The sequence below is a fragment of the Lepidochelys kempii genome, chromosome 2, assembly GCF_965140285.1.
Source record: "Lepidochelys kempii isolate rLepKem1 chromosome 2, rLepKem1.hap1, whole genome shotgun sequence".
Lineage (NCBI taxonomy): Eukaryota > Metazoa > Chordata > Testudines > Cheloniidae > Lepidochelys > Lepidochelys kempii.
In genome coordinates, this window is record NC_136381.1 from 26,824,824 (window position 1) to 26,896,912 (window position 72,089).

Consider the following 72,089-nt stretch of genomic DNA (forward strand, 5'->3'; position numbering starts at 1 on the left):
CTCTTTGACTTAGGTAGGAGAAGAGCATTAGAGACTTTAGTGAGGGCTGTTTCAGCAGAGACTAAAGGTCAGAAGGCAGATTGTAAAGGAAGTCTCGTCAATGGGAGCAGAAAGTGATTGTTTGAAAATCCAGTTGGGTTGTGGGAAAGATTTTAGTGATGGAAAGCATAACAAGATGTTTACAGGCAAACAGAAAGGAGCCAGAGGACAGAGATGTAGAGGTTGGGAGAGGGATGAACAGCAAGTGAGAGGCAATAGGATTGTGAGGACAGATTGAGGGGCTGGACATAGATAGTAGTGGAGAGACCTCAGACCAAAAGATCAGGGTGAAAAAGGAGAGAGTAGAAGTAATTGAGGAGACAGAGCAGAGGAGTTCTGAAGGATTTAAGCACCAGCGGGATAGTGTTAGTTGGTGTAAATCTGTGTAGCTCTCATGGACCTCAAGGGAACTCCATCATTTTACTAACTGAGGATCTGGCCCCCAAAAAATCTGTCACCTACAAGTGCAAAATACAGAAGGCTCAGGAGAAGCAGTATCATATATTAAACTGATACGACACTTGACCTTGCTTCCAGAAAGAGAGATAACAAATTAACTTACATGGAAGGTTGCCAGACACTGAAGTGTGCAATAGAAGTAGATGAAATATAAAATCAGTCTATGCTGTGGGACAATCTGGCCATTAACACTGAAGTGAAAATATTTTGGGGAATCATTTGGATTAATTAATGAGTTCACACTCAACCTGAGCTGCAGAGCACAAGTCAATAGCAGATCCTACTTCTATTCTTCCTGTCCCCCTCAGAAGAAAGTACAGGGACCACTGAGGCTACCCCAGCCTTGAGCCTGAAGTAGCAGCTGCAAACTACTCTTGTCCTGCCCCAGGACATTGGGGAGGGTCCTGTCTCTCCAGAGAGATCCCTGTGCCCAGCCAAATTACTTGGGCTGGGTTGGTAAGAGGATTTAGAGATAAATGATTAACTGGAGAAATCAGTAATTTGAGAAAAAACAAGAGTTTTTTCACACCTTAGCAGTGAAGTGGTAATCATACAGGGAATATTAGGGACTTGTGTACCACTCCCACTTATGTCAACAAGAAGTGAACTCATGGACTGAGCACCTGGCTTGCCTGCTTGACAGTTGGACAGTGTAGAGACAAGGAAATTCAGTCTGACGATATGATCGTAAATTCTCAGGAGACAATTCTAAAGATAGATTTTACTAAACAAAATATAATCCCTGAAAGAATGACCGAAAAGAAGGATAGAAATTAAAAAAAAAAAAAAAAAAAGTTTGAGGAAACAAAAGACCAACTATCTATGTCTGATTTAGCGGGATTAGGAGAGTGATGTTAGTCAGGGAGCAGGCCAGCAGCTAGTGCTAGGTGGTCTGTCCCCTAACAGCACTTCCTCCTTTAGGGGTCACCTTCTAGGAGCTGTTGGGCCTGCTTTCTTGTGTTAGGTCTGGTGGAAGGCCAGAGGAGGTCTGAGACATGGACATGGTCCACGGGTTCCTATGACAGCTGCTCCGGGCCATATCCATCCTAGTCAATCTGATATTAGAGTCTTCCCCAGACTTGGTGGGAGTCCAGAATCTGCTGGACCACATATTCTTCTTGGCCCTGCACGGTTATCAGCAGAGGAGGAGTGTGGTGTGGGAAGGGGGTCTTGACAAAAAGCTTCAAGAGGGAGTCTGCTGGACCACATATTCTTCTTGGCCCTGCACGGTTATCAGCAGAGGAGGAGTGTGGTGTGGGAAGGGGGTCTTGACAAAAAGCTTCAAGAGGGAGATGTGGAACACAGGGTGCATCTTAAGGGATTCTGGCAATTGCAATCAAAAAGTTACCAGGTTAAGTTGTTCCATGATTGCAAATGGTCCTAAGTACTTGTGGTCCAGCTTCATGGATGGATGGGTGGATTGCAGGTTTTGGGTGGACAGCCAAATCTTATCGCCTACCATGAGGTAGAGTATTCACTGACAATGTTGGTTGATGTGATACTTGTATACTCTCTTAGCCTCTTCTGACTGGAGCCCGAGTTCTTGATGTACTTGGTGAATGTGCATGGTGAGGTCAATAACAGTGGGCACTGGCAAGTCGAGGGGCATTTCAGGGTTATACTTAGGGTGGCACCCATAACTTCCGAAGAAAGGAGTCTGCTGGGTCACCATTTGTGTGGACTTGTAGGCAAATTCGGCCTGGGAAATAAGTGTCAGCCAATCGTCCTGGTGGTAATTTAGGAAGCAGCATAGATATTGCTCCAGGACTTGATTGACTTGCTCTGCCTGGCTGTTGGTACCAGCATGGTAAGCCATTGAGGTACAAGATTCAAGGCCCAAGAGGTGCAGAAATTCCTGCCAAAAGTGGGAAACAAACTGGGATCCCTGGTTAGATACTATGCTAGTGTCCAACTCATATAGGTGAAAGATGTTGTTTTCAAGAAGGTGGGCCATTTTCTATGCTGTGGGGAGACTGTGACACAGTATAAAATGTGCCATCTTAGTCACAAGATCAATTACCACTAGAATTGTGACATACACTTGGGAGGGTAGTAGCTCCATGATGAAGTCCATCCACACAATGGTGCAAGGCTGAAGTGAAGTGGGCAAGGGCTGAAGAAAACCAAGCAATTTTGGATGAGGGATTTGGTCTAGGCACAGAGGTCACAGGACTGGACTTGTGTTGCTACTGAAGCATGGAGGTCCAACCACCAAAACTCCTTGACACAGGGCCTGGGTCTTGAATTGCCCAAAGTGGCCCACCAGAGGAACATCTTGGCAGATTCATAGGACTTGCAGGCTGGGAAGGCCAATGGATACTTGGAGGTGCCCCTTATGATACAGAATTCCATCACAAAGGGCGAAGGTTCAGGCAGTCTGGGTGCTGGCATTGTCTAAGGTTTGCTGGGGATTGCAAAGGGATCGTTGGGCAGCAGGGAACGTATGGAAGGTAGCAGGTCACAGTCAGTGGTACCCAAAATAAAATTTAATGGTTTGAGGATTGTGGATGCAGCCTCTTGGTTCAGTTTGCAATACTCCCTACTCCAAAATAACACACCCACCTCCCCATTCCTGATCCCAGGGCAGTAGGTCCCCATGATCATGGCCCCTGCTCAAGAGGTAGCCGGATGAGTAAACCCCGTTTGCGGATTCTCTTGCAGATAGAAATGAAGGTCCTGGAGCTCTGATTAGAAAGGGCATATATACAGCTGAAGGATATTTTGGCTTCTGGCTGAAGGTCAATTGGGTAGTTATATTTGCAGTGCAGGGGCCCGGTGTCTACATTTCCCTTGTCAAATACATCTGCAGGATTGTGGTACTTGTGAGGTATTTCAGTGACTGCAGGCAGGACAGTTGAGGTTGCACCTAGCTCCCATGGGCCCATTTCTTTGCACCACATATTCTCCATCCAATAACTGATCCAGAGGATGCTGGTTTTCTCCTTGGCCTCAGGAAGGCAGAATCTTTGGCAGTACTGGGAGCAAAAACATACTGTTCCTTTTCGCCAATGGATATAGGGCTCATGGGCTGTGACCAAGGGCATTCCCAGGATGACCAGCAAGTGGGGGCCCAAATCAACCCAAACTGAAGGGTCTCCTGGTGCCTCTGGAGGGTAACGACCCCTACTGAGGTGGTCTCTTAGGTGAGCAGCCACAAGTCCAGGAGAGACCCACCAATGATTTCCACCAGGAATTCTTACACACACTAAGGATCTTGTAGTCCATAGCCACATCCTGGTCCATAAAATTACATGAGACCCCCAAGGCAACCAGAGCCTCCAATGGACCACTAAGCTCATGAGGAGTAGGAGCTGCAATGGCAATCGGAGATGCATCAAGTGAGGTTTCATAGTTGCTGCTGTCCCGATAGAGGCATGTGGAGGTCGAGAGTCTCTGGCGGGGAAATGGACTGGCCCAGCACAGACCTCCTTACTGGGGCTGAGGCTTGATATTTCCTGACCGTGAAACTGGTCTGACCATTGCAGTGCATCTCCAAGTGAAGTGTCTGCTGCCCCCACAGTATGGACAGTGTTCTGAAGTTCGGCATCAGTGCTTCTCAGCCTCACACAGGGTGTGAACAGGCCTGGTTGATATGCGTGGGTTCAGGGGTGTGCAGTTGAAGGATTTGAGGTTGGGGCATTGTCAGGGCTCAAAGAACTGGGCCACATTCATGGTGCCACTTGGTAAGGTGGTTGATACAGAGGTCGACCAGGTCATCAAGATGGAGTGGCAGTTTGACTCACACCAGTTCATCTTTTATATCATTCAGCCCAAATTGAAACTGGTGATGCAGCATGGCTTCATGCCACTCAGTGTCAGTGGCGAGATGATGGAATTCGGCAGCGTATAGGGCAGCTGATTGGTGTCCTTGCTGTAGCATTTGCAGCACGACTTCAGCTGTTCGGGTACAGTGGAGGTTCACCGAAGATAACCAACATGGCCTGAACGAACTGCTCCATGACATTGGGGAGGTTCCTGTCTCTCCAGAGAGATCCCTGTGCCCAGCCAAGGAGGAAGCTGGACTGTTCCAAGGGGGGGGAGGCTCAGGCCAAGGCCTCCACACTGAGCAGACTAATGATGAGCTCAACTCAGGCCTAGTCTGTGGGGAACTATTGAGGACACAGCAAGAAGAGGAGCCAGTACTGGTTAAGGAAACCTTGGAACTGACCTCAGTAACCATCACACTTGTCTGGGAGCAGGACCTTCGGCTCCTGGTAAGCTGACACCAGGATTGCCAGCAAAGCTGCCTGGGCTTATAGGGCTGCATTCTGCAGCTACAGAGTGGACACCTGCAAGTTCTGTATGGCCCCCACCAGTTCCAACAGAGAAAAAAGTGGCTTCAGTAGAGTCCATGCCAACAAGGCCCCTAGCCTTTGTATTTGGGCTGCTCAAACTGTAGCCAACCAGGCCATAGGCAGTCAGGTCTAGTGGTTGAGACAAGAGTTCAGCCTACCATTTAGAACTGGGTCCAGTGAAGGTAGAATCTAGGAACAAACTGAGAATCAGTACCAGAGAGGCAGAAGCCAAATGCCAGAGCTGGGGTGTGGGGGTAAACCATAGTTGTAAGCCAAAAGCAGAGCAGAGAACTAAAGCTGGAAGTCAGAAGCCAGAGAGGAACAGGGGCTGGAGCTGGAGTGGGAGGAGGTTCAGAAACAGTGTCGGAGCAGGACGAGAATGGGGCGGAATGGAGAATCTGCCTTATCACAGGACACTTAAGGAGCTTGACTTGTTTAGCCTAACCAAATGAAGGCTGAATGGAGATATAATTGTTCTCTGTAAATACATAAGAGGGATAAACACCAGGGAGGGAGGGGAGTTATTTAAGTTATTTAAGTTATCAATGTTGGCACAAAAACAAATGGATATAAACTAGCCACCAACAAGATTAGGCTTGTGTCACACTGTCTAGAGTGGCTTGCAAGCCAGAATACCAATCTCAGGGCAGACTGTTAAAAAGCAGGGCACAAACCCCCAAATAGTTGTGAGTTCTGTACTTAGATTTCACCAATCAAATAACAAGTGTAAACTCCTCAGGGACAATACATCCTTAACATGGAGTCACAGACAGTCCCCTGGGGCATTCCAATCTATCTTGCTACCCAAGAAAGCTTGACTCTGTGATAGATGGTCACTTTACACCAAATATCACAAAATATTCAGGTTACTTCCAATTCCAAAGGACCAAGGACCAATCACTTACTCTAGTCAATTTGCACTTCAGATCTCACCCTAAAGACAATGCTTGTAGCCAATCTGATGACAAATTAACTGAAGGTCTATTAACTAGGAAAAAGAAGTTTAAGAGTTAGTTATTTACAAGGTTAAAGCAGGTAAGAATACACACACAAATGACTTACAGTCAGCTTTCAAAATGTAATAGCAACTTCTATAGTAAGCAGACTCTGTATATACTTTAAGGCTAGCTCTGATAAAACAGCTGGGAACTTCTTGCATATGCTTAGAAATGCTCACCACTCAGAGTTTAAGCAGCAAAGGGATAATAAATTCTAATTTAACAGGCATTTTTATTCCCTTCCCCCAGCATTCAAGCTGTGATGGGATGAGGGCTTCGGCAGGTACCCTCTTCAGGGCTACTGGGGAAGCAATCGACAAAGTCTTTGTTCCACAATGACCCATTTAAATTCAATAGTCCTTCCTGATGGGCAGGAGATGATACTTTTTGTGGTGACAAAGTATTTCACATTTGATAATGCTTCTCCCCTTACTGTGGGGGATTTGCAGTCTGAGGGCAAGACTACACCAAAAAATGAAGTTTACTTATGTTACGTCAACCTACAGCCACTGCAGTAATTAAACTGGTTTTGCATGTCCACACTAGCTCCTTCTATCGGTGGTGTGTGTCCTCACCAGAAGCACTTGCACCGACTTAACTCTCAGTCTGGAGCATTTTGGGGCACTGACAGTCCGAGCCCTGCCACCCAGGACTGACAGCTGGAGCCCTGCTGTCCAGGGCTTCGGCTGTCAGTACTGGGTGATGGGGCTTCGGCTGTCAGCCTTGGGCAGCGGGTCTCCAACTGTCAGCCATCAGGGGCTGACAGCCGGTACAGTCCGATGTAGGCAACACTGTCTAAACTCACTACAAACTAACTACAAACTAACTACATCGACCTAAGTACCACACCTTTCGCAGCGGTGGAGTTATTAAGTCGGTGCAGTGGGCAACTTAGGGATCATCTACATGACAGTTTTATCAACAAAAGTCAGTTTTCATCGACAAAACAGTGGAGGTGTACACACTGCAATGCTCTTCCCTCCAATTTCACTCTCCTGCTACGCCGACAAAATAAAACCACCTCAACAAGAGGCGTAGAGCTTTTTGTGACAAAGTCAGATCAACACAATGTCAGTGTAGACCCTGTGCTTGCTTCTATTGCCATAACTGGCCTCCAGCAGGTGTCCCAGAGTGCGGAATAGTGTGTTAATGTACACCGACATATCATGGGAATCCTCCAGAGAGATCTCGAGGAAACTTTCCTGGAGGTATTCACCAATCCTCTGTGGAACGGGTCCTTGGCAGAGCTGCTTTGTTTCTTCCCCCCACTATAGGAAACTTTGCCACACCAATCAGCAATCACTTTGCAGGGACCAGCATGGCACACAGACGAGAAGCATAGGGACACTGTCTGAAGCCACGCACATGCAGGAGATGCACCCTTGTTTACCCTCAGGAGTGAAGTATCGGCTTCAGTTACTCCCGCCTGTGGAAAATGGTGGCAGAATTTACAATAGTGTCTCTTGTTGCTTGCAGTGATCCCCTTAAAAAAACACCCAGACCCTTGGCCCCATCTTGAATCTTTCCCACCATCTCCCAGGCCAAACTCACCCTATTTAGGGCACTCCCCAAGCTGTGTGCTTACTAAAGGACAGTGAGAAAGAGATGTATTTAACTATTATGATTCAATGCTGTGAGTGCACTCACAATACTGCCTCTGTTTATTGTTTTCTTGTGCTTCTGCAGATGCGCTCTTGAGAGATGAGACACTTGGTGAGGAGGGCGGAGTTACTAGAGAATTCTTTCCCAGTTTTCTGGCTGGTAGGTCTCACCCATCATTCAGGGTCTAACTCCTCACCATACTTAGGGTCAGGAAGGAATTTTTCCCAGGTTAGATTGGCAGAGACCCTGGACAGTGGGGTTCGCCTTCCCCTGCAATGTGCTGCACAGGTCACTTGCTGGTTTGAACTAGAGTAAATGATGAACTCTGTGTAAATTGAAGTCTTTACATCGAGATTTGAGGACTTCACTAAATCAGCCAGAGGTCATGAGCCTATTACAGGAGTGGGTGGGTGAGGTTCTGTGGCCTGTAGTATAGAGGAGGTCAGCCTACATGATCATGATGGTCCCTTCTGGAATTAGAGTCTATGAGTCTATGAGATTGGTATGGGACAGGGCAGTTGCCCCCCCCCCCCCCGACCTTAGTTTGCACCCTCCCCACACACACACACTTGTCATGCTCCATTATGTCTTCCACTGCCCCCTCCCCACCCTGACTTTGCAGGATATAATATAATCACGTATAATGTTATATATGCTGACACAACATTGCACACACATACCCTCCAGAATTTTTCTGAAATGACGCTCCTGCTCAGATTCATCACAGAGAATGCCTGCACTGTTTTCTGAGTTCCTTTGTGTCTGCTGATTCAGAGAACAGCACTAACAAAATTCCCAGGGAGATGGGTGATCCCTCAGCAGCAGACAGTCTGCTGTGGGGAAGTCAGGCTTCTGCAGTGCTGAAGCAGTCACTCTCTGCTGCTCTGATGCCACAGAGCCCCCTATTGACAAAAAGAGAAGTTTTAGAAAAACCCTTTCCATAAAGACAGGTTTCAGAGTAACAGCCGTGTTAGTCTGTATTCGCAAAAAGAAAAGGAGTACTTGTGGCACCTTACAGACCAACCAATTTATTTGAGCAAGTATGTGCAAGGATTCAGATCATCTCTAACACTAAACTCTAACATTATCATAGTCTCTAACATTTTAAATAGTTGTCATTATATTTCATGCTACAGGGCTTTCTCCATAACTTCTTCCATCACTAGTTGGTTAAATCATTCCTCTTCCCACACACCCAAGTCTGGCCAAGTCTGGCAAGTATAAGGGCAAAACAGCACCTCCTGGCCTGTTGTCCAGGAGTATGCTGGAGAGCAGGGAAGAGACAACAGAAAGAAGAGTGGTCCACGATCCCCGTGGAATGTGGTCAATCAGCATGAAGGTTTGGCCATTGCACACATGCTTCCATCAGCAGCAGGCACTGTGGAGGACACTACACAGCACACGGTCCCTCAGCACTCCCTCCCACATCACCACCTTGTCTGGTGCAGTAAGAATGGTTCTCAGAATCTCTGCTCAGCCTGCGTTTTTTCCCCAAACTTCAGAGTTTTGCCCCTGATTTCTAGAAGAATATATTGAACAGTGAAATCCTGCAGTCTTAGGTATGGGCTTGATGAGCTAACGGTTATTTTTCCACCTCTAAATTCTATGATAAACAGGCCAATAAATATTAAAAGCACATTTTTGAAAGAGAAAATCTCTTCCCCATTATTCTTGCTCCCGCTGAGAGATAAGCCATTATGTATATTTAAAATATGCTGATACAGGAAGGGTTGTTGTTGCACTCTGATAAGTGAACTGTGAGCACAAGCTGCAGGAAAAGAACAGGGTTTCTGAGGAGAGTATTTTTCACAGCTGTTATGGTTTCCATAATAGGCATGAAATCTACTCTTTGAAAAGCACATCTCCTTTGTGAAATAGTTACTGGCTTTGAAAAAGACTTTTCAGTCCTACTTTATACATTATAAAGAAGCACAAGCAGGACACAAGCCCATTTCTACAAATCCTTTGCCAGTCACCTTTAAAAGTCTGTCATTTACTGTAAGATGACTGTGTTGGCTTGTCTTTTATCTGATCCTCCTCTGTCTCACATGCTCACAGTGTTCAGCTTCTGTTGCCCCCGGAGGCACCATAGTTATATAACAGTACAAGTGGATGACAAAACTTAGCCACAAAGTGACACATCTCCCCAGCACAAACACTCACAGGCAGACTGAAGGAAGGTGCAAAAGAGATCAGTTTGTGTATTGCTTTGTTTTCTCCAACCAGTTCTTGTATTGATCTTTTACCAGAAAAGACATATGAGCACAGGTGAGCTATTTCTTTTTGTGGGTTTTTTCCCCTATGGCTCATCTAGAATATTTATAAAGTCTTCTGTTTGAAATAGTGCATTTCCATGGTTTTCTTCATTGTTCTGATATTTCTCATTTATCTTCATTTCCTCTCTTATTGCAAAAGATTTTTAAAACTATCTCATTAAAAAATATAAAAGTCAGGATCCCTGTCAAAACTAAACTAACATTTCAATCCAGTTGTGTCAGAGATATGTCACTTTGGGGAAAAGTTTTGTCGTCCACTTGTACAGTTATATAACTGTGGAATCATAAAACCAAAAGGTTAGAAGGGACTGCAAGGGTCATCTAGTCTAACCCCCTCCCAAACTGCAGGATTTGTTGTGTCCAACTATCTTTATCTGTTTGGGTGGTTGTTTTTCTAATGTTTCTAGCTGACATGGTTCCAGTGGAGAAAAACTTGAAAACATGACCCTCTAATGGTTCACTGTTCACTAAATCTATCAATTGTAATTTCTCAGATTGCCTGAATAAACCTTTGTCTGAGCATCTGATGTGTTGTTATTTGTAAGTTCCTTAGAGCAAGGACTCCTCTATGTCTGGTACAGCACTAAATACAGTGTTAATGCCTAATACACGATAATTAAAACATAACAAAGTAAAAAAAATTGTCTGAGATCTCATTTGTTAAGTTTTATCTTTTTTTGTTCCCTCAGAACAAACCAGATGTTGAACATTATAGCCACAATCTAAACCCCTTGAAAAATAATACAAGTCAATTTCTGCTCATAGGTATGAATGCACTAATTTTACTAAAGGGAATGATAGTTGGCTGCATGTTTCCAAGGAGAGAATTTGTCTTTAATATTGGAAACAACTGAAGATTTTTTAAAGTGTTAATTTGCTGTAATTCATTTATTTTCTAGTGTCTTGGTGTTGTTAAACTGTTAAAGTGCTTAAGCTTCCTCTGCCTTTGATGGGGAAATTTGGCATATTTGCAAGTACAACCCTTTTGCAGGCAGCCAATGCAGAAACAAAGGCTGGGTTAAAGCTGTTTAGGGGCCCTTTTTCTAAAATAAACAAAACTATGGCTTGAGCAGCCCTCCCCTTTGGAGCCATACCTCCTGGTCACCTAGGTTGTTTTTTCCTTCACTCAAGCACAAAGAGTCCTCTGGGAACATGGAACCATACACATCTTTTTATTTGGGGAAAAAGGAAACACAACCAAAATAAACATGAAAACTCAATATATGCATTTCCATATAAGAAAATGAGCAACCAAAATCAATGCATCAGGAATTTGGTCAGGCCCAGAGTTCCAAAATAGTAATTATCTGCCTTATTGAGGTCCAGAACTCTTAATCTCACCACAAACCCTACAACCTAAAACCCCACTCATGGTTCCAATTAGACCCAGTGGTAGTCAAGGGACATCTCTGTTCCACCAGCCTGCTCCAATGCTGAGAGAACTACTCTGCCAGCTCACAACCTAGTACGCAGCTATCTGGTCCAGTTCTGTGACACCAGTTCTACTTCCACTAACCTGGTGGTCATCTCAGCACTGCTGCCATCTGTTGAGTTGCTGAATAGTCTGATTTGTGCCACTGATGGTCTGGTCTGATCTCATTGCAAGTTCAGCTCTGTTCTGCCGCTGGGCTGGTCCAGTCCAGTCCTGCAGATTCAGTCCACGCAAGGCACAGAATCTCCAGGTGGGGAACCCAAAGCAAAACACAAAGCATACAGAAAGGGTCCTTACACCCTGGCCTAGAGCTCCTACTCTCTAGAACAGAAGCCTTTCTCCCTCATCCCCTGTTGAGCTTGGATTTCATTACCATACCAAGTTGACTACCGATAAACTCAGGCCGACCCACTTACTCCAAGGCATGTGTTGCACAAATCCTTTGGTCTTTAATGAATACAGTAAAAATTATCTATTGCTATTTATACAATCAAAACAAATTCCAACTAAAGAAACCAGACTCAGTACACTGAAATGTGTAAGCAACATTATAATTCGTATAACTGAAGCTGACTAGAGCTGGCTTTCCCTCTTCCGTCCCATAGAGGGAGTAGAGTTCTATCCCTCTAAGGGAGAGTCTACACTACAGTCAGAGGTGTGACTGAGGTACTGAAGATATTCCTGTGCTAGCTTTACTTAGGGTGACCAGATAGCAAATGTGAAAAATTGGGACCGGGGGTGGGGGGTAATAGGTGCCTATGTTAGAAAAAGCCCCAAATATCGGGACTGTCCCTATAAAATCGGGACATCTAGCTTTACTGTAGCGAGCACAGCTAAAAATAGCAGTGAAGACATGGTGGCATGGGCTAGGAACTTGCCGCTGCAACTTCATTTCTATTTTCAGCTGCACTAGCTAGATTAAAGCTAATGTATATATCCCTACACAAACTGCAATCACATCTCTGGTTGCAGTGTAGCTATTCCATAAATCTTCTGGTTCTGTGGCTTACATATTGTTTCACACTTAAATGACATCTAAGGCCTCCCTGAGTCACTACAGAAGTTACCCCCATCTTCAATTTCCCCATCTGCTGTGATTTTGACACTTTTCTCCTATTTCTCTGTGACTTTTTCAATGTTACAGAGATAATTGTGTAGGTGCCCTTAACAGCTGGGAGATCTGGCAGTTGTTTCAAGAGCAAATTTAAAGCAGGGTGTGGTGGCCAGCAGCTGGGAGTTGGGGGGCTGTATTGCATGACATAGGGCTCATTGGCAAGTTCGGCGCCAGATGGATTTCTCTCTTTTTTCCCCTGACAGCAATGTGAATGTTTAGATTTTTAACCATGATTTAGGTGGGGCTTCAGTGACAGCAGTATTTCTCTGAAAGTCACATTACAATCCGTCTGACAAATACTAAACATGTTTTTTTTTAAAATAGTCTAAATAGTAACAAACTATTTATTGTACTCTTGTGAATAATGTGCTTATTCAAACCTGTGCAGAGAGCCTTCACGAAGCCTATACACCACTTAAGACCTATATAAACTCTCAAAATATGACTGTGGGTACAGATGAATTTCACCCTTAAAGCACAGGTGAGGAGGGTAGCACTGCCTATTAGTTGCCTGACACTTCCCATTAAAAGGCCCTGCTTTCAGTTGCTTGTAACTTTGCCAGACTTCACCATTTGACCTGACATTTTTCCAGGCTGGGTGTCTGCTTCAGGCTGATTCTTATAACTTCAGCCAAAACATTTCAGCTGGTTTTGAGAATGAAGCTAGAGGAAAATCACTGTTTAGTACATATTAAAAAATTCTGCTGACCTTTTCCTTGAGAAGTTCTAGCACCCCCACACTTTGTAGTAGGTATTTCAAATTTGGCCTGGGGTGGCCTTTGTGTCGGGGATGTGACTTTTGCCACCCCCATGAAAAACTCCCCAAATGTGACAGTTATAAAAGCCTTTTAAAAAATCACAGCTTGCATATACTTGGTAGAGATTTATTTGTGCTTCATAGCTAAATTCCTCAGGAATTTCATCTGCAGTGGACATGCCCCAGACTGGGGTTAAGCAGAACTTTTCTTGCAGTTGCATCTCTGGACTGCTGCAAGCTGATCCAGGGGTAAGCACCGGAACTGAGAGCAGAGAGCCTGTCTCTCTTGTGCTCTCAATGCCCCCTGTCCCCCCTGCTAGACCCTGGCAGCCTGAAAGCATAAGCTGCCTGATTTGTACACAGAGGGAACATGAGCTGGACCTGTATGGAGGGGAATTGATTGAGACAATTAGCCTGGGGTGTGGACACTGGGACTACATTCTACTGTCAAGGAAGGAAGGAAACTGAGAATGGGGATTGGGGTGAGGTGGAGTCTGAGACTGGCTGGGCCAGGGGATGGAGGGGGAGACTGGAACTCAGAGGTGAGGGAGACTGGAACTGGCAGGGCAAGGAGCCTGGGAGCCAGGACAAATGTGGTTGGGAGGGGAATGAGAACCAGTGTTGTGCGGGAGACTGAGATAAGACGAGGAGCCAGGAGGAAGACTGGGCATGGAGATTGGAAATATTCAATCTTTTGTTTTATCCACATTGAACATGTATGTCCATATGCCTTATTTACTGGGTCTGAATAGTGCACAATAAGCAAGGCATGGGACCACACACTGAACAACAAGGAGAAAACAAAATGTTGTAAGAGCTGAGCTGCTCACTAAGTGAGCACCATCCACTCTTTGCACTGAAAGAGGCAGGGTCTTGTAGGAAAATAAATAGTATGAGATTCCAGAATTGAAGACTGTAGCATAAGGCATACACAAAGGGGTCTGAGTTAATGTTGCACAGGCAACCTTAATTCTCGCATTTCCTAACTTTTGAGCGCTTGACTTTGCAACCTTAATGATGTTCTTTTAATGTAGTTTTTTTCTGTGCACTATATTATGTAACAGAATGTAGTACTTCAGTTAGTGTCCCTTTTGGGATATACCAAAAGAGGAACTTGTCATGAGAGATGATGGAAGAAATAAAATACTTTGCAGTTAAATAGCTCATTCCAATCAAGAAGCTCAAAGAGCTTTACTTTAGTCTTACAATAGCCCTGTGACCTAGGGCTTTATCGTCAATTTTACAGGTGAGGAAACTGAGGCATCAAGAAAGGATGGGCCTGAACTTGAACCACTGATGGGAGTGGGAGTTTTGCCATTTACTTCAATGGGAACAGAATCTGCCCTAAAAGAAGTGACTCTCTCATGATTAAATAAGTCTGTGGCAGATCCAGGAATAACACGCAGGTCCTGTGCCTTTCAGCCACCTGTCTTAAATGCAAACCCAACTTTATTAGATAGTTAGGGCCAAATTCACCTGTGATATAATGGGCTTGAACGAGTATCCTAGCAGAAAATTTGATCTTAAAAGCCTAATACTGACATCTAGATGCTGACATGGTAAGTTCTTTAAATACAGGGGGGTTGGGTTTTGGTTTTTTTACATCTTGCATCATGTGGTATAAAAGATTCTTAAGCTTCACACACAGTTCCATTCCTGATAACTTCTACTGTTTGGTATGCCTTGCCCAGTGTAATCAAAATCTATACCCCTTAGAGGTAAGCAGCATCTATCTTGCCCCATGTACACCAGGCCAAGAATTGTGTTTGCTGAGCCTAAATTAAAGCCTAGTTTGGCTGGCTAGGATGGACAGAGGTGGTAGGGACCCAATTTATGACAGGACACTTTCCAAACTCAGTTTAAATATGATTTGACATGGTTCACAAAAACTAAACAGAACTAAACAATCTGAATTTGTTTAAAATGCTGTTTTACAGTACTCAGCAAACACTGAGCCCCAGTGTAGATGGGGCATCTGTATCATCAACATACAATCCTGAATCAGCAAAAAGAAGGAAAGAGGAACTGTCTCATATCCTCAGTCCTAATACCTAAAACATACCTTACAAAATCCCTAATGGAAATTCCACTAGACCCCATTAGAATACTCCAGTTGATTTCTTCTGGTTTCTACTGGAGGACCAAAGGCCGCATGAATCAGTAATCTAATGGACTTGTTGTTCTGTCCCAAAAAGAGGCAAAAAGGGGAACTGGGGGTATGACGGGGTGTGGATAGCCCCCACTGGCAAGATAGGGTTAACTCCACATTATGGGCGGCAGAAGTCCCGCCCCTCAGACTGTTGTACCAATAAAATAAAAACCAGCAGGATCTTATTAAAGGGAAAAAGGCAAAATACCACATTTATTGTGAATACAGAAAGAATCATAGTAAGCAGTTAGTTATAGCTATAACATTTCATTCAATCTCATATTTATTCTCACATTCATTCATACAAACACACACACACACACACACACACACACAGGTTCTGCAAGGTTGTTATCATAGTTACCAGCCTTAGAGTTGCTCATGCCAAGCCACTGGCCAGGTGGCCTGGACATGAGGAGGGAGCAGGGCCTTGTCAGATGCTCATCTGATGCTCCTGGAAGTTGGTTTGCAGAATCAGACCCCAAAGTTCTCACTTTTTAGAGTCTATTTTTATAGGAATTTCTTCCTATGCCAGTCTATAGGAATTGCTTCATCATGCTGTTGCTGAATCAATCAGCAGATAGCACATTCCTGACGGCTCCAAGATGTTATCTTGTTCTTTGGTTCTCCCATTCTTGAGGCTGTTGGGTGGATTCCAGTCTGCCCACCGGGGGGGGGTCCTCTGATTATTTCCACTTGACGCCTTCTTCAGCCGATGGACACTGGATTCTTAGGCTGGCACCTCCCTGATCATTCAGTTATTATCCACACCAAGCATCCATCCACATACATCCTCTATCTCTATTTTAATGACAATTGTTAATACAACGAAAGGGCGGGGAGTCTCTGGGTGCTGTTTCTGTTGTTAGAGTATTGTTTTGAGTCTCTCTCTCTGTGAACTGCTTTGAGAACAGACTCTGTCTTAGAATGTACTAACACAATTAGCAGCTTGCAAGTTTCACACATAGAGGGAGAGAAACAGTACCAAAAACCAAGAGACCTCTTAATTAGTAATACCCTGGAATTTGAACTATGGGGAATCAAACTCATTTGTGTTTTTAATTCAGAACTTCTTTAATATGATCCAACAAGACCATGCTGGGCATGCTCCAACTGCTTCCACAGTATAAAAGGGAGCAGCCCCGCTCATTCTAGGCTGATTGCTGAGGAGAGAGGATGGTTGGTGGATGCTTCAGGCCAGGAGCTGCTACAGCTGCAGACTGCAGGAGCCTGAGGACCTGGAGACCAGACTGATGACCTCCGACCCTCAGTGAGTGGCCAGGAGCCAGAGTTCCAAGGAGTAAACCCTGCCACAAAGCCTGAAGGTCCTGAGGGCATAGTGGCTGCTATGGAAGTGGCTCAGGGAGGCAGGGTGAGTGGTATCTACCACCTGAGTAGGTCAGCATGTTGTGGTAGGATTCCCCACTGACTGGGTGATGACCACTGACAGGGCCCTGAACTGGGACCTGGTGGAGAGGGAGGGCCTGGGTCCACCACTGTGGCCACCACCTGCCCCTAGGGGGCAGCCTACTTCCCTGACTCCAGCCACTAGGCCACCCAGCTCTGACCCCAAGTGCTGTTATATTGACTCTGGCCACTAGGCCACACAGCCCTGACCCCAAAGACAGTTATACTGGCACTGCCCATTAGGCCACACAACCCTGAGACTAAGCATAGGTGCTGACTCCCTGGGTGCTCTAGGTCTGGAGCACCTCCAGCCCCCCCTCCTCCCCTGAGCTCACAGCGTCCCTGCTCCTCTGCCTACCTCCCAGTGTTTCCTGCCCAGCTGAGTGGGTGTGGGGGCAGAGGCGGGGTCAAGCACCCATAGGAAAGAGGGGGAGTCGGTGCCTGTGACGCTAAGGGCAGTCATATTGACTCTGGCCACTAGGCCATGATGTTTTCAGCTGAAGGACAGTCTTGTAGACTGTAACCCCAGTGAGATCACACCCTGTCCCGCCCCAAAGGAGGCTGGGGTGTGCATACCACATGACAGGGGGTCATAGTGCATCACAAGCTAAATATGTCTAGTTGGCAGCTTGTGTCAAGTGGAGTGCCCCAGGGGTCGGTCCTGGGGCTGGTTTTGTTCAATATCTTCATAAATGATCTGGAGGATTGTGTGGATTGCACTCTCAGCAAATTTGCGGATGATACTAAACTAGGAGGAGTGGTAGATACGCTGGAGGGCAGGGATAGGATACAGAGGGACCTAGACAAATTGGAGGATTGGGCCAAAAGAAATCTCATGAGGTTCAATAAGGATAAGTGCAGGGTCCTGCACTTAGGACGGAGGAACCCAATGCACTGCTACATACTAGGGACCGAATGGCTAGGCAGCAGTTCTGCAGAAAAGGACCTAGGGGTGACAGTGGACGAGAAGCTGGATATGAGTCAGCAGTGCGCCCTTGTTGCCAAGAAGGCCAATGGCATTTTGGGATGTATAAGTAGGGGCATAGCCAGCAGATCGAGGGACGTGATCGTCCCCCTCTATTTGGCATTGGTGAGGCCTCATCTGGAGTACTGTGCCCAGTTTTGGGCCCCACACTACAAGAAGGATGTGGATAAATTGGAGAGAGTCCAGCGAAGGGCAACAAAAATGATTAGGGGACTGGAACACATGAGTTATGAGTATGTGAGTTCCCTCACAAGAGGCTGAGGGAACTGGGATTGTTTAGTCTGCAGAAGAGAAGAATGAGGGGGGATTTGATAGCTGCTTTCAACTACCTGAGAGGTGGTTCCAGAGAGGATGGTTGTAGACTAGTCTCAGTGGTAGAAGAGGACAGGACAAGGAGTAATGGTCTCAAGTTGCAGTGGGGGAGGTTTAGGTTGGATATTAGGAGAAACTTTTTCACTAGGAGGGTGGTGAACCACTGGAATGCGTTACCTAGGGAGGTGGTAGAATCTCCTTCCTTAGAAGTTTTTAAGGTCAGGCTTGACAAAGCCCTGGCTGGGATGATTTAATTGGGGATTGGACTAGATGACCTCCTGAGGTCCCTTCCAACCCTGATATTCTATGACTGAGTTGACAGTGCAAAACTGTTGCAAAAAAAGCTAACATAGTTCTGTGATATACTAGCAGGAGTGTTGTAAGCAAGACACGAGAAGTAATTCTTCCACTCTACTCTGTGCTGATTAGGCCTCAACTGGAGTATTGTGTCCAGTTCTGGGTGCCACTTTTCAGGAAAGATGTGGACAAACTGGAGAAAGTCCAGAGAAGAGAAACAAAAATGAACAAAGGTCTGGAAAACATGACCTTTGAAGGAAGATTGAAAAAATTAGGTTTGTTTAGTCTGGAGAAGAGAAGACTGAGAGGGAACATAACAGTTTTCAAGTACATAAAAGGTTGTTACAAGGAGGACAAAAAAATTTCGTTAACCTCTTAAGATATGACAAAAAACAATGGGCTTAAAATTACAGCCAGGGAGATTTAGGTTGGGCATTAGGAAAAACTTCTTAACTGTCAGGGTGGTTAAGCACTGGAATAAATTGGCCAGGCATGTTGTGGAATCTCCATCATTGAAGATTTTTAGGAGTAGGTTAGACAAACGCCTGTCGGGAACGGTTTAGATAATACTTAGTCCTACCATGAGTGCAGGAAACTGAACTAGAAGATCTCTCGAGATCCCTTCCTGTCGTACAATTCTATGAAGTTTCACCTTTTATGTATGTACCTGGAAATTTCAAGCATGTATATAAAGATGACCAGGTTGGAACTGTTACAATGGTACTAGCAACAATGAAGTGAGCTGTAGCTCACGAAAGCTTATGCTCAAATCTGTTAGTCTCTAAGGTGCCACAAGTACTCCTTTTCTTTTTACATAAAAAAAGACACTGTGAAAAAATATTACACAGTCAAATTATTCCCTTAAAGACAATGACAAACTTAAAGCTCAAAAGCAGAGGCTCCAGAAGATTTAAAAAAATATATGAATAAACTTATCTGGTAAGTGCTGTTTCTAGTTTTTTGTTAAACATAATTGCTACCTCCCTTTTTCCCCTCCCCAGCCTTATTCTAAGCTGATGTTTAGCAAGAAGCCCTCTGAAGAAGTCAAATACTCAAAAATCATATATACCTTTACACATCTCTTAAGGTTTTTAAAATCTGTTTAAGATTTATCTGCTACATTTTAACCATGAAAATCTAGAGCTGATTCTACTGTTATAAGAACATTTTAGTTAAAGGGAGTGAGTAGCAGTAAAAAGTGAAACTTTTCTCTTCCTAAACATGCTGAAGTTTTGGGTTGTAGTGTTTTTTAGATTTGAAATTGCTCTTTAACTTTTTTACTGATTGCAATAGTCTCAGAGCCAAGAACTCGTTTATCTCTTGCATCATCTCAATAGACTTAAACTCTTAGACTTTAAGATCAGAAGGGACCATCATGATCATCTACTTCAGTGGTTCTCAAACTTTTGTACTGGTGACCCCTTTCACATAGCAAGCTTGTGAGTGCGACCCCCTTTATAAATTAAAAACACCTTTTAATATATTTAACACCATTCTAAATGCTGGAGGCAAAGCAGGGTTTGAAGTGGAGGCTGACAGCTCACGACCCCCCATGTAATAACCTTGTGACCCCCTGTCTGAGAACCCCTGATCTAGTCTGACCTACACATTGCAGGCCACAGAACTTCACCCACCCACTCCTGTAATAGACCCCTAACCTCTGGCTGCTTTACTGAAGTCCTCAAATCCTGGTTTAAAGACTTCAAGTTACAGAGAATTCATCATTTACACTAGTTTAAACCAATCTATATTGTTCTGAAAAATGAGTTTTGGGGCACTGCTGCACTAACCTGCCTGACAATCAGAGTACTTTGCAAGAGCTCTTTCTTGAGTGACTCAGAGGTATGCTGCCTTTTTATCAGCCCCTCAAGGCTCACTGTAGTCTCAAGCATATATTTTCAGTTAGTATCTGCTATGTGTGTCGGTGAGAAACATCTTGTTTGTTAATTATCAGAGGACCATTTAGAATGGAACTGGCATATAAGAAATTAAGTAGTTTACATTTCTAAGGCCTTCAGTAGTGAGAGAGATGGGTTTGCAGCACGTAGTCAAAGATGCAAAACCTAGAAAGTGAAAACAATTCATTTAACTGAATACTATATTATTGTGCATTGTACATTAATTTCCTGTGCTATTTTTATGCTGCTGGTTCTAATCAGACAAAGTGTATTCTGTAAAAAAATAAAAAAACTTGTTCCTGTTTTAATGCATTTTATAAAATTGGCTCTTCATTCATTTCAGAGAACTCAGCCAGGACATGCACAGAGCCCTATTGAAATCGAAGGGGAGGGAGATCCTTCCACGTGGAACTAAGTTTATTGGGACGTTTGTTTCAAACATGCACAAAAAATCCAACAATATACAGTCAGTAGAGACATGTGACATGAACATAATGAAGCAAGAAAGGGTCATTGGATTTGCTAGCCCTGATTCAGGCAAGCAGCACTACTCAGGAAAGCATTCAAGAGTGTGCTTCCATGCTTTTCTGAACAGTGATGGACTTAAACTCATAGACTTTAAGATCAGAAGGGACCATCATGATCATCTACTCCAGTGGTTCTCAAACTTTGGTACTGGTGACCCCTTTCACATAGCAAGCCTCTGAGTGTGACCCCCCCTTATAAATTAACAACACCTTTTAGTATATTTAACACCATTATAAATGCTGGAGGCAAAGCGGGGTTTGCAGTGGAGGTTGACTCGTGTGCAGTTTAGCTGGTAGCTATGTTGTCCACAGTTTGCAGCCATAGATTCTTTACATGTTTCTGTGCAAATCAAAGCAGCTTAAACTCGAGGAAGATGGCGTGTGGAACAGTGGATCCACAGGACAACCTGTATCTCAAATTTGAATGTCCAATGGGGAAACATGGTTACTTCAAAAACATTTATTCAAAGTGAATACAGCTCTCTAGAAAAAGCTGTCCATCTCTTAAGAAAGTTGTTTAGCTGGTGTAAGCTAACTTCCTGTTAAAACTTCTGGATGCACTGACTGGCTGGTGCATTTGACCAGAGGCTGGAAATGAAAATAGGCCTGAATTTCCTTTTAAATGTCACTGAATAGTCCTATTCCCCATATGTTGGTGAAAGAGCATATAATCAACTACAACCTCTCTACCTGGAGTACAGTATGGAATGCAATTAACTGAGCAGAGCCAGATGAGAAATTCAGCGAAATACTGGGAGCAGCCTTCAAATCATACGATATGTTTCTTTTGCTGTGCAATGGCAGTTATAGGGCAACTGAGTCAGCAGGTCAATTTACATTTCGAGCATCAGGTCACTTCTACAGATCACTGTCCAAGTTGAGTGAAATAGAAATGCTACACAAGCAACATGAGTGCTGAAAAATTAAATTAGATTTTTAAAATCCTTTGCTTTAATGCTTTAGGGTATTTATGGCAACTGAAGAAAATTTGTATTAAAAATAAATCTTTTGAACATGGAAGTGGCCCTTTGAAACACTCATACAATAATTTATTCTTTGGTTAAAAATGAAGACAGTTAATTTATATTCTTTAAAAATGGTTGTTTAGTGGTTGGAGCTGGAGCTTTATCCATAAGGAAACAATATATTGTGCTGAGCTTCTATCTAGGCCCTCTAGGGAATCTTTTTGTTTGTTGTATTATATTTTTAGTAATCTTTAGAAGAGCTTCCCACAATTATGTGGCAGCTTAAATGATTGGCTTGATCATTGTATACAGTCATCGTATTTTAAAATCTCCATAGCATTTTAAACCAAACATTTTTACATCGTGTGATTAAGCTCAGCTTCAGGCCATGTCAAGAGACATCTTAATTCTCTGTGGGAGAGAAACGGTCTCATGAGATGACAATCAGAAATCTCTTGGACAAACTATGTAACATTAAATTAGACTGAAGTCTTCTACAGTGATGGACAAGACCCAGTTGGAGAACAAGCTTACAGAGTGAATTGTACTTGATAGTCATGTGAAAACAGTGGACAGAGTAAAGCCAAAGAAATTATCATTCAGATAATTTAGATTTAAATTAGGCTACATTTAGATTGGAAGCTCTTTGGGGCTCAGGCTGCATGTCTGTACGTACTTCTGTGAAATGCTTAGGCACACTTTGGTAGCTCAATAACAATAATTATAGGAGGATCAGACACTAAAATGCTGAAAGAACTGCAAAAAATTGGGCTATGCATCAAGAAAGGATCAAAACTATTCCTTAATAGCCTCATGATTCTTATAGGTCAATAGGTTTTATGGACAAGCTAATTTCAAGTATTTTAGATCTGATTTGCAAGAAAGGATCCCTTCCGTAATAGGAAGTGCTAGACCACAAATATCAAAATTCAGCCCAAGTACCAGAATACCAAAATTAGGTGAGACAAGCAGTACAATGATTTTTAAGTACATGGGTGAGAAAAAGAACTGAATGATATTCAGGAGATATGAAAGAACGTTTTAGGAATGAATCATACTCTTCCCTAAAGTTAAGCTCTGCCACTAATCAAGAATAATGTGGACTGTGACAAGTAGGTAAACAGCTGGCATACCACCCAGTAGTGGGGAGAAAATAATTGTAGCTGTGGGGCAAACCCTTCCTTTTATTAAAAGTGCCATGTTATATTTAATGTCCTATTGAGAGCGGAAGGACTTCTGATTAAAATGCATGGAACTCAATATATGTACCGCTGAAATAACAAGTCAGTCTTGCTGAGACTAAAAATTTGTGGTTCCGGGGAGTTTAAGTGTTTTCAACCTGGTGCTTCAACCACTAAGCCACTATACTGAGAAAAAAAGAAAGGGGTTAGTAGTGTTACAGAAGGCATTTTCTGACAGCAGGCATCCTGGCAGCATTACTTTACCCCAGCAAAGTTCCATGTGGGGCATAAGGAGAATCAGTATTTGCTTTGGATAAAGATTCTAATGAGACACTAAGGAAAATGAATGCTGAAAACTTCAAAACTGAGTCAGAAGAAGAGGGATCAGGAGACTAGACTGCATATTTTTACACTGTTTGTTTGATATGCTGTCATCTGCTAAGATATATTGTTGTCTGATATGATAGATTTGCTCAATTACAGTAATATTGTTTAAATCCTTGGAGGGAAAGCGGAGTTTCCTGGTATTTCCGTGTTCCATTTTGTTTATGTGCTGATAGTCTACTTAAAAAAATGTACAATATTGTTTTATAAGAAAGTTTTCATTATGCTTATATATTTAAGGTCTCTTTGGGACGAGGATGATTTATGGCACTTCATTTTATAGTTGAGCCAATATGTTGTTTGACTTTGTAGCCATGGTTTCAGAGACTCGCTGATGCCTCATAGAGATGACTGAAAAACATTCTATTCAGAAAAAAAGGTTTCCTGGTTTTCTATATTGTTTCTTCCCTCCAATAAAAATACATTCTTTGTTTACTAATCATCTACTCCTGCTGCTTATTTTTCACATGCAGTCATAATCCTTTCTGTGAGATAATACAGTTGGTTGCTGGGGAAATGCTTGCTATTTTCAAACTCCCAAAACATGTGGTGCTGAAACCAAATTACTTCAAGCAAGGAGAAAGATAGGGGGTGCATAGGTGCCATGTCCAGCCACAGGAGGAAGTGGTTACTGAACATTGTTGAGGAAAGGGAGAAGAAGTATCCATAGTACTCTAGAGGGCAGGAGTGAGCTGTGAAGGTTGGAGGGAAGACCTGACAGCTGGGCCTCCAGTGGGGAAGCAGGCTTTAAAAGGGGGCTGCCATCTGACTCATGATTTTTGATCCCCTGCCCTGAGGCTGATCCCTGCATGCTGTGCTGGGGCTGACAGTATTTCATAAGCCTGATGCCCAGGGCTGTAACTATACAGCTGCCTCGCCACAGACCTGATGCCATGTACCCTAGCAACTGCGCTAGCCACTCCCGCCCCAGAGGGGGCGCTACCACTGCCCTCTTCCTTTCCGGGCGGGCTATTTCAACCGCACCGGCTCAGCGACCACGCGCAATTCTTCTTCCTCAGCTCGTTCTCCACGGCCCGGGCCCTAGCCCCGCCCCCTTTCCTTGGGCCTTGTCAGTCTCAGCGGTTGCGCATGCGCCTTTTCAGCACTTTTCAACGCTCCGCCCTTTTCCGTCGTTCTGCTACTGGGAGGTCGGGGCTGGGGCGCACGCGCATTTGGTATCTTCTTGCCTTCCCTCCCGGAGTCCTGATCGTCATAGTGGTTGCAGTTCCGCGCATGCGTGTTTGGTCTCCGTGCCGGGAGGGGGGCATTTTAACAGTAAACATCCTGCCGATTTGAACGGCGGGTTTGGGCGGCAGGAAGGGCTGCGGCCGCCATCTTGTTTGTTTGAGTGGCTCGGATCGGGGAGGAGGCGGAGCGGTGTAGTTACCGAGCCCAGCCCCGCCAGCCGCTGCATTGGCCTCCCCTGCCGCCACGCAAGACTCGGGGTAAGGAGCCGGCCTCGCTGCGCCCGCCGCGGCGGAGCAGGCAGCGCGTCTCGCGGGGGGATCCGCCGCCGTCCGAAGGGCGGGGGCGGCCGGGCTCAGGGCGCTGCGCTTCCTCCGGGACGCGGAGAGGCCTAGTCCTCGCCGCCCCGTGCTGCGGCTGGGCACCCGTGGCCCGCTGCTCCCGGGGCCCCTCCAGCCGAGTCCGGGAGGCGGGGAGACGCGGGGCATTAATGTGTCTTCTGGGGCCGCTTCCCCAGAGGCGCGCGGGGGTTGCGGCCAGTGCCTGCGGGAGCCGGGAGGGCAGCTCCGTAGTCCGCTGCCCCCTGGAGCCTGCCCAGCTGCCGAGCGGAGGCGGGTGAGGCCCGTGAGGGAGCCCCGGGCAGGCAGCTCGGAGCAGTTCGGCGTGAGCCTGGGGTGGGGGAGCTGCTGCAAAACTTCTCCATAAGCGAAGGTGACGTGCCCCCAAATCCCCGCTTCCTAGCCCCTCAGGTGCGGCCCTGAGCTGCTGGATGTGAGGGGCTGCTGCCGGCATTGGATCCGTGTCCAGCCCGGGGCACCGGGCAGGTGATTGGGGGCGGGGGGTTCAGTGCGTATCTGGCGGCGGTGCGCTTTTAAATGTGAAGCGATCAGAGGCCCTCAGTAGAAATCTTTGCTTCCCTCTGTACGGGGCAACTAATTTATATTCATATAGACTATTATGTGGGACACTATTTTGCGAACCTTTTCCTGAAACTGTAAACTCTGGGATTGGGTTTATGGGGGATTGCTTTTGGGGTTGTGGGAAGTGAAGGTTTAGAAGGGGGGGACCTGAAAGGGAAAAGTTTGAGAACCCCCTTACACTAGAAAATATGTTTTTGGAGGGATGGGTCAGTCCTGTATTAGCAGAGGTGGATAATCTAAGGCTTTTCTACTAGCAGTAATTAATGCAATAACTAGTGATTAGTTTAAGTGGTACATCAAAGAGCTATCCCTGTTACCTTTGCTCGATTTTTAGAGTTGAGGTTTTTGGGACAATAGGATTGCCTGTATTGCCCTCTACATGTTTATAATATTTGTAGCTCTATACTATAATGACTGTAATCTAATCCTGTCTTCATGGTTTCATCTGGTCTCCTGCAGAAGTCAGGAAGGATCTTTCTCTCACACACACATACACTCCTGATGTACAACTGTATTCTGGAGCGGGGGGGGGGGGTGGTTGGGCTCACCTTCCTCTGAAGCATACCACTCACCATACCTAGAGATGGGATACTAGCTGGGGTGGACTAGTGCTCGGAAGTGGCACAGAGAATCTTGCTCACATGCTTATGCTCTAGCTGATCACTAGATTTGGTGTTTGGGAGGAGTTTTCCCCAAGATCAGATTGGCAGGGTCCTTGGGATTTTTTTTCACCTTCCTCTGCAGCATGAGAGGAAGCCTGGATTGTGTGCTGGATATATCTCAACTAAGTGATTCTCTGCCATCACAGGGATCTTGGGATCCCTGCTGTTCTCAAGTGGTGGTGCACAACAGTTTAGCCTCCTGAGGACTAAAATTATCTTTTTTAACTGAAGTCATTGGACTCAACATTGGGGTATATGGGTGAAAAACTTAATGACTTGTGATGTGTAGGAGGTCAGAATAGATGATCTTGTGATTCCTTTTAGCTTTTCTGAAATCTGCCTCAGAATCACCCTGCTTGCCAAAGTTCAGCTGTAACAGTCACGTTTTCCTTTTTTTAAAATGTTTTTTTTGTTGCTGTCTTATTTAAATTAATTTACCTTGTTCGTTGAATTTGAATACTTTGGGCAAGAATATTTCAGAATTTCTACAGTAGTTTCTTTGGCCAAGATTCAGCAAACACGTGCTCTCTTTCACAAATGTGAGTAGTCTTCTTGACCTGTCTTTGTAGGATCGGGGCCTTAATTTACTTTCTAAAGACTTGTAAGCATGTGGCATGCTGTGAATTTCTAAATAGTAATTAAAACAAAATGAACCCAGTATATTGACAATCTGAGAAAGTGGGTAAGGTGGGAAAATTGGCATATAAGTTATTTAAGTTAATCAATTATAGAGAAGATTGTGAGGAACTTCAGGGACCTAACCAAGCTAGATAAATTGACAGATATTGTGGTAGACTAAGTTCAGTGTTGGTAAAAGCAAAATAGTGTCCATTGAAGGGAAAAATTTGAACTAGCCTGACCATTAACTTAACTCAGGAAAGGGGCCTGGCGCTCATTGTGGGAGTGAAGACCTACTCAGTGTGAAGCTGTGGTCAAAAAAGCAAGAAAGACATTAAGATGCATAAGTAACAGGATGGAGAATAATATTAAAACTATGCTATTATGTAAATCAATTGAATACCCTCATCTGGAATATTATGTGCAGTTTATCTGACTCAAAAAGGATATAGCAAAATATAAAGGGGCTAAGGGAAGGGCAGCAATAATGTGGGGTATGGAAAAACTCTGGTATGAGAAGTGATTGAAAAGATGGGGATTTTTTACCTTAAGAGACAAATGCGATGTAACATGATAAAAAGTATATAAAATAATGATAGAGAGAAGGTAGATCAGGAACTTCTGTTCTCCCTTTCTCTTAACCAAGAACAAAGGAACATGATGGCAGATTCAAACTGATAAAAGGAATTTTTCATGCAGTGTGTAATTAAAATGTGGAAAAGCCCAAGATTTTACCTAGATTCAAAGAGCTGTTGGACACTTACAGGGCTAACGAGTATTTCCAGAATTACAATAGTTTAATGCTAATACATTTCAGAAGGGATATAAAACCTAATGCTTTAGATTTAACCCAATCTCTAATGACTGGAAATTAGGATGAGCCTTTCTGGGGGGCAGATTATATCACATCTGCCCATTCTGAGGTTTTTTGCACCTTCCTAAGACGCATCTGGTGCTGGCCGTTGTCCAAGACCGGATGTTGGGGTAGATGGACCAGCGGTCTAATTCAGTGTGGCAATTTCAACATTCTTTTTTTTCAGTTTTACTTTATATACACGGTGTGGTCAAATGTACAGACACAGTATAGTCAATTTTCCCGTGATTGTTTTGGTCTTTCTACAGCAACGTAGAGACACGCTTTAAACAAAATAGGAATATTTGATTATCAAAACACAAATAGGCAGGAAGGTTCAGGGACAACTGTAGGATTTGAAATAATTTTAACTTGATTAGACTTCAGTTTGGTGTCACTTTTTAAAAGGACACATGTTTGACAGGGCCAAAATTTGATCATAGCAGAAAGTTTCCCAGTCTGAGATGAGTGGGGCTGCACATGAGGTGCCCAATAGGTTTGCTGGGCAGAAGAATAGATCACTGTGTAGAACAGTGGTTCTCAACCAGTGGTCGGGGGCCATGAGCAGGTTTCAGGGGGGCTGCCAAGGATGGCCAGCATTAGGCTTGCTAGGACCCAGGGCAGAAAAGCCAAAGCCCTACCATGCAGGACTACAGCCTGGTGCCCCAAGCATCCCCACCCGGGGCTAAAGCCGAAGCCTGAGCAACTTAGCTTCACGTGGGTCCTGCTTGCTACCCCCCTAACATCAGCCCTGGCTTTTATATGCAGAAAAACAATTGTTGTAGCACAGTTGGGCTGTGGAGTTTTTCTAGCATCAGAGGGACTCAGAAAGAAAAAGGTTGAGAACCCCTGGTGTAGAGGAAAGTTGTAGGATCCCAGATCTGATCCATTGCTTCTCTAGTTAAAATGGCAGGTGGCTACTTGAAAGTAATTACAAAGAGGAGTCCTTGTGGCACCTTAGAGACCAACAAATTTATTTGGGCATAAGCTCTCGTGGGCTAGAACCCACTTCATCAGATGCATGGAGTGGAAAATACAGTAGCAGGTATAAATACACAGCACACGAAAAGATGGGAGTAGCTTTACCAAGTGGGAGGTCAGTCTAACGAGGCAATTCAGTTAACAGTAGGATACCAAGGGAGGAAAAATCACTTTTGTAGTGGTAATGAGAGTGGCCCATTTCAAACAATTGACAAGAAGGTGTGAGTGACTGTTGGGGGAAATTAGGTTTTGTAATGACCCAACCACTCCCAGTCTTTATTCAGGCCTAATTTGATGGTGTCCAGTTTGCAAATTAATTCCAGTTCTGCAGTTTCATGTTGGAGTCTGTTTTTGAAGTTTTTTTTGTTGAAGAATTGCCACTTTTAGGTCTCTAATCGAGTGACCAGAGAGATTGAAGTGTTCTCTGACTGGTTTTTGAATGTTCTAATTCTTGACATCTGATTTGTGTCCATTTATTCTTTCTTGTAGAGACTGTCTGGTTTGGCCAATGTACATGGCAGACATTGGTGGCACATGATGGCATATATCACATTGGTAGATGTGCAGGTGAACGCGTCCCTGATGTAAGGAGAGTGGTCACTTTAGATAAGTTATTACCAGCAGGAAAGTGGGTTTGCGGGGGGGGGGGGGTGAGAAAACCTGGATTTGTGCTGGAAATGGCCCAACTTGATTATCATACACATTGTAAGGAGAGTGATCACTTTAGATAAGCTATTACCAGCAGGAGAGTGGGGTGGGAGGAGGTATTTTTTCATGCTTTGTGTGTATAAAAAGAACTTCTACATTTTCCACAGTATGCATCCGATGAAGTGAGCTGTAGCTTACGAAAGCTTATGCTCAAATAAATTGGTTAGTCTCTAAGGTGCCACAAGTACTCCTTTTCTTTTTGCGAATATAGACTAACATGGCTGTTACTCTGAAACACATCCCTGATGGTGTGGCTGATGTGGTTAGGTCCTATGATGGTGTCCTTTGAATAGATATGTGGACAGAGCTGGCACCGAGGTTTGTGGCAGGGTTTGGTTTCTTGGTTGGTGTTTTTGTTGTGTGGTGGTTAGTTGCTGGTGAGTATTTGCTTCAGGTTGGGGGGCTGTCTGTAAGCGAGGACTGGCCTGTCTGATACAGACTAACACGGCTACTGCTCTGAAAGTAATTAATTACCCTTCCTGCATTTGTTGTGAGCCCTAATGTTGTTGGTTGTAGGAGCAGCTCACATGCACAGGTGTATAGTCAAGGAGTACCAGGCCAACCCAAGCTTCTCTTTGCACATCTAGCAGTTAGTTCAGCATTGGGTTGTATCAGATGTCCTATTCTTCCCCCCCCCCCCCCCCCCCCCCATCTGTCTGCACTTTTCTGGAGAGAAGAGTCAGACCAAAAAAAGTAAAGGAGAGAAAAGAAAGAAACAAGGAAAAGAAAATATACTGGATTGGTCCTGCTTTGAGCAGGGGATTGGACTAGATGACCTCCTGAGGTCCCTTCCAACCCAGATGTCTATGATTTTACGACAGAAGCATGAGAAAAAGGCAGCAACAGTTGATGCCATGCTGCAAAGGATCGTGGGTGGTGCCTATGCACCAGTGCACCCCAGGTGGGGATTCCAAGAAGAGAAAGTTGGTAAGCACTTCAGTAATAATTCCACTGGAAATGTATTTTAAAATTTGTACAAACTGCATGAGAATGTATTCTCATTGCAATTTTGGGATAGTGCATTAGAACTTAGAAGTGATGCTGACTTGTGTATTTTTTTTTCAAGCAGACCACATTGAATAAAGTAGACATTGCAAATGGAAATTAATGTTTTAATGTAAGGTGTTGTAACTTATAAATGCATTTGTTAAATTATTTTTAGTCTGGTAACGTCACTCCTTAAATTTTCCTCTATTTATATGTATAACCTTCTGTGGCAGCATGTCCATAATATATGGAGGAAAATTGCTAATCTCTGCCAGAAGCAATTTACTTCTACTTTGTTTCCTCTTTTCAAGATTTTCAATACTTGAAACAAGTAACTCTCATTCTTCTCTAACATTACACTTAAGTTTCAGGCTATCCATAACCCTTGCATAGATTTAGCTATTCTCAGTGCTAGTCCTGTGAAACATCAGAATGCTGACCACTTACCATTTGGACTTCCTATCCCCATCTTCCCCACAACAAAAGTGTAATAGGTTCCCAGCCCTGTTTGTTGTATTAATGACCTGTTTGTGTGAAAGATTAAACCTTTCCCTATTGCATTGGGGAGCACTTCCTCGCTCCCCCTTCTCCCCCCAAATGCCCATGTATATTCCCTAAATAGAAGAAATAAACAATTTGTCCTCACAAGGACCTAATCTTGTTACCCCCTTAGCATTAGTGCTTGTGTGTTCCTGGCACTGTAGGAAAGTTACTTCCTCTTGTAGCTCTAATATGGGGAGCATGCAGACTGAGTGCAGCAATATTGCTGAAAGATAGTAGTGGTAAAATAGCAGCTGCTAACATGGCTATCTGTGCTGTCAGGGAACTGGAGTGAACACAGTTGCTTTTGTGTCTTATTGGGCCACATAATGCTTTTCATGTTTAATGGGAAGCCTTCATTATATTTTCAGGCCTGAGTCAAGTATGTTTGATCTTTCCCTGAAGTTTAAGCTATATATTTTGAGCTGATTGTGAACATGTCAAATCTAATAATTATGCCAATCCACAAAAATCAGAGAACAGTTTTTATAACTGGAGTTGGAAGGTTGTGACAGAGTAATGCTGATGGCTTTAACTCCTCACTCCTTCTCCATTCTCTTATTCCTAATGTTTTTGAGAAATATTGCATTGTACAACAAACCCACCTCATATATTTGTGGAATACTTTTTTAAACCCATTGCACTGAGAAATACAGTTTGATTTATAATGTCCCCCTTCATTTGAAAATCTGGGTGGTTCCCATAAAATTCCTCCTTCAGCAAGTCTTTTGGAGGATCCTCTACATCTCTCCTTCTCCTCCCCCCAACTTTCAGTGGGGGTGCAACAGATTTCTGTCCTTGGGTCCTTTCTCTTCTCCCTCTTTACGTTAGCTGGGGGTAATCTCATTTGCAGGTACAAATTCAACTACCACAACTATTTCTGGTGACTCTTAGATCTTTCTCTACTCCAGGCCTGTCTTTCTAGCCAAACAACAATCTCAACATGTCTCCCTGCCATGTGGATGTCTAGCCATAAATCTAAGCTCAACATGGCTGAAAGGGAGCTCTTCACCTTCCCCTCACCTCTCTTTTCTATCATTGTGAGCAGTACTACCATCTTTCCTGTCACTCAGGCCTGTAGCCTGGCTGTCCTCTTCAACTCAGTCCTCTGCCTGACTCTTGGCAGTTCTTTCTGCATACAATCTCTAAGATTTGGCCTTTCCTTTCATCCACACTGCTAAAACTCTCATCCAAGGTCTCATCATCTCATTTCCCAATTAGTGCAACATCCTTTTCTCTAGCCTTAACAAATGCAAATTTGCCCTGCTCATATCCATTCAGATTGCTACTGCAAAAATCGTTCTCATAGCACATAGCTTTGATCACATCATCCCTCTCTATGAATCCCTCACGGGCTCTCCCTTCTCTTTCACATCAAACATAAGATACTTGTCTTTACATTCAAGGCCCTTTGAGTTCTATCCCCACCCTATCTATAATCTCTCATTTACTCATGAGAGTTGAGTCCTGCCCCTGAAGAGCTTGTAATGCCAAGCTCCGTCACCCACTTCTTAATCTTCAAAGGAGTGCTTTTTTTAATGCGGCCCCTTATGTTTTGGAGGAGCTCCCTATAAACATCTGTAAAACTTAACCCATTATACTACTTTAAAACTTTTTCCATGATACCTACAAAAAAAATTAACAATGGTTAGGCTGCCAGTGTGCTGAGACACTACCTGTAATACTGACCTATGTTGTTGCATTGTTTCCTTGTACTCCCCCATTTATCTGCCTGTATCCATCTTTCTCATGCCTTATACCTATGCTGTAAGGTCTTTGGGGCAAGAGCTGTTTTTTGTTGTTGTTGTTGTTCTGTTTGTACAGTGTCTAGCACAGTGGGATCCCAGTTTGTGACTGGAGCTTGTTGGTGCTATGGTAATACTCTAGCACTAATAAAACACAAATTCCGATAAGTATAAACCAAATTACATGAGTGGGCATGCTGAGATCAGGTTGCAGAATATTGCACAACTGTGAAGTAACTGGAACAATGTAAGGGTATGTCTACACTGCAATTAAACACCCATGGATGTTGTTAGGGGCTGTTTAAATGCAGTGTAGACTTCTGGACTCAGCCTGGAGCCTGGGCTCTAAGACCTTGCATGGTGGGAGGCTCCCAGAGCTTGGGATGCAGCCTTAACCAGGAAGTCTACACTGCAATGAAACAGTCCTGCAGCCTGATTCAGTGAACCTGATTCAGCTGGCACAGGCCAGCCACAGTTTATTTGCAGTTTAGACATTGCAATTCTGTAAACCCTTGGGACCACAGGTTTAAACGTGGCTTGGAATCACAGGAAGCCTACATTCTGTATGCCACCCTGCGTTTTGGAAACTTTCCAGCAGGAGACAGTTGTCAGTTTTGCTAGAAATTGATGCTCCTCTGCTTGATGCATCGAATTAAACCGTTCTGGTCCTAGTGTCATATGCTGTGCCTGCTGGGGAGGTGTTCTATATAGGAGCTTTAAAGGCATAAGTTTGATCCTCCATTATAGGTACAATGAGAGCGAGAGAAGGATAGAAGAGGCAAGACAGATGGTGATTGGACTTGCCAGGAGCTGGATCCATCCTCTGAGGATGGTAGCATGCTCCCCTTACTTGCTCATTTCTGATTAGATGACTAGTGGTTTTGGTTTTCTACTTCCTGAATACATACACTTAATTACTGGTAAGGATACAATTTTTGTCACAGAGGTCATGGATTCCATGACTTTAGTGGACCTCCATGACTTCTTTGGCATCAGCTCCCACCACAGCAGCAGATCAGGAGCAGCTACCTGCGCCTGCTGCAGTAGCAGCAACCAGGGCTGGAGCAGCGGCTGACAGTCAGCCCTCAGCAGGACTCGGACTGTTAATCTCAATCTCAGACTTTTTTAGTAAGTCACAGATTGCGGGCTTCTGTGAATATTTGTTTATTTCCCGTGACCTGTTCATGACTTTTGCTAAAAATACCTGTGACAAAATTTTAACCTTAATTATTAGGTTCGTATGGGTTTCCCCATAATCTGGTGATGGGATTGTAGTCTTATGTCTATCTCGTATGGTGACCATCCCTCATAAATACAGTACATTTCCTCTTCTCAAAGCTGTTAGGAGCGGGCTCTTGCACCACCAGCAGCAAGACTAAAGGACAATAGGAAAACCATGCTACACTCAGAGGGAAAGGGCTGTAGATAAGAAGAGTTCTTTAGGAAGGTTGGAATAAACATATGGAAGGCTTTTAAAATGAGTAGAACTCTTAACTTTTTGTTCTGGAATGAAAAGATGCAAGAACTGTTTGAGGATGGAAAGACTATAATTTTTGTGTGTGTGAAAAGTTAGGTCAATAGTATTCCACATGTGCTGGAGTCTGAATAGCTGGCACTTGATAAGACTATGTAGAAGACTGTGGTGAATGGAGATGGAAGCATGAATAAAGATTTTTACAATGGAGGAGTCCTAGTGACCAGCATCGGGAAATAAGCTCTGGGAAGAATCATAGATAGGTCTAATAAGAGACCAAAGTTCATGGTCAAGGATGATGCTAAACTTAGACCATTGCTGGCAGATGTTTGTCTAGGTATACTTAATCCTGCCTCAATGCTGGGAGATAGACTTAAGTGGCCTTTTGAGGTCCCTTCCAGCCCCACATTTCTGTAGGTGACTTTTTTCTAGTTTACCTGCTCAAGTTTCCAATGCAATACAATTATACACTTATAAACATATAGCCACCAATGGGAAAAAAGAGCAAAACTCTCTCAATCTTGAACGAAATCCTTTCATGTTTCAAGGTATGAGGGGCATTTTTGATCTACTTGAAAATTTCTGTCCTTTTTTTCTTGTATAAAACCATTCTAGAATCTTACTGGTTGAAAAGAAAACATGTCGATAGCCTCCAAGTGGCGCACATATACATATGAATGTTTGCAGTAACCCAATTCAATAGAAAATAATTACATTTTTCTTTACAGGTTTGCACCTTATAGGTGGCTGGGACAATGTTCTACGCCCATTTTGTCCTGAGCAAGCGTGGGCCGCTGGCCAAAATCTGGCTAGCGGCCCACTGGGATAAGAAGCTAACCAAAGCCCATGTATTCGAGTGTAATCTAGAGAGCAGCGTGGAGAGTATCATCTCACCTAAGGTATTTATTTTACAGTGATCTTGATGTTAATGTTGCTGGTTCAGCAGAGATAAATTATGACAGCACATGATCAATATACAAGAAGTAACTAATATACTGATGCCTTAACCTGAAAAATTCTAAAAATGTTAACTTTTAATGAAAAAAGTATGCTCGCTATTGTTTTACATGAAGTATGAAATAATCCATGAATTCTAAGAAATCTGAGCTTTTCACTCAATTCTTGTTTTATAGTTTTGCAAGAAGTGACCAGGTTTCAGATTTGGTCCTTTGGTTAATAGGTTTTATGCAGAGTATCTTTATCTGAATTATCTTGACGTACCATGTGTACACATGGACATTTTTTATGGTGGGAGTGGGAAAGGGAAAAAACATCTTGTACCTGTCAGCGGGTAGCTTTCAAAGGACTTACGGTAACATTTGAATACACTTGTCATTGAGAGCTATTGAAATAAAGAATGATTATTTAAATACTCTTTTTTGCCCTTAATGTTCAAAGGGTTGAAAAATGTAGTCGATAGCAAGTAATGTTATTGAGTAGCTGAGTACAGTTTTCCCCAGGCTATGCCCTAAGTTGCCTTTGGTGCTTTGCTTGGTATTAGCTACAGCCAACAGAGCAACTGTGAAGGGTGCTGAAGGACACAACCTCAGAGTTAAGGGGAGAGAATGGAACGCTTTTTTCTTACCAGATACCTACTAATCAGAGGGAAGGTTTTTCAGGTCTTGTGCGTTTGTGGATGTCTTCGTTTTTAACTCACCTCTAAAAATGGACTAGTTATGTGGCACAAGTCAAATATAAACTATTTTACTTGACAAGAGACATTTGGATGCCTTAGAGAAAAGCTTTTTTCCCTAAACCTAAAGCCTGTTTCCTAGTATCCATAAACATGTTCTTCAGCTAAACAGATGTCTTGCTGTCAATTCAGTGCAGCTAATATGATCTTTACAAGACTTATAAATATACACAAATAAAATAGCTGAATTCTCTCTTTATCAGAGCACTATAGATATGCATGGTGCTTTACAGAACAGGCTGATTCCCTGTCTACAAGAGTTTGTAATGGAAAGGTATGTTTACACTGGCAGAATTACATCACCGCTAAGAGAGCACTGAAGGGAAACTACTGTTGTGTGTTCACACTGTCAGCTGCCTGTGCAATAGCGTGTTCACACTTGCGGCACTTGCAGCGGTATTTGGAGCAGTGGACTCTGGTCAGCTATCCCGCAGAGCATCTCTTCTGCTGCTAAGAATTGTGGGAAGGCGGAGGGGGTTGCGGGCCATCCTGGGTCCTGTCCCAATTCCCCATGATGCATTGCTTCGCATCCCAGCAAATCCTGCGCTTCCGTCCACATTTGGCACCATCTTTCAATGGTTTGTGTACTGCGTGCTCTTCCTCTTCAGTCTTCAGGAATGGATCCCGCACTGTTGACCAATATGCTGCTCGCTCTCACTAACACGTCACGAGTAGCAGTGGAGTTATTCCTTAAACTACAAAGGCAAGAGGAGTTTGACAGTAATCTCACCAAGCGTAGTAGCTACGACATGAATTGCTTGTGGCATTCACGGATGAGCTGACCACACTGGAATGCCACTTTTGGGCTCGGGAAACACGTACTGAGTGGTGGGATCACATCGTCATGCACGTCTGTGTTAACCAGCAGTGGCTACAGAACTTTCAGATGAGGACAGCCAGATTCATGGGACTGTGATGAGCTTGTCACAGCCCTGCGGTGCAAGGACACGAGAATGAGAGCTGCCCTGTTGTTGGAGAAGTGCGTGGTGATTGCACTGTGGAAGCTGGCTACTCCAGACTGCTGCCAATTGGTCACTAACCAGTTCAGAGTGGGAAAGTTGATTGTTGGACTCGTATTGACGGAAGTGTGCAGGGCCATTAATCACATCCTGTTCCGAAAAACCATGACTCTGGGCAACATGCGTGACATTGTGGATGGCTTTGCACAAATGGGCTTCCCTAACTGTGGAGGGGCGATATATAGCCTGCATATTCCAATTCTGGCACCAAACCATCTAGTCACTGAGTACGTTCATTAGAAGGGATATTTCTCTATGGTTCTCCAGGTGCTTGTGAATCACTGTGGGTGTTTCACAGGCATTAACACAGGCTGGTCTGGAAAGGTGCATGACACACGCATCTTTCAGAACACTGGCCTGTTCAGGAAGCTACAAGCAGGGACTTTTTTCCCAGACCAGAAAATCACTGTAGGGGAAGTCAAAATGCCCATTGTGCTCCTGGGTGACCCTGCCTACCCCTTAATGCCATGGTTTGTGAAGCCATACATGGGGAACCTTGACAGCAGCAAGGAGCGGTTCAATAAGAGGCTGAGCAAGTGCAGAATGACTGGTGAGTGTGCTTTTGGTTATTTAAAGGCCCGCTGGCGCTGTCTATATGGGGGGCTGGACATGGCCGATGACAATATTCCTATGCTTATAGCCGCATGCTGTACACTCCATAATATTTGTGAAGGGAAGGATGAAAGCTTCACTCAGGGCTGTACCGCTGAGGCTCAGCGCCTGGAGGCTGAATTTGAACAGCCAGAGACCAGGCTATTAGAGGAGTGCAGCGCAGGGCCATAAGGATCAGGGATGCCTTGAGGCAGCAATTTGAAGCTGAAAGCCACTAATATTTGTTGCTATGCTCGGGAGTGCAGTGCTTGTAATGCTAGGAGGTGATTGTGATTGGTGCAGACAATGCACTGTGAAGGTTTAAGAAAATTGCCTGTTTCTTTGCAGGGCTCTGTTTGCTTTCAATTAATGGAATAAAGATTGCTTTCAAACCAAAAAAATTATTTTATTAAAAAAACAACTGGAGGAGAGAGCCAAAAAAGCAACACATCAGCACTGTGGGGGATGGGGGTAGGGAGGGTCCCAGGAGGAGATGGTGTCCCAGGACGGTGAAATATTTGTGTATGTCCAAATATCGTATGCAGCCTTGTCCTGTGGAGTATAGTGCAGCGGGTACTGGTCTTCAGCAAGGCTAAACTGCAGAGGGATGGGTGTTGAGTACAGTGGGTACTGGGAGTCTGGAGGGCTGGACTGTGCTGGGGCAGGAGTGGAATGCAGCAGGTACAGAGTGGAGCCAGGAGGTTGATAAGTGTGTTGGCAGTGTCTGAGGGGAATCATGATAAAGAGTTTTGTGACAGCCACTGCAGGGGAGAGTGGGCGCAGAGGTGCTTGGTTTGTAGTGCTAGTAGCACCCGGAGCATGTCCACTTAGTGCTCCATAACGTTTAAGAGCCGCTCCATGGCTTCGTTCTGGCATGCCGCGTTCTCCTTTCGGTCCCTCTTCTCACTGTTCCGCCACTCCTTCAATTCTTGTTTTTTTTGCCGTGGAGTGCATCACAACATCACGCAGAAAGTCCTCTAGTTTGTCGTGACCGCTTTCTAATTCTGCATAGCCGTTCAGCCGGCAATAACAAAGAGGGAGGCTGGGCTCCCATGGTCATATCTGTGAAGCCAAAATTCAACATTTTACAGCAGCAGTATTGTTTGCAGCACTCAGACCACTGATTCAGTGATTTAAAACACAGCCACTATTCACATACCTGTCACTAACTAGCTGACCCCAGGCAAGCACACATGAGCCACAAGGCCCCCAAAGTGGTGAGTAACTGCAGGGGAAATCAGTGTTCCAGGACTGTACTGTACACTGGCATGTGGCTCTTGGGCAGAGCCAGCACTGTGGGGGGAGGCTCCTTATAATTACTGTCCCCACATTTTCCACAGGCTGTGTTCATTATGGAAGATTTCTCGATGCTGAGGGTGAGAAGGGAATCAAGGGAGGGTCTTCTCCGATACTGCAGCTTCCACCCTGGACCTTATGTGGCTCGCCTGTGTGCAGCAATGGTTCCTCCCCATCCCCCACAGTGACAGCAGAGTGGCATGGGAAAGTTACCCTTAATGGGGCAAGAAACAAAGCAGCTCTGCCAAAGAACCTGTGGCAGCGGATTGCCCAGTATGTCCATGAGCGTTTTGTGGCGCTCTGGGGCAGATTCCCGTGAAGTGAGGGGAGTGAATAAACACCCTGTTCCGCCGCTCAGACAAGGCATGTGGTGGTACGTGCATCATAGAGACGCAAGCCTGCTTTCTGCAACCCTGCTGCCCCCAACAACTCACTTCAGCAGTTCCCAAAATCAGAGTCACTTCCTCTCCTGTTTGCACTTTGCCAAACTCCGACCAATGTGACTGGTCAATGTGAGAAGAGCTCCTGGATGCATGCATTTCTGACCTCTGGGTCCCCCTCCACATCCTTGTCCAAGTTTTCTTCCTCCTGGCTCAGTCTACTCTCTACTGCACACGAGCCACCGAAGTATCCACAGTGGCCTTCGCAGTGGAGGTGGGGTCGCCAGCAAGTATCACATCCAGCTCTTTGTAGAACCGGCAGCTTGTGGGCACAGCACCAGAGCAGCGGTTTGCCTCCCTCACCTTGTGGTAGGCGTTCCGCAGCTCCTTCACTTCAGTGTGTCGTGGTCATGGCCCCTTTCTGTCATGCATTGTGAAGTCTGTCCTTAGGTATCGTAATTCCTATGGCTGGAGCACAGCTGTGACTGGACAGCTTCCTCTCCCCAAATGCTGATGAGATCCAGCAGCTCGGCATTGCTCCAGGCGGGAGATCACCTGATCTCTGGAGCAGGCGTTGTCACCTGAAAAGATACGCTGAGACCACTGCACACATCACCTAGCAAACAGGACGGGGACTTTCAAAATTCCCAAATGTAAGGGGTGGGGCTTACAGTTGGTCACCTAAGGGCAGGGCAGTAGAGTTCAAACCGATGACCAGAGAGGCAAGAACAGGCATTGTGGGACACCTCCCGGAGGCCAGCTGGAATGCTGTAATCGACCAGGGTGTCTACATTGGCACAGCGGCGCTGTAGACTTGACACAGAAAGCTGTACACCTTTCATCGGGGTGGTTTTTTTTAGTGTGCAGTTTCTGCGCACTAAGTGGTTTGGTAATGTGTACACCTCGGGAGTTACACTGCAGAAAGCTGTTTACTGTGCAGAAACTTGCCAGTGTAGACAAGGCCTTAGTTAAAGACGAGAACCTCATTAGATAATCCAGGGAGGAGTCAGAGAAAGTAGGATGAGAACGAAGGCAGTGGAAATGCTCACTCACAGGGATTATGCATGTACCTTGAGGCTTGCAAGGATTTTTGTAAGACTTTCAGAGCCAGGCATTCTTAATCTCTGGAGTTTTTTTTTCTTTTTCTGTAAGATTTTTATCTGATTTCTGGAGGTTTAGAAGAGCTTTTATTGTGTGTAATAAAAGCCTGAGTATCGGTAATAATTCAGTTAAATTGAGGTTAGACGTTTTAGGACTTAATCATCCTGGGAAATCTTATTCCATTTATCCGTCAACACAGTTCTCAAACTTCTTCAGATTATGAGCCACTGAAGATGTTATTTCCTGACCACATCTTTTGACAACCACAGTCCTTCCCTGCAGCAAATACAATACTTGGTTACGTAGAAAAATAACACTGAAACAGTTGGAGACTTGGTGACAAGAGGATTGCAAATTTGCTTTAATGTGATGGGTACAGCTCCTTCTTTGTGCCCTTCCCAAAATTTTTAACTGTGCTGTTTTATTTCCTATTTTGATGTGAAACTCTCCATTTACTATTAGTAAATCTTCCCTCATTGCCTGCAGTCACCTTTAACCTTATTTCTGGGTCAGTATGCAATTTAGTTCTGTTCTTTGTATTTTTTGTATTATCATAGAGATGGGGCCCCTGTTGTGGACCAGGAGGACCCCATTGTCCACCTATTAAATCCTGATCAAATTTGGGGACATCACCAGGATTGAAAGTTAACCAAAGAAACAAAAGCATGAAGGAGCTATACAGGATGCAGTGAGATGGGTTTGGTTTTGTGTGCTGCTTGCTAATTTATTCCAAAGCAATGGATGCTTCCGACTTACTTTATTTCCTTAACGTTCAGTTTTAATAAATAAAATTATTTGCTGTAATCGCTAGGCATGCTGACTCAGTGAATACCCTTTTGTTTGCAAATGTAACAGGCCTTCTCTTCATTACCAGTAAGCAAAAATAACAAACTACACCTCCATGCAACTCTATACTACTAGATATGGTAGTCAAAATATTGGGCTTAAAGCTAGGAATTCCCTGAATTCTGATCCTGGCTCTGATGCTGTCTCCCTCTATGGTGTTGGACAGTTTCCCCATGCATAACATTGGAATACTTAGCAGCATCATACTGCGGGAACTGATTGTAAAGCTTTTTGAACAGCATATGCCATATTAAGTATTACTTTTGTGATATGTCTTGAAATAGTACAAAGTACAATGAACAAATCGCTGTTTAGATTTAGTTGAAAGGATTGGTTTTGCAAACTACTTCACATTAATTAATATTGCCTCTGGCAGTATAAAGATAATTTGAGATGCTGTGCTTTACTGCTTATCCTAAAATTGATGTAAAAGGTATGTATCATAGGAAAAACTCTAGCAAGATTGGCTTACACTGAGGTTTTTTCTCCTGTGAAAGTACAGTTTTTTGTTTTTTATAAACAAGATATACCTGTTGCAATCCAGTAAATATATTTTCAGGTGAAGATGGCACTTCGAACCTCAGGACATCTGTTATTGGGAGTTGTTAGAATCTACCACAGGAAAGCTAAATACCTTCTTGCGGACTGTAATGAAGCCTTCATTAAGATCAAGATGGCTTTTCGTCCAGGTACTTGTCCATATATCTTAAACACTTTCTCCCACAAGTTAAGTTACAATATGTAGTAAGACTTAAGCACGTATGCCGTTCTACATTCTTATTCCAGTGGGGAATCAGGAGAAGTTTGTGTTCTTTTGCATAGGGAAGTACCATCTTTCAGTTGACTGGCTGAGGTTTGTGCTGACCAAAAAGCCTGCTGAAATTCTGCTTCTTCCCCAGCACTGCTTCAGTTGAGTGTTCTGGACTAAGGTTTCAGCATTCTTGTCAATAAGATCTATTCAGCTGGTGATATGGGGATGTGCTTGTTGTTAAATAGCTACATGTGCAATTGGGAAGCACTGAGCGGGATTTAGAACCAGTGGAGTAGCAAGAGACCATGCAGGCAGGAGGTGAAAAGGGGAAATATAGAAGCAAGTTGTTCAAAGGGATCCTATCTTATAATCCTATTCCTTGTGCCTAAACAATTTTGTCTACGATCGTAAAAGTAATACCTAAGCTACAGTAACTGAAAGAATATTTTTTTTCAGTGTGTGTATTTTGTGTTACAATATTTGATGTATACTCAGTATCACTGTTTTCCTTAGGATAGTCAATTTCTTCTATTATGTGGATGTTTCACACAATAACAAAAATAATTTAAGTAGGAGAACATGATCGTAAAAGCAGAAGAATTGGCAGGGAGACTTGGAGGTTGGGAAGGAGGGAACGAATGTTAATACCTGGAACTGCTTTTAACCCAACTTTAAGTTGAGTAACTTAGTTGATTATTTCTGATTTTAGTGTGGGAATTGTAAAATTTTTTGCCAATTTGAAGTTGTTCAGATGGGACTTAAGTGGAAGCTTCTGAGTGCTCAGTACTTCTGAATCCAATCTACTTACGTGCCGAATTGTGGCCTCTGGGACTTAACTTTAGGAATCCAGGTTTTTTTACAGTGGCATATTTTTTAAAACTGGCACAAAACAGCTTTAACAAGATGTTGAGACTTGAAGCATACAGCATTTTTCTTTGTTTTTTGGATCTCCCTTTCTGATCCAGAGTCTCAAGTATATGGCCATGGTTTTCAGTGGCATTTCACTGCCTGCTTTATTGCATTTAACTTCATCTATAACCTGCGTTTGGAGTGGGATTTTTCAGAATTGTTGAGCATTGGCTTGGTCTTTTTCCACTGAAGTCAGTAAAGACAATGGGAGTCGTACCTAAGGGAGCAGAGAGGCCAACACTAAACGTGTTGGGAGGAGAAAAATCGTATCTTTCGTGTAGATATAGAAACTTACGTCTGAGTGTTCTCCTTTTCAGGTGTTGTTGATTTGCCTGAGGAAAATCGAGAGGCTGCCTACAATGCTATCACTTTACCTGAGGAATTTCATGATTTTGACCAGCCACTGCCTGATCTAGAGTAAGCTTCCTTTCTCTTACTAAAGTAGGCTTGCTTTTCTGGAGTAGCAATTTCAAATCTAAATTTATAATGGCAGATAAGCACCATTTCAAATTGGATACTTCGCCTTTTTTAAAAATGAAATACTTCTTTTTGCCTGGGTTATTCCATAGTGGGAACTCCTGGAATGCAAATTGCTATGCTAATATTTATTTGGTTTACAGTTAAATTTAAAATGTATTGTGTAAATTGAGAAACAAGTCACAATATGTTCCAAGTTATTTGTTTTCCTAACCATTTACCTTCACGCTCTTTGCTTTGCATTATATAAATTTAAAGTCTTGCTGAATGTAGTTTGTTATTCCAAAATCGACCTTCGTGCCACAAGAGGCACGGTATATCTGTAGCTTTTCTTTATTCCTAGCTCCCTAGAAGCTGATCACAATTTCTATTGCCTCACTCTAAGTATATCCCGAAGTCATATTTGTTTATGTTGTCACATTTTTTTTAGGTTTGTCTTCATGACTATATTTATACAAGTGCATGATATATTTCTATAGACTGGCTTCATAATAAAACAATAGTCTGTTAAGTAACCTGTAAATTGTTTTAAATTGATGAAATATAATCAAGGAAAGTCTTTTAAAACTGTGTGTTCTTTTTATTTAAGCGATATTGATGTGGCTCAACAATTCAGTTTGAACCAGAGTAGAGTGGAAGAAATTACAATGAGAGAAGAAGTGGGCAACATCAGTATTCTTCAGGATAATGACTTTGGTAAAATGCTTTTATATTTTTAATATATGTACTAAGTTAGGTTTTGCTAGCTCTTGGACTGAAATGAAAGTTTCACAAATCATGTGGAAATACTACAAAGTGCGTTAATTAGCTCTGAGAATTTTACATGAAATATCACTAAATGTGTTAGATGCTCTTACAAGAGTGAATACCCTCATTATAGGATGAGTTTTCCAAAAATCTGTCATCTAATAGCCAAAAAAATTGTTGCTGCTTGTAAAGAAGCAACAATAACCATTTGTCAGGTAGATTAATGCTTAAGTGAATGTGTGAAATGTTAATTTTCTCTTTAAACGTGGCAGTCTAAATTCATTAGCCAGCAGCTCAGCTCTTTTCTTACTATTTTCATTGCATTCAGAAATTACTATTTGATCCCTTATAACTTTCTCTTAGTGACAAAGCAATTGCAATGATGAAAGTGGTATTCTGAGATTTATTGTTTCAATATCTCTTGGTGTGTAGTTGTACAAAGAGTGCTTTGAACTGATAAAAATGTGTATGAATATGCTAAAATTTAAGTTTTCTGTGCACCATGCTTGTTTAATATTATCCATAAAATAGGAATCTGTTAATCAGTAGACTACACACGGGATTAATAGACCTCTCTGGTATTAATCTGTTTTTGGGTGTGCATTAAACACAAACTTCGTGCATAGGAAGCTTTCTTGGAATAGATACAATGGACTCTAAAATTAATATTTTAAATGTTTTGGTGCAGTACTGAAGCCATTCTCAATAAGTATGCTTAGGATATATTTTCTACATAAGAAAGATAACTGTTCAGGTGGAGGACAAGGGAGGAAGTTGTTTTGAACAAACGTATGAAATTAAAACAGCACTGAAGAAAGTGCCTTCAATGTGTCCACCATTAATTCTACATTTAAAAGAGTAATTAATCGATAAATTGTAAGAGTTGAAAACTATAGAAACATAATTGCATTTTTGTGAACAGAAATAACTGTAAAACTTACTGAGAAATTAGTTATAGAACTAAATTAATAATTCTTTTTTCTAGTGGGTCATTTTTTCATAGATTAAGTGAAGCGATTAATGTTCTGCTTGTTGATTTGCTTAAACCTAAATTCTTTATCTGTTTGGCTAAAATTATATTCTTACAGGTGATTTTGGAATGGATGATCGTGAGATGATGAGAGAAGGCAGTGCATTTGAGGATGACATGCTAGTGAGTACCAGTGCTTCCAATCTTTTACTGGAGCCTGAACAGAGCACCAGTCATCTTAATGAGAAAGCTAACCACCTAGAATATGAAGACCAATACAAGGATGACAATTTTGGAGAAGGAAATGATGGAGGAATATTGGGTATGTTTGAGAAATTAGTGTAGCAATTGGGTTTTGTTAACTGTGCCTTATCTTCTGTCTAAATTGTAAGCTCTCTGGGGCAGGGGCCATGTTTTGTTGTTTGTACAGTACCTAATAATAATTACCCCAGTAAACATTTTCCTGTAAACTCAAACTGCATACTTTAAAATAAATCACTTTCCAAATTCAAGACACTCCACTGTACGTGTGAGACTTGGAAGAGAAACTAGTATGTGAATCTTCTGGCTCATTTTAACCCCTCTGACTTCTTTGGGAGGGATTGAATTTATACAATGAGACGGTTAAATGTTGGATCCTTTTTTTCCCCTGAACTTTAAAAACCCTGTGGAATTCTTGCATGATGGACTTAATGTTTGCATGTTACACTTAAGCTTTGCATGCAATTGAGAAGTCAGAACATACCAGCATACTAAGAAAACAGACACAAGTGTGACAGCTAACTTGACTTAATATTGTTTTGCTGGAGTTCACCTAAAAAACTCTACATTTTTTTCTTTTGAAGGAGTATGACTGCTACAAAAAAAATTCAGATAGTTTGTGTATCTTTAGTATTTTAGTTTCTTGTGCTATTATAAGTATACAACATTTTGATTACGTGGTTTTTTTTTTGGTTTTTTTTGTTGGTTTATGCACAATACCAAAACTGATTCTTTTGTCACTATTTCAGATGACAAACTTCTTAGTAATAATGATGGAGGCATCTTTGATGACCCACCTGCTCTCTCAGAAGGTGGGGTAATGATGCCAGAACAGCCTCCCCATGATGATATGGATGATGATGATAACGTATCAAGTGAGTATTTAATCTAGGACTAGGTTTCATTTCTTTTAAACTATGACTAGGAATTCTTTAGTTTCCTAATAAAACTTGTTGTGGACTGAAGTTTATAAAAGCTTGTGTTGAACCTGTTGATGTACTGTGGTGTTTTCTTTGTGTTCCAACTTAGTCCAAGATGTTCAACTTTTGTTTTGTTTGGTAGTGGGTGGACCAGATAGTCCAGACTCAGTAGATCCAGTTGAACCGTTACCAACTATGACTGATCAAACAACACTGGTTCCAAATGAAGAAGAAGCTTTTGCTTTGGAGCCTATTGACATCACTGGTGAGTAAGCCATTTGAGAACACTTTAATTGAAATATTTGAGACCTTTTGATCTAGGAAAACCTTGAGTTAATGGAATAGAAATGAATCTCTTGGCATTATTGCTAACTCGGTTTAGTGGTATGTGTCCCATTTTCTTTTCAGAACATGGAATTTTGTGTTGCTTTCCCAATAAATTCACTTCCAGCTTTCTTAGAGCATATACAGTGCAGTCACACATACTGAAATATCGGCCATGCTTAGTCCCTTGCTAAGGCAGAACCTCAAGTTTTTTCTCCAGTTATCTAATAACTGTTGCGTGTTAAATCAGACATGTTCTTACTGAAACAAATTAAAATCTGCATACTAAAAATATATTTAGGACATAGCTGTCTGCAGCATATAAGAAGCAACTCGTGGTGACATGAAGGAAAATAAATAGTCTCATTTTAGTTCAGTTATTACTAAAATACTGTTTCTCTAGTCAAAATGGATGGTAGCATGGTTGAGTCACTAGCAAAATGATTGGTACTGTATTTACTTGTTTACAATACATGTAACATTAAAAGCTAATAATATCAGTTCACATCTTAAAAGCACTGTACAAATATTTAGTGCTGCCACCAAATAGTAAAATTTCTTAAATTTAGGGAATTCTTAGGCAGTATATTTACTTGGATGGAGCCTGTAGGATTTTTACTGTAACGTAGTATCAAGTCTCAGTTTCCCCCTCTCTTGTCTTCAACAGTCAAGGAAACCAAAGCAAAGAGGAAGAGAAAGCTGATTGTAGACAGCGTGAAAGAGCTGGATAGCAAGACTATTAGAGCCCAATTAAGTGACTACTCTGATATTGTCACTACTTTGGACTTAGCACCTCCCACTAAGAAATTGATGATGTGGAAAGAGACAGGGGGAGTTGAAAAACTTTTCTCTCTGCCTGCTCAGCCTTTGTGGAACAACAGACTATTGAAGGTAACACAGATTTCTGAAGGTTTATTTTTAAATGAATTATATTAAGGACTGATCATGTGGTTGAGGCTGAAAGCTTATGTAGCAAGCAGAAATGTGCATTAGCAGCATCTGGTAAATAGTACATTTTTGAAAACTTCCTACAACTGAAAACAAACTTCTGGAGTCTGCATGTAGTTCAGTCACTGATAGATAGGCTTGGAAGGATTAGCTTTTTAACAGTAAATGTCGATCAGTGGTGGTTTTTCACCCCACACACACCAAGGAAAAAATATTTTCATCTGATTTGAAATTTACAGGTCATGAAAGTAAGAAAAATGTGTGACAACTTACTTTGATTTAAGGCTATTTACTTTGTTTTGACATATGTTGACAATTTGATTTAACTTGAATCTTTACCTTTTTGACTCTCAACATCTACTTTCATTAAATAGTTATTGTCTGATCCCTATAATTTTGCACAACTATGAAAAGTGTAAATCGATAAAATTTTTAAAATGCTTAAAAAGAAACATCTGTCTTAGTCGAAGCTATTAAAAAAAAAAAATTGGATTCAGCCAAGCCTACTGATATGTAACAATTCTTAAACATTCAGAGAAAGAAGCTTTTTAAAACAAGGGCACATAACGAGAAGTCCATCTCTGAAACAAATAGAATATGAAAAATTATGGGGTAACTGCAGATCAGAGAACTACTAGTCTACAGGAGTGATTTGTTTTTTCTTACAGCTTTTTACTCGCTGTCTTACGCCTCTTGTACCAGAAGACCTCAGAAAGAGGAGGAAAGGTGGAGAAGCTGATAACTTGGATGAGTTCCTTAAAGACTTTGAAAACCCAGAGGTGCCCAGAGAGGAACCGCAGCAGCAGCAGCAGCAACAGCGAGATATTATTGGTTTGTAACTCATTAAATAACATGTTCTACTTCCTTTCAAAGCTTAATTTTCACTTGGACTCGTCCTTTGTATTAAATTACTAGAGGGGAAATATTTACCTAGGTTATAAAGCACAGGGCTTTGTAATTGCTCATTGTATATAGCTTGTTATAGTCAGTAACTCCTTTGTTGGTAGATCTCTTTTCTAAATATAGCAGATTTACATGAGACAGCTGTGTTCAGTGGATTAAATGGGCACTAAGGGCTGGTCTGTGCACACACTTGCACTGATTTAACTAAATTGACTTTTGCATCAATTTAATTAAATCCGTGCAGAAACTGTGTGAGTGTGAAAATAGGGACCTAACTGTTGTAAACTCTGGAGGTGCTGTGAATTGATTGATGTGAGTTTAAAAAGTGACATGATTTATAAACTGCTTTATATACAATGAAATCAAAATACCTATTTATAAAATATATTGAATATTACAAAATATAGATGAACCTATCTTGGAAGAGCCAAGCCGTCTACAGGAATCAATGATGGAAGGCAGCAGAACCAATTTGGATGAATCTGTCATGCCACCCCCACCACCTCAAACAGGCGTAAAGCGCAAGGCTCAGCAAGTGGAACCAGAGCCTGTATTACCTGTGAGTAAGATTACAGTGAAGATGTGAGTTACACAGGAGTGGTGACTATATGCTCTGCAAAGAAAGCCTAGAGCATCCCTTATCTAGAAACAGATAACATTCTGTGGTGGGAAGGAAGTGGTATTAGTCTCTGCTACAAATCCTGAAAGTAATTCTCCCCACCCCCACCCTGCAGAATCATATCAAGGTGGGACGGTGTCCTACAGAATTTGAGTAAAAATAAAACCAGCCCCCACACAGTAAGGTCATTGTAAAAAGGTCTATAAGGGAAAAGCAGTGCTATGCTAAGCCCTTACATTTAAAGGAAAGAGTCCCAATGCATTTGTTAACATGTTTGGAATACCTCTTACAATGAGAGTTGCTTCTATAACCACTCAATATATGATGTAATTTAATGCGAGTTTCACCAAGATATAATTCAATGCAACACACAGTTATAGTATTGTTTGTGGTCCTGTCTATCTTGGTGTAAAGAATTGCTTGTTGACTGTCTGTTTTGGCAAGAAAAACCTCAGTTACCTGTCTTCACCCTTCATTTATAAAATGAGGAACAGTTAGCCACTTGGGTACCTCTGCTTCAGTGTTTAGCAAGCAGTGTATTTCCAGTTCTCCACGATCTGTGGGGAATGGTGTCTTCAGTACCCTATTTTTAAGTCACTTCTGAAAATATTAGCTAGTACCTTCATTCCAATGTCCTCACTCTTGTTCCACAGAGGATGCCACCGTGGTTTTTAATGCATTGAAGAGTCATTTCCCCAGTCAGTTGGTAATGGGGTTTATACAGCAATACATCTGGCTATCTGGAGGTCTTAAAGCTACTATGTCTCACCCAAAGTACATCATATTACTCTATAATAATAATAAAATAATAATAATTACTCTATAATAAGATCAGTTCCCAGGGTGATGTCCTAAACCAACTTCTTGGGAAACAGACTTGTGTTACTAATATTTTATTAGAATTTCTAGGTTTAATGGAATCTAAGGGAAATAAATATGTTGTTGTATTTCTTTGCAAAGAACACAGATTATTTGTAGCAAGTGCCTTGAAAATTAGAAACTTGGATTAAATTCAGTTTTGTGGTATTATAAAGATGCCAAATTGTATATTTAAGATGTTCAGACCTAAAAGTTCCAATAGCTGCAATCTTCAAGTTAACTCCCATGTAACATTACTGTCTCGTGTGTTCTCAAAGCCTCAGCCATTACAACAGTTGGAAATGCCACCTGTAGAAATGCCTCCAGAAGAGCCTCAAAATATCTGCCAACTAATACCAGAGCTGGAACTTTTGCCAGAAAAAGAGAAGGAGAAGGAAAAAGAGAAGGAAGAGGAAGAAGAGGAGGAGGTAGGCATGAGCTCTTAAGGATCAGTCTATAGATTTGACACAGGAAGGACTCGGTGGGGTTCCTGAAGATATATTTTTACTGCCATCTCTTTACTTGTGACATCCCTTAAACTCAGTGTTTCAGCTAAGGAAGCATTTTCTGGTTACGTGGGGAGTGAGACAGATAAAGGGTAGAACTTTGAGATATGGAGAACACTCTTGATTGCATGCTTGACTTGATGAGCTGCTCAACTGATTGGAGAGGTATTGACCATACTTTACATACAGTTAACAGCTATACATGTTACATTTTGAACTGTTATCAGATTTTAAATGTTGATCAATTTTGTAAAAAACAAGTTTTATGAAAAAAGTTTAAGGTCAAATGAAATGTTTTCACAAATCTAAAATTTTTCTCTAGAACTTTAAGCATTCTGTTGAGTTTGAAACATAAACATTACAGAATTATGATCATGAGGCTGACTTAAATGATTTCCACTGCACAAGCTGAGAGAAATTTAAAAGTAAACAGAGTATAAGTGACCAATTAAATTCATTTAAACTGTACATTCTTTGGAACAAAGATAGTAACTTCTTATGTGTTGAAAAGGAGCCCTGATCTTGATGTGGCCTCTTGAGTGTTAACGTAATATGGATTTTAAAAAATAAGGCATGAATGGCCTAGGTGAAGACACTTTGCAGTTTAGATTTTAAACTGACAATGTTGTGTACGTAGCACTGTGGTCATGTAAAAAGCCGCGTGCATACACAAAAGAATAATGTACATATAACTTAGTGCGGTACCATGCAAAGGATCAGACAGGCACCAAAACATAGTTTTCAAAACCCACAACTATCGCATCAGAGTTCTAGAAATAAGGATGTCTCCTTAAGCTTGCAATTCCTGAGTTTGCCAGTTGGCAGTGCCTTTTTTTGCTTAAACACAGTGATGGTGGGACAGTAGGAAAGCCACAAATCAACCTGTAAATTAGTTTTCATACTGCTTTGAACAGTATTAATTGAAGCAAAAGGAAATTAAATATTTGAAGATTACTGAAGCAGATGAGATGAGATTTGGCTTGCAATCTTACCTAGCATTTTCAGTGTTTCAGAAAGTGCTTCTTTTTGGAATGTAGAGCATTTCCTTTAAAAGTTGAGTTTACTCTCCATAAGGAGAGGCAGGATGCTCTTGTAGATGAAGTGCAGGAATGGGCATTGAGAGACATAAGTTCTAGTCTCGGTGCCACAGATTTCCTCTGTAGCTTTGAGCAAATCACTTTTCTGTGCCTGTTTCATGGGACTCGAAGAATCCGAACATCTGCATGACAGTTCTGCAGCCAAAGCCCACATCACTGGACACAGGTCTGCCTCAGGTGTTTTAATTGCTGTGTAAACGTACCTTTAACATACAATTATAAGGACAGGCAAGTAGCCTTTTGTCAATTACTTTTAGTCCCACCAGGATATCCAGTTTCCTTTTTGTTGCCATTCTTCTTCATCCCTTGTAAGTCAGGCCATCTTGACCTTCCAGCTAATTCTTGATTGGCTTGAGGAGAAGAGTGCTGAAAACAGATCTAGAAGCATAGATTTCATTTCACAATTTAAGTGTGTGAATATTAACCTAAGCCTACAAGTGTTCTTTAAGTGTGAATTTATTGTTGGTTGCAGGAAGAAGATGGTACCGGGGGTGATCAGGATCAAGAAGAAAGAAGATGGAATAAGAGAACTCAGCAGATGCTTCATGGCCTTCAGGTACATATAGCACTTGTCTTTACAATTACTTCTTGAACCAGTTTAGTGTGTTTTGACCAATGAAGAGGTCATCTAAAAGCTAGGCTGACAGTGGACACCACATACCTGACTGATACTTTAAAGGTTTGATTTTTGAAATGAGCATGGAAAAAGTGTAGGTTGTGATTAGGTAAATCATTGAAAGCACTCTCTAAAAGTAAACCTCTGTATTCATACATTGTGCAATAGAGGGACAGTTGAGCCAGATACTTGTAGAACTCTAATGACAGGTCCTACTTTTGGGTCTGTACTTTGGCTTGCAGCAAAGGCAGGAACTCCAAAAACTCAAATTCCTAATTGTTTTCCAAGTAACACATACCAGCTCCTGCAGTGAAATCTAGGCACCTCACCAGCTCCTGCAATGGAACCTAGGCACCTCCAGTTCTTTCAGCTGCCTGCAGACTGCATTTGGAACTCCTAACCTTCATTAGCAGATATCTCAAGTTATGGAACCACTCTTGACCACTTCCACAAAGAGAAGCAGTACTCAGTAAAATTGGCCAAGAACCATATGAACGCAGCTCAGCATTGGGTGTGAATGGTCTTTCCAATCATATGTACTAGAAACAGCTGTACTTCCTACCATTATCACATACTTCAGACACACACATGGCTGAGATCCTGACCTTCATCCTGCTGTTGAGCAGGAGCTTGAGCAACTGTCTGAGGGAACCTTTCGAAGAACTTGTATCCCTGAAGTTGGTCTTAATTTAGAGAGTCACGTCACTGTATACTATATCAGTTTGCAGACCAACAAAATCATTCCTACTGTCTCAGGAAACCCTACAAGTGTAGGATAAAGCCATATCTCCAGGTGTTGTGTTATAGTTGACAGTTAATTTGTATGAGTTCTAGCTGAATCTGGAGCACATGGATCAGATTGATGTTGAGTAGGACTAAGAGTTCTGTTCCTGTCTGTGAACAGCAAAATACTGGTTCCATACAAGGCACCATGAAAAGACTCTGCTGAAGAGTCTCTTTAAAGCTATGGAAGAAATTCACATATGACTTTGCTACTTTCTCATAGGAAAATCTCGCTGAGCAAGTTCATGAGAAGCATACATTCTCAGTCCTGCTTGAAATAAATAGGATCCCCAACATTGTTGGGGGAGGTCAGCAGATAAGTTTGAACTGAATTCCAGGAATCCAATCACCTTGCTACATCTCAGTCTAGAAGCCATCTCTTTGTAGGCATAATTCTTGAAGAAATATTTTTTCTGATCAGTTGTCTGAACCCCAGCTGCTTTTGGTACTAGTTTGTGTTAATGAGCACTAGTTTGCATTTGGGCATAAAAGTGCACAAATTTGAGCAGAAAATTGTTGTGATCTGGTGCAAAAAAGGCCCCCCACACACATTACTTGATCTCCTTGACCTGTCAATCTGGATTCCTTTTTCCCTCAATTCATGTGACAGCTCTTTAATTTCTACAGACACTGAAGATAACCCACTTTCTCAATATCTGGTTTAGGGAGAGGGGACTGGAGCATTTATAATACCCCATTTAAAAGCCTGCCTGTCCTGTGCAATAGTAATGTGGCTTTAGCTGCTGATAAAAGCTCCTTTTAGTGTCACATTGAACATATGAGCCCACTTCATACATGGAAGTTGTAGTTGAAATCACTGATTTCTCATTCTGCAAATTGAACGTCAGTGATCTGTCCTGACTAAATTCTTCACAGATGAAGCTGGTGCTCAGAAGCATCCCAACTTCTTTCTGAATACAGTGTCAGAGTTCCACCTTAGGCCTTATCTGTTATAAGTTGAATAAGTTTAACTGAAGGAATAAAATTAATTTAGTTAAACTCCTGCAAACCCCTTTGTGGATATTTGTGTTTTGGTTTGACTATCCATGGATCTTTTCCCAACCAATAGACTTTGAAAGACAGACCGTTCTCTACACTTACATCTACTGACTGTAATTTATGTTCAGCTAGAAGCTGTCACTTTGGTCTGTCATTACAAAAGCATTGTTGGCTAGGAGAATCTCAATTCTCCGGAACCCTAGCAATTTTGAAAAAAGGAGTGACTTGGGATGCTCTCACCTGAAAGGTGTCTGATGTTAGGGGCTTATTCCTTCACCCACTTACTTCCCTGGTGCTTCTCACATGAACAGAGAGCAACAATACCTGAAGTCCAAAGGTGCAAACAATTCGATGTTTATTGGGGTGAACTTCCAACAAGCATGATTCCAGTTTCCTTCCTTAGTGTCCCCCTTCCCAGCTCTGACACCACAGAGCCTTATCTGTGTCCCTGTTCCCATTCCCCCCCTTAGCAAAACATGATTCCAGTTATATCCCACCACCTTAATTAGTTTACACCCAGCAAAATTAATTATACAGCAGACAGAAACAATCACAGAACCAGACAGATTATACAGACAAACAGGGAAATGGGGACTACAGTGATAGAACAACACAGAAATGAGGATTTCACAACTACGTCTATAAAGACATAAGTGTTTCCCAGTTGTGTCTATTGATAAGTGAGTTCTTGCCAGGCAGGATGCTATCAAACTAAGTTTCCTTTTACATTTTCTAGGCACTTCCCTTTCTCTGGAGGTGATGGGCATTATCAGGACACGATTGTATTCCTAACAGTGCAATAGCACCTTCTTTCAATGACACTAGTTTGGAATGTAAAGATGTGACCATTGGCTTCCCAGCTTAAGGCTGCCTCTGCTGCTTAGCCAGAGGCCTTAGCCTAAGAACAGGGCTTCAGACTGTCACAGTAAGAGAAGGCCCTTACACTGGGAGACAGTGATTTTAATTCTTTCTTTTATACCTCTATAACTAGCTAAGTGATAAGAATACACCTAAATTCTTAGAGTATAGGCCTTTACAGACAGGCCTGAATATCTATATCCTAACATCTGATTTTTCAAAAGTACCCACTGTTGGAAAATCAAGCCCCCTTTAAAAAAAAATCTCAAATTGAGCATTCAAAAATACAGGCACCCATAATCTCTAGTCATTTTTGGAAATCTTGTCCTTTACTTGATTACTGTAATGTGTGTCTTCTCCAAAATACTTACCCAATCACAGGCAAGCATATGGCTTTAGGTGGTTTGGGATCTACCAAGGGATTGAAATTACTTGATCTCACGTGTATTGTTTATATCTGTCTCTAGTTGTTGTTTCTGGGAGAACAAGTGGCGTATCTATCACAGGTGTGCTCCCAGCTCAAATGGGGATTACTTTGACAGCCAGTGTATCTTGAGTTGGGGGAGAGGTAATAGTCACCTGCCCCAGCAGCTGTGGATGACATTAAGTGGAACCTCAAATCCTGAATACAGTTGCCCCTCCCTGTTGATTAAAACATCCTGCACCCATTAGTGGTGATTGCCTTGGCTCCAAACCCACAGCTGCCAAAATACTTGACTTTTGTACTTACCAGTGTTGATCATAATTGGGTATGTAGAATTTTGGGGGGGTTTATTTATGGTATCAACCAACTTTTATGTGTGTGCGTGTGTGTGTTTTTTTCCAGAGGGCTCTTGCTAAGACTGGAGCAGAATCTATCAGTTTGCTTGAGCTGTGCAGAAACACAAACAGAAAACAAGCGGCAGCAAAATTCTACAGTTTCTTGGTACTCAAAAAGCAGCAAGCTATCGAGCTGACACAAGAAGAGCCATACAGCGACATCATTGCAACACCTGGTCCCAGATTCCATATTATTTGAATGGTTAGATACATCATGGCTAGTGTTAATTTCACTAGTGCATATGTATTGCCCCATGTGTAGGGCCCACAAGACCATTGAAGAAAATTTAGATTTTAATTGTCTGTACAAAGTCCTTGGTTTTCTTTTGGTTTTGGTTCTTGTATTTTAAATTTACCACTTTCATTTTTAGTGACACTGCTGGGGTGGATGGCTTGAGTTCCAACTGCAAAAACAAGACAAGCAATTCAAGGACCCAGATAAAGATTGTTTTATTCAGAGCAGTTGTGTGCAATATTGGTGCATGTAATGTTGAGTGACAATGAAAATGTCTTACTATAATTGGATTAGCTTAACTCAGTGATGATATTTTTAATCTACACAAGTAAACCTGAAAGGCCAACCTATTGTCTGATTAAAAACTTTGCCAAACTTTTCTAATATGTTCTGTCTGCTTCTCATAGTAATGAATTTTTCCTTCCCTAGATTTCTGTGTCTGTTTTCTTCCTGGGTACCATGGGTCTCTTGCAGCTGCCAATGTGAATGGTAGTGCCCGGCATGTGAACTTTGCTTTGTCATTTTTGCAGTAGGATTTTGTAGCCCTTGATGCTAAAGGAAAATAGATTTCTATGGAAAGCACTTCCTATAACTGATCCTACTTGTGCAGGAGGACAGAGCATGTGTAAAACATCTTAGATAAAACATTCCTTTTCATTTATCACCTCATTGCAGTCCACTACTGATGATGGCTAGCTACTGTTAATAGACAGCAAATAAAAATTCTAGTAATTTCAGCAAATAAAGCTTAAAATATCAATATGCTTTAGGTTTGATAGAGCTGTACATAAACCCCAAACTTTTTTAAAGAACAGACTTCTGGATTGTATATTTTCTGACATTAAGCAGGCCAATGAAGATGAGCTTAAGAGAAGTTGAACAGATTGCATTTGTAAAATATTGAATTAAATCAAGACACAACCTGTACTGAAAGGACAGCAAACTAAATATATAGTACAAGCAGACATAGTTACACTTAAAGCAAATGTTGCTGTGTAAAGTGTATTAATGGCTCTTCAGATATATTTATAGTTTTAGTATCTATTTTCCAATAATGCACACTCCTTTGTTCAGAACATTTTAACAGCTTTGCAAAATAAGTCCTATTGGTTTTACTATAAAGAATAAAAGCTTTACTGTTAGGACCAGATAGTATCAGAAATTATGTGAATATGTTGATTATGGAAACGTCTTAACTTTTTTAGGGCAAAATTATTCACACTGAAAGTTCTGGTTTTAATGTTGGCACTTTTGTGAAATGATTCTCTTTTGGGACTCTGAAATTTCAGTGTATACTCAAGTGTAAAATTATGTGAATGTTTTAAAAATTTGAGACTACATAATGACCGTGTTTTAATAATTGTTGAAAAAGTTAATTGTATAAAATAGTTACTGCAGCTTTATTTTCAACATAATGTGCCTGTAAAACCATGATTTTCCCCTTTGTAAAAAGACATTGTAGATAACTTGAGTGTTTAATTATAGAAAGGTCATTTAGTTTCTTGTTACACATTTTGTTAGTCTGTTTTTTGTTGCTTTTCAAGGTTGATATTCTTGAAAATAGGTGATGCTGTATGTATAACTTTTCTAATAAAAATTGTTATAAGCTGTTTCTTGTTTGAATACCTTTCAGTGACATGTTGCTTATTTTGGTATTAGGAGGAGACGTTAGTTCTTTAAAAAGGTTCTTAAAAACTCCCTCAAACATGTAAATACTTTTTGCCATTAGGAAGGAACACTTTAGATTGTGTTAATGATGCTGTATTTCTCTCTCATTTAAGTGCTCATGCTAAGAATGGCTGCCTGTGTATAGTCCAGAATTAGGAAATTAAACAAGGAGGCTGTCTGTAAAATGCATTTTGTCTTGGTTCCCATCCCTCCCTACCCCAAAAACAAATTCATATTCCTTTTTTTAGCACTGCAACTTACTTTGCTTCTGAACGTGAATATTCTGGTATTACTGGGGTAGTATGAATGCCCCTGGCAGGTCTGAACACTTTGATCCGAGCCTGTGAAGAACATTACAGCTCCATTCATCTCATTTACTTCATTTCTGTAATTAGCTGTGCAATGGAGGGACTTAACTCTGTACCTGAACAATTTAATCTTCTTGAGCAGCATTCTTGAGTTTACAGTATAACTTATTTTTCTGCATCTTGCACTATTGCATAGCCAGAAGCCTCAATTCTGTCAGTGGTGATGGGTCTGTACTACACAAGATGGAAAATCTAGCAGGCCTTGGGAGCACTTGAGCCACCAGTTGCTGATCAGAAAACATGGACCACTGCAGTTAGACTATTTCTGGAAGGAAGTGGTTCCTAGCAAACAGGAAGTGGAATCCATGCCATCTTCCCTGGTGAAACTGAATGTCCACAGCTAACAAATCATCAACCTTTCCTTTCCTTTCTGTTCTGAAAAACGTAGTAGTCCCCTGACATTCAAAGAGCTAACAATGGATGCAGAAAACCTCTAAATGCTGTCCTGGCTCCAAATTTCCATTTTAGGCAAAATCACTGAGAAAGTAATGACAACCGACCTTCATAATCCTCTTTTAGCGCCCTAGGTGCTTGAAAACTTGACTTCAGGCACAAACGCAGCTTGGATAGTGTCTTAATGGCAGTAAATATGTCCCAAGTCAATGTTTTGACTGTCGACCACAAGGGATAGTGTCCAGCAAGTGGAATGAGCAAATGCTGTTTGTCCCAAAGTCCTTCAATTTCACAGTCGGGATTTATCATGCCTTTCTGCTCATTAACTGCGTGCGATCATCTGAGAGATGTGGAGATGCAATGGGATAGGCTGTTAACGCACGCCAGCATTATTTTCTCTTTCTTCTGATACACCTATGCTATGCCCACTGCTAAGATGTTTCAGGGTAGTGCAGTAGCCAAACTCTGAATTCTTCCCTCCATTCACCTCAGGGGCATGTGAACTACTTGCTATGTGACAAATGATGTTGCAGAACACAATAGAAAAATTGAATTGCTATTTACCAGCCTAAGAAATGAACACTTTGGTGGAGTGCAGGCTGACTAAAAATAAATACTGTATGGGTTTTGTCTCCATCTCCTAGGGTGGGATGAGGGATTTGGAGAATTCCAAAGCAAAGAATGAATTAAACCAATTGAATGAAGGCATTTATAAACAAAATAGATTTTATGACCGTAATTCTTTCATTACATCTTACATCCCTCCACACTTAAGAGGTCACCTTTTGCTTTCCATGTTCTTCCTCCTCGTCTGCTTCTGGTCAGGGGCAGGATTCTGTCTTAGAGTACTTCTGCCGGTGTCCCTCAGTGGCTGCTTTTAAGGCATGTTACAATCCAGTCTCTTTCACTGTGCTTATTGTTGATCATGTAGGGTCCATTGCCAATTTTTTGTGCCTTCTATCCTGTCCCTCTTTAGTCTGTCTCAGTTGAGTGTGACAACTGCTTCTGACGTTCATGCTACTGAGCATGTCAGATGTGCTCTTGGGGACATCCACTAAGAAGTCAATCATCAAGTAGTGGCTTCTAGTAAAAGTGAGCGGCATGGTCTGGAACCACAATACTACTGGCTTTTGACATTTGTTGTGGAAACTTTATTCTACCACTGAAATATTTTATTTCCAAAGTCCTATGGTGGTAAGCGAGATACGACAGCTGATAATCATTTACTGTATACTGGTTGGATTCCCAAAACCAACTCTAAACTTAGCCTGCCTTATACCAATGCTTTTGCTTATTTTAAACTTAACCCTTCACTGCGGTAAGACAACTCTTCAGCCCTCTTAATATGTACATGCTGCTGCCACTGACTTCAACTGGAGATGTACATGCATATCCAAAGGTAGAATTTGACCTTGGTATCAGTATTTTGCTCCTGCAAAGAAAACATGAGATCTCTCTTAAACGACTCTTGTGGAGGTTGGCTAGATAATCTAATCCGTTACGAAGTACATGCACAATTCAGTCAGTTACCCAGAGTGAATAAATTGTATTTGACTAAAGCAGGGAGTCTCAAACTTCATTGCACCCCTTTTGACATCAAAAATTACTACATGACCCCAAAAGGGGAGTGGGGTGGCGAAGCCTAAGCCAGCTCGAGGGGGGAGTCTAAGCTTGAGCCCTGCCGCCCCGGGCAGGGGGGGCCAGAGCTGAAGCCAAAGCCTGAGCCATGCCGCCCAGGGCTGAAGTTCTTGGATTTCAGCCCTGCGTGGTGGGGGCTCAGGCTTCAGCCCAAACCCCAGCAAGTTAATGCCAGCACTGGCGACCCCATTAAAACAGGGTCGTGACCCACTTTTGGGGTTCTGACCCAGGGTTTGAGAACCGCTGGACTAAAGCATTCTTCCAGAATGTCATGCATTCTTCATTTGAAGGTAGCAATAAATGGAGAATCCACTTTGCGTGAAAACTTGTTCCAGTGGTTAATCACTTGCTGTTAAAGTTGTCTTATTTTATAGTTTGAATTTGTTTGGCTTCTGCTTCCAGTCATTGGTTCATTCTCAACTAAAAAGCCCGTTAGTATCCTGTATTCTCTCTGTGAAGGTACTAATATACTGTAATCAAATCACCTCTCGGCCTACTTTTTGATCAATAAATTGAGCTCTTTCAGTGTCTCCAATCCTCTCATCATTTTTTGTGGGGGGGGTTTTCGGCACTCTCTCCTATTGCACTGCGGACCATTTTAACAGAAGGGTCCAGCCAACTCTTACTCCACAATCTCAAACTGCTTCTCAACTCTGTGCCTTCTAAGATTCTAATCTCCAAGACACAAGTAGCCATTATATTTTGTGAAAGCGTAACAGTCCAGAGAAAGATATGCAAAGAATGTGCGTGGGTTATGATAAATATGCAATGTTCAGATTCATAGACAATCAAATGTATCAACATTTCCACATAGAATGCCATCCTGTCTGGTTAACTAGCTGAGAATGACCCTACAAATAAAAAATACAAATTTTTTATAAGTGACTTGGAAATGTAAACTTACAGCTGGCTTATGAGGAAGCTGAGGGAGGCAGCAATGAGGTTTCAAAGTGTTTTCAACTAGAAAAGTCTAAGACTTGCTTCTGGTGGAAACTATTTAATGAGAGAATCTGCAGGTTTTCTTGATGGTTTATCAAGCCTGAAATAAGTGCAGAAGGTCTCAAGTGCTCTTTTTGCTAAATTATATCTCCACATCTGTCAGAAACAGTCCCAGTTTAAGTGTGACAGTCTGCTCTCTGGTGTGAATTGGAGCAGGACACAGATATTGGGAGCTGTCTGTCAGTCTCTGACCACTGACATCTGTGTAATTGCACAGACAATCTTAATGCCTTTGAAGGGGGTGTGTTTTAAAAAAAATAAAAATAATCCAACATAAATGTACCTGCATGCAAATTGGCTATACAAAGAATTCTCAACCTAGTCACCTCTGCAAATATTAGTCATTAAAAACAGCCAATCAGTGCTGAAGTTAGCTCATTTTTATTAATTGTTCATTGAAAGTGATAACAGTTATCAGAGCCGAGTAAATTTTACACAGTGTTTATGGATTGCCAATAAGGTTCTTTCATGAAGACAAAATTTAGCAAATGGTGCACTCTGCCTTACTCTACAGTGACAAAGCATATTTTAACACACGATATACTCTGGAGCCTGAACTTCATTGACAATGCATGGTGCACATAATAAAGGTTTTCTGATTTACTCGCTGGATCTCCCCATTGCAGCTCTATTTGTAGGTATGGAGGCTGATACTTATTTTCAGATTTATATGCAAATGCACAAATGAGACTAAAATTGTTTATTTTTGTTCCTCTGACTCTAGACAGGCAGTTTAAGTTCTTCGAGTGACTGCACATGGCCATTCCACTCTTGGTGTATGTGTACCCCATGCACGCTCATCAGAAACTTTTCCCTCATAGGTACCATAGGAGCAGCTCAAGAGTTCTCTGCTGCTGCATGCCCTGCAGGCTAGTATAAAGGAGCTCGAACCTCCTCAATTCCTTTTTACTGCCTATGATGGTCATTGGTTCGGGAGGACCCTGCTGGACAGCTAGTGGAGGAGAGAGTAGTAGCCTCAGCCTGTGCTGGCCTCTTCTTTCTCTCCTGATGAGGGAGTCTCCTTCTGCATTTAGCCTCCCTCGGATGACTATAAGGCCACAGCCTTAGCAGCTGTTAGTGGCCTTTAGCCTGGGGATCCAGGTGGAGCAAGTTAAAGAATCCTAATTAAGGGTCTCTGGTAGACCCCTTTGTCCCTTCCCCCTTTCTCAAGAAGGGCCAAATGTAAATATTGTGTTCCATCCCAGGGGTTTGAATACTTATATTCTCATCACCCCTGCCCCTAGGCTCTCTGGTGGTGTCAGCAGCCAATGAAAGGGAATGACAAGGGCAACAAGGGGAGACCCCCCAAATTGAAAGGCGCAAAATAACCTAGAGCTGTTTGGTAGAAAAGTTTATTCTAGTAGGGGGTTGCAATGCAGGATTGCCAACCAGTAAGTGATTTTGGGTCAGTCTGATTTTAATGGGTGGGACTCCATTTTAAAGTTTAGAGACATGCTGCCACAGAATGGTAGGCAGAAGTTCACGTTATTAGCTGATGAGGGTAAATCTGTAGCAAGACCTTAGCTGCAAGGTGCACTGGATGCAGTATACTTGATGGCTAGGTTCATGGCTTCTGCAGTGGCCATGCACAGGAGCTCCTGACTACAATCCTTGGGACTTCCATAAGAGGTCCAACAAACTTTACACAACCTGCCCTTCGAAGGGTCTTCGCTGTTCTCAGAGCAAACTGTCTAAACTCCATGGCTTGAAGGACTCTCAGGCAACTTTAAAGTCTTTGGATTGTACACTTCAGCCCCATCCAGAAAGCACTTCCGCACACAGCAGACCCAACTTTACTCTGCAGAGAAAGAAGAGTAGGGGTTATAGACATAAAGAACCTCCTCCTCCTGTCTCTGCATCAATGCCTGCTCCATCTACACAGCCAGGAGTGCTAAACTGGCATTTTGACAGGACACTGCAGAAATGGGATATACCCTCCAATTTGATTCTACCCTTCCCTCCTGTCATAAGTATAAAGGGAAGGGTAAACCCCTTTAAAATCTCCCCTGGCCAGAGGAAAAACCCTTTCACCTGTAAAGGGTTAAGAATCTAGGATAACCTCACTGGCACCTGACCAAAATGACCAATGAGGAGACAAGATACTTTCAAAAGCTAGAGGGAGGGAGGGAGAGAGAAAAAAACTCTCTCTGTCTGTCTGTTTGATGCTTTTGCCGGGGACAGAACAGGAATGGAGTCTTAGAACTTAGTAAGTAATCTAGCTAGAAATGCGTTAGATTCTGATTCCTTTAAATGGCTGAGAAAATAAGCTGTGCTGAATGGAATGTAGATTCCTGGTTTTGTGTCTTTGTAACTTAAGGTTTTGCCTAGAACGATTCTCTATGTTTCGAATCTAATTACCCTGTAAGGTATTTACCATCCTGATTTTACAGAGGTGATTCTTTTACTTTTTCTTCTATTACAATTCTTCTTTTAAGAACCTGATTGCTTTTTCATTGTTCTTAAGATCCAAGGGTTTGGGTCTGTGTTCACCTATGCAAATTGGTGAGGATTTTTATCAAGCCTTCCCCAGGAAAGGGGGTGTAGGGTTTGGGGAGGATTTTGCGGGGAAAGACGTTTCCAAGCAGGCTCTTTCCCGGTTATATATCTGTTAGACGCTTGGTGGTGGCAGCAATAAAGTCCAAGGGAAAAAGGAAAATAGTTTGTACCTTAGGAAAGTTTAACCTAAGCTGGTAAAAATAAGCTTAGGAGGTTTTCATGCAGGTCCCCACATCTGTACCCTAGAGTTCAGAGTGGGGAAGGAACCTTGACACCTCCCCATCCCTTTTCTGGGGCCACTCTCACAAGGAGCTCCTAATCCAGGAGGTTCAGTCTCTCCTTCAGGTAGGAGCCACAGAGGAAATTCTGCAGTGTCACAGAGAGAAGGGGTTCTATTCTTGTTATCTCCTAATCCCAAAAGTGAACAGAGGTCTCAGACCAACTTTAGACCTGTGTCAGCTCAACGAGTATCTCAAAAAGATAAAGTTTTGCATGGTCACCCTGTCTTACATTGCTCCCTTCCTGGAGACTGGTATGCTGCCTTCGATTTAAGAGAGATCTACTTTCATATGGCAATTTATCATAGTCATGGAAAGTTTCTCAGGTTCATAGTAAAGCACTCTCATTATCAGTTCACCAAGCTGCCTTTCGTCCTGTCAGCAGCTCCTTGGGTTTTCAGAAAATGTATGTCTATGGTAGCTGCTTTCCTGAGGAATTGAGGAGTACAGGTCTACCCTTGCCTGGATAACTGGCTAGTCAAGAGCAGGTCCCTGGCTCAGGTTCTCTCCAATGTTCAACTCATCCAGTCAACCTTCAAAGCTCTAGGTCTACTGATCAGCTCAGATAACTATGCCCTTTGTCCACTTCAACAGATAGAGTTTATAGGATCAGTGCTGGACTCTACGCAGGCCAAAGCTTTCCTTCCAGACACAAGATTCTAAACAATTCAATCTTTTGTGCCAGATCTCAAGGTTCACCCAATCACAACAGCTCAAAATTGTACAAGGCTCCTCAAGCATATTGTCTTGCACATGTATATAGTCCAGCATGTCAGGCTGTGCCTCAGGCCTCTTCAAAGTTGGCTGGCCTCCGTTATTTGCCAAGCCATCACTGTCTGAACACTGTGCCCTCCTGGGATCTGACTTCACGAGATTGGTGGACAGAGCCACTCAATTTTGGGGAGGGGCTTTCCTTTTGCCCATCCTCAGCCTTTGCTGACAGTGGTGATGGACAAGTTTGCCATGGGATTGGCGGGGGAGGGGAGTTCATCTGGGCCCCCTCGGAACTCAAGGTCTGTGATCCTCAAGGGATTTGTCTCTTCATGTCAACATCAGAGAGCTAAGGGCTGTCCACCTCACCTGTCAGGCATTGCTACCTCATGTCAAGGGGAAAACCCTGTTTGTTCTCACAGATGACAGTGTGGAGATGTTTTGCCTCAGCAGGCAGGGAGGAGCTTGCTCTTCTCTGCTTTTGTCAGGAAGCAATTCACCTATGGAATTTTTGCATTGCCAGTTCAATCAATCTCAAAGCCTCTTACCTTCCAGGAGTGTGGAATAAACTGGCAGGCTGCTTAAGCAGGTCATATACCAGTGGTCTCTCCTCCTGAATGTAGCCAGATGCATTTTCCAGCAGTGGAAGACTCCCCAGGTAGACCTTTTGACAACCAAGGCCAGACAGAAAATACCTATAATTTTGTCTCTACAAAGTCCCAGTCCCAGTTCAATCACAGACACTTTCCTGCTATCCTGACAAACAAGCTATACTATGCTTTTCTCTTAATCCCATTCTGACACTGAATGCTGCTAAAGATCAAGCGGGATCAGGCCTCAGTTATATTAATAGCACCAGCGTGACCGCAACAGCAATGGTTCTCCACTCTACTGGATCTGTCAGTGGAGTCTCCAAGTCCAGGTGCAATGGGAGTGAAATTGATCTCCCAAGATCATGATTGCTCCAACCAAAGCTGCAGGCCTTTCTTTTAATGGCCTGGAGGTTCCATGGCTGAAGAGGAGTCTTGCTTGGAGCAAGTTTGCCAGGTCTTGTAAAATAGTAGAAAGCCCTCTACCAGAGCTGCATATATGTCAAAATAGAGGCATTTTTCCATTTGGTCTCGACAATCCAGTGTCTCGCCAATGCAGTCCTCTTATCCAGCATATCCTGGATTATCTATTGCACCTAAAATGGCAAGGTTTAGCAATTTCTTCTATCAAGGTCCACCTAGTAGCAATATCACATTTCCTAACTTCATGTGGGTTACTGTTCTATATTATCTAGTGATATGACAATGAGATTTGTGAAGAGCCTGGAATGGTTGTACCCTCAAATAAGGAAACCTATCCAGCCCTGGGGCTTGAACCTAGTTTTGTCAAAGCTCATGGGGCCACCGCTTAAGCCTCTGACAACATGCTCTCTAGTGCACCTATCTCTGAAGGTGGCTTTCCTGATACCTATCACTGGCTGGGAGTGTGGCTGAGCTGCGTTCTCTGACACCCAAACCACTGTATACAATCCTTTTAAGGATGAAATGTACTTGCATCCTCATCCAAGATTTCTCTCTAAAGTAGTATGTACTTTTCATGTTAACAAGTCAATTTACTTAACTACATTTCACCCAACACTACAGGCCAAAAGAGAGGAGCAACATCTGCACATCTTAGAAGGGCATAGGCATTCTACATAGACAGGTTTAACAGTTTTGTTTGTCAACCCAACTATTTGTAGCCATAGCAGATGGAATGAAGGGTTTCCTGGTCTTTTTGCAAAGAATTTGGTCTTGGATAACTTCCTGGATTCATGTTTGATATGATCTGGCAGACAGTTTCCAGACAAGCAGTGAGGCACGTTCCACAAGATCACAAGTGGCCTCCGTGTGTCCCTCTCCAGGAGATTTGTAGAGTAGCAGACTGATCTTCGGTTCACACCTTTGCATCCCATTATGCCATTACTCAGTATTCCAGAGACAATGCTGCATTTGGACAAGTTGTACTCCAGTCTATATGTACATGAACTCTGATAGCTTCTTTGACTTTACAGTTTGTGACTCACCGAGAGTGGATCGCACAAGTGCAATCACTCAAAGAAGAATAAACTGTTCTTAACCTTTTGTAACAATGTTGGTCTTTGAGAGGTGTTGCACATGTCCATTCCATGATCCGTCCTCTTACCTCTCTACATTGGAATTGTCCAGCAAGAAAGAACTGAGGGGCAAATTGGCCCTTTATACCGGCACGTAGTGGTGCACAAGCTGTCCTGATGGGCACTCAAGCTGTCCTGATGGGTACCACTGCAGGAAGAATTTCCAACAACTGTGTGCAGGGCACACACATCAAGAATGGAACGGACATGTGCAACACATCTTGAAGAACAACAGTTACAAAGAATTAGTAACCATTTTTTCCAAAGGAAAATCAAGATTAACATGCTCCTGTATTTTGGCTGGCAATAGCCTTCTGAGCTCATTGGAGCTGCCTGTGTGATTTATGAATACTGTAGCTTGACCAAGATATTGTGATGTTTTCGGTATGCATATATTGAGTGAATTCAATAGCAGAATCATCAGGAAATGCACTCAGGAAGGTGGGAGATGATCTACACCTCAGCAACCACTTGAGAGACAATGCAAGTGCCATTCACTTTGATACCTGGGCCCAGTCCTCTGGTGGGCCTCTCAGACAGATTTCCTCAGAAATAACTCAGATCCTGTGGATTGCAGGAGGGTTTAAAGAGACACATTCCCTCCATCGCAGTGGGGACACAGGTTTTGAGCTAAGACCCCAGATCCTACAGTGTGTGTGTTTGGGGGAAGATAGACCTGTGGGGTCTCCATCAGGAAGAGGGTGAGATCCTCGGTAAAACAGACATGTGTGTAGACTTTTTGTTGTTTTAAAATCCTTTTTTTGCTTATATCGTGCATTGTTCCTATGGTTAAATAAATGTAACCCTTCTGCCATGTGAAGCCAGCAGCAATCAGGGCCGGGTTCAATATCTAGGGGTTTCTTTCCATTGATACCCACAGAACCGGCTCTAGCCCCCACTCAGAAACCTGGGAAAATTACACACCACCCCTGGGTGCCTCTGAGAGGCAATACTTCCCCACTCACAGTCATAGAAAAGAAACTTTTTAATAAAAGGAGGGAAGAAACTTGGCGTTAATTTTGGAAAATACCACAAACAGAGTTCATAAACATAAACCATGAACAAAAGACCCAACCCTATATAAGCTGGGCAGTGTCCTTTTCCCCTCAGGTCCTTAAGTCCAGTAACCCCAAAGTCCCTTTCATGTGCCCGACCCTTCTCTGCACCACACTAGCAGTTGCTGTTCTTGGTCAGTGCAGACCCAGAGTTCAGAGGTGCATCTGCAGAGTTCACCTCCCACCCTGGGTGGAGGGGAGAGGGTAAAGAGGCGTCTTACTCATTCCACTGCTCGGGCACTCTCTCGCTGTCACTCTCTGCCTGGCCATTCCTGTCGGCCACCTGCTCACCGCTCTCACCATGCTTCTCTGCCAGCCGCCCTGCTTCCTGATTGCCGCGCCTCTCTGCAGAGCCCTGCTCTGGCCCTCTCTGCCAGCTGCCCTGCTGGCCGCTTGCTGCCCCGCTCCGCCTCACCAGCCACTCATTAGCAGCCAACTGTCAGTCACCTTCTGCTGTCACCTGCCTCTCTGCTGTGACCTCTGCACATCAGCCTCTTAGTAATTTTCAGCTCTTTGTGGGCTGGGCAGTAACACAGCCTCATCTCAAGTGACTTCATCTCTCAGTGATTTTTAGCTCTTAGAAGGTAGGACAGAAACACAGTCCCACCACAACTGAGTTCAGCTCTGATTGAGCAGACAAACACCTATAAGATCTCTGTCAAGCATTCTTACAACTATAATACCCACCTGCTGAAGTGAAGAAACAGATTGACAGAGCCAGAAGAGTACCCAGAAGTCACCTACTACAGGACAGGCCCAACAAAGAAAATAACAGAACGCCACTAGCCATCACCTTCAGCCCCCAACTAAAACCTCTCCAACGCATCATCAAGGATCTACAACCTATCCTGAAGGACGATCCATCACTCTCATAGATCTTGGGAGAAAGGCCAGTCCTTGCCTACAGACAGCCCCCCAACCTGAAGCAAATACTCACCAGCAACCATACAACAGAACCACTAACCCAGGAACCTATCCTTGCAATAAAGCCCATTGCCAACTGTGTCCACATATCTATTCAGGGGATGCCATCATAGGACCTAATCACATCAGCCACACTATCAGAGGCCTGTTCACCTGCACATCTACCAGTGTGATATATGCCATCATGTACATTGGTCAAACTGGACAGTCTCTACGTAAAAGAATAAATGGACATAAATCAGACGTCAAGAATTATAACATTCCAAAACCAGTCGGAGAACACTTCAATCTCTTTGGTCACTCGATTACAGACCTAAAAGTTGCAATTTGTCAACAAAAAAACTTCAAAAACAGACTCCAACAAGAGACTGCTGAATTGGAATTAATTTGCAAACTGGATACAATTAACTTAGGGTATGTCTACACTACGAAATTAGGTCGAATTTATAGAAGTCGTTTTTTTAGAAATTGGTTTTATATATTCGAGTGTGTGTATCCCCACAGAAAATGCTCTATGTGCATTAAGTGCATTAACTCGGCGGAGTGCTTCCACAGTACCAAGGCAAGCGTCGACTTCCGGAGCGTTGCACTGTGGGTAGCTATCCCACAGTTCCCGCAGTCTCCACTGCCCATTGGAATTCTGGGTTGATATCCCAATGCCTGATGGGGCTAAAACATTGTCGCGGGTGGTTCTGGGTACATATCGTCAGGCCCCTGTTCCCTCCCTCCCCCCGTGAAAGCAAGGGCAGACAATCATTTTGCGCCTTTTTTCCTGAGTTACCTGTGCAGACGCCATACCACGGCAAGCATGGAGCCCGCTCAGGTAACCGTCACCCTATGTCTCCTGGGTGCTGGCAAATGCGGTACGGCATTGCTACACAGTAGCAGCAACCCCTTGCCTTGTGGCAGCAGACGGTACAGTACGACTGGTAGCCGTCATCGTCATGTCTGAGGTGCTCCTGGTCGCCTCTGTGAGGTCGATCAGGAGCGCCTGGGCAGACATGGGCGCAGGGACTAAATTTGGAGTGACTTGAGCAGGTCATTCTCTTTAGTCCTGCAGTCAGTCCTATTGAACCGTCTTATGGTGAGCGGGCAGGCGATATGGACTGCTAGCAGTCGTACTGTACCATCTTCTGCCGAGCAGCCATGAGATGTGGATGGCATGCAGTCCTTCTGCACCGTCTGCTGCCAGCCAAAGATGTAAAAGATAGATGGAGTGGATCAAAACAAGAAATAGACCAGATTTGTTTTGTACTCATTTGCTTCTCCCCCTCCGCTGTCTAGGGGACTCATTCTTCTAGATCACACTGCAGTCACTTACAGAGAAGGTGCAGCGAGGTAAATCTAGCCATGTATCAATCAGAGGCCAGGCTAACCTCCTTGTTCCAATAACAACGATAACTTAGGTGCACCATTTCTTATTGGAACCCTCCGTGCAGTCCTGCCTGAAATACTCCTTGATGTACAGGCACACCCTTTGTTGATTTTAGCTCCCTGAAGCCAACCCTGTAAGCCGTGTCGTCAGTCGCCCCTCCCTCCGTCAGAGCAACGGCAGACAATCGTTCAGCGCCTTTTTTCTGTGTGGACGCCATACCAAGGCAAGCATGGAGGCCGCTGAGCTCATTTTGGCAATTAGGAGCACATTAAACACCACACACATTATCCAGCAGTATATGCAGCACCAGAATATGGCAACGCGATACCGGGCGAGGAGGCGACGTCAGCGCGGTCCCGTGAGTGATCAGGACATGGACACAGATTTCTCTGAAAGCATGGGCCCTGACAATGCATGCATCATGGTGCTAATGGGGCAGGTTCATGCTGTGGAACGCCTATTCTGGTCTCGGGAAACAAGCACAGACTGGTGGGACTACATAGTGTTGCAGGTCTGGGACGATTCCCAGTGGCTGCGAAACTTTCACATGCGTAAGGGCACTTTCATGGAACTTTGTGACTTGCTTTCCCCTGCCCTAAAGCACATGAATACCAAGATGAGAGCAGCCCTCACAGTTGAGAAGCGAGTGGCGATAGCCCTGTGGAAGCTTGCAACGCCAGACAGCTACCGGTCAGTTGGGAATCAATTTGGAGTGGGCAAATCTACTGTGGGGGCTGCTGTGATGCAAGTAGCTCACGCAATCAAAGATCTGCTGATATCAAGGGTAGTGACCCTGGGAAATGTGCAGGTCATAGTGGATGGCTTTGCTGCAATGGGATTCCCTAACTGTGGTGGGGCTATAGACGGAACCCATATCCCTATCTTGCCACCGGAGCACCAAGCCGCCGAGTACATAAACCGCAAGGGGTACTTTTCGATAGTGCTGCAAGCTCTGGTGGATCACAAGGGACGTTTCACCAACATCAATGTGGGATGGCCGGGAAAGGTGCATGATGCTCCCATCTTCAGGAACTCTGGTCTGTTTCAAAAGCTGCAGGAAGGGACTTTATTCCCAGACCAGAAAATAACTGTTGGGGATGTTGAAATGCCTATATGTATCCTTGGGGACCCAGCCTACCCCTTAATGTCATGGCTCATGAAGCCGTACACAGGCAGCCTGCACAGTAGTCAGGAGCTGTTCAACTACAGGCTGAGCAAGTGCAGAATGGTGGTAGAATGTGCATTTGGACGTTTAAAGGTGCGCTGGTGCAGTTTACTGACTCGCTTAGACCTCAGCGAAACCAATATTCCCACTGTTATTACTGCTTGCTGTGTGCTCCACAATATCTGTGAGAGTAAGGGGGAGATGTTTATGGCGGGGTGGGAGGCTGAGGCAAATCGCCTAGCTGCTGGTTACGCGCAGCCAGACACCAGGGCGGTTAGAAGAGCTCAGGAGGGCGCGGTACGCATCAGAGAAGCTTTGAAAACCAGTTTCATGACTGGCCAGGCTATGGTGTGAAAGTTCTGTTTCTTTCTCCTTGATGAAACCCCCCACCCCTTGGTTCACTCTACTTCCCTGTAAGCTAACCACCCTCCCCTCCTCCCTTTAATCATTGCTTGCAGAGGCAATAAAGTCATTGCTGCTTCACAGTCATGCATTCGTTATTCATTCATCACACAAATAGGGAGATGACTACCAAGGTATCCCAGGAGGGGTGGTGGAGGAGGGAAGGAAAATGCCACACAGCACTTTAAGCACAGCACTTTAAAAGTTTACAACTTTAAAATTTATTGAATGACAGCCTTCTTTTTTTGGGGCAATCCTCTGTGGTGGAGTGGCTGGTTGGCCGGAGGCCCCCCCACCGCGTTCTTGGGCGTCTGGGTGTGGAGGCTATGGAACTTGGGGAGGAGGGCGGTTGGTTATAGAGGGGCAGCAGTGGCAGTCTGTGCTCCAGCTGCCTTTGCTGCAGCTCAACCATACACTGGAGCATACTGGTTTTGGTCCTGCAGCAGCCTCAGCATTGAATCCTGCCTCCTCTCATCACGCTGCCGCCACATTTGAGCTTCTGCCCTGTCTTCAGCCCTCCACCTCTCCTCCCGGTCATTTTGTGCTTTCCTGCACTCTGACATTATTTGCCTCCACGCATTCGTCTGTGCTCTGTCTGTGTGGGAGGACAGCATGAGCTCGGAGAACATTTCATCGCTAGTGCGTTTTTTTTTCTTTCTAAGCTTCACTAGCCTCTGGGAAGGAGAAGATCCTGTGATCATTGAAACACATGCAGCTGGTGGAGAAAAAAAAAGGGACAGCGGTATTTAAAAAGACACATTTTATAAAACAGTCGCTACACTCTTTCAGGGTAAACCTTGCTGTTAACATTACATACATAGCACATGTGCTTTCATTACAAGGTCGCATTTTGCCTCCTCCCACCGCGTGACTACCCCCTCAACCTTCCCCCCTCCCTGTGGCTAACAGCGGGGAACATTTCTGTTTAGGCACAGGCAAACAGCCCAGCAGGAATGGGCTCCTCTGAGTGTCCCCTGAAGAAAAGCACTCTATTTCAACCAGGTGACCATGAATTATATCTCACTCTCCTGAGGATAACACAGAGAGATAAAGAACGGATTTTGGTTGAATGCCAGCAAACATACACTGCAATGCTTTGTTCTACAGTGATTCCCGAGTACGTGTTACTGGCCTGGAGTGATAAAAGTGTCCTACCATGAAGGACGAAATAAGGCTGCCCTCCCCAGAAACCTTT

General features: G+C 43.0%; 1 protein-coding gene across 3 annotated transcripts; it reads left to right on the forward strand.

The window, feature by feature from the left end:
• Nucleotides 1-24,317: 24,317 nt before the first annotated feature.
• Nucleotides 24,318-56,886, forward strand: RAD21 (RAD21 cohesin complex component). Of its 3 annotated transcripts, none has more exons than XM_073330280.2 (14): nucleotides 24,321-24,522; nucleotides 34,479-34,649; nucleotides 41,236-41,365; nucleotides 42,654-42,753; nucleotides 43,403-43,509; nucleotides 44,649-44,852; nucleotides 45,541-45,666; nucleotides 45,854-45,976; nucleotides 46,703-46,926; nucleotides 47,652-47,814; nucleotides 48,294-48,445; nucleotides 49,642-49,791; nucleotides 51,439-51,522; nucleotides 55,049-56,886. In XM_073330280.2, exons 2-14 carry the CDS (start codon nucleotides 34,506-34,508, stop codon nucleotides 55,238-55,240), a joined length of 1,899 nt encoding a protein of 632 aa, XP_073186381.1. In that variant the 5' UTR covers nucleotides 24,321-24,522; nucleotides 34,479-34,505; the 3' UTR covers nucleotides 55,241-56,886. The 3 variants fall into 3 exon arrangements, with proteins under 3 accessions (XP_073186383.1, XP_073186381.1, XP_073186382.1); XM_073330281.2 differs by lacking the exon at nucleotides 24,321-24,522 and adding an exon at nucleotides 29,200-29,931; XM_073330282.2 differs by lacking the exon at nucleotides 49,642-49,791 and having other exon boundaries at nucleotides 24,318-24,522.
• The last annotated feature ends 15,203 nt before the right edge of the window (nucleotides 56,887-72,089 follow it).

Coding starts and splice junctions, on each gene's coding strand:
- RAD21 (XM_073330280.2), top strand. CDS start 34,506: ATGTTCTACGCCCATTTTGTCCTGAGCAAGCGTGGGCCGCTGGCCAAA. Junction 41,366..42,653: donor CAAGATGGCTTTTCGTCCAG/GTACTTGTCCAT, acceptor TCTCCTTTTCAG/GTGTTGTTGATTTGCCTGAG. Junction 43,510..44,648: donor TCTTCAGGATAATGACTTTG/GTAAAATGCTTT, acceptor ATATTCTTACAG/GTGATTTTGGAATGGATGAT.